Source organism: Sminthopsis crassicaudata, chromosome 2 (genome assembly GCF_048593235.1).
Source record: "Sminthopsis crassicaudata isolate SCR6 chromosome 2, ASM4859323v1, whole genome shotgun sequence".
Lineage (NCBI taxonomy): Eukaryota > Metazoa > Chordata > Mammalia > Dasyuromorphia > Dasyuridae > Sminthopsis > Sminthopsis crassicaudata.
In genome coordinates this window covers 247,956,112-248,028,200 of record NC_133618.1, presented here as the reverse complement: position 1 = coordinate 248,028,200, position 72,089 = coordinate 247,956,112, and the positions used below count along the sequence as shown (strand labels likewise).

Here is a 72,089-nt window from a genome sequence, read left to right as displayed (position 1 = left end):
ACAACAACAAAACCCAATAAATATTCTGGAGCCATGTTAGACTCACACAAAACATATTAGTGGCTACATTAAAAGATTGCAGAGCTCGGGAATACTATATCCCAAAAATCATAAGAATTTGAGTTGCAACCAAAAAAAAAAAAAAAAATATATATATATATATATATATATATATATATATATATATATATATATATATATATATATATATATCCAGTGAAATTAAGTCTAATTGAACAGCAAAAAAATGGACATTCAATGGATTGAGGGATTTTCTTGCAAATATACCTGAACTTAACAGAAAATTTGATAAATAAGAGCAAACATCAAAACCTAGTTTCAAGATTCATAATTATATTTGAAATTATAAAACATATATCTAAGATTGTTTTTAGTAATTGGGTAATTTCAAAAGATTGGAGTAGAATTGAGTATGATATGATTCTAAAAAGCAAAACCATATAAGAAAATAGAAAAAATAGTAATTATGTTGTATAAATGAAGTATGAGGTTCAGGTCAGTGCAGTGGATAGAGTTTCACTCCTGAAGTCCAGAGACCTGAGTTCAAATCCAGATTTCAACACTTAATACTTACTAGCTGTACATCCTTGAGCAAGTCACTTAACTTCAATTGCCTTGCCAAAAGAAAACAAAACAAAAACCCCACCTCATACCTCTTAGATTGGCTAAGATAACAGGAAAAGATAATGATAAATATTGGAGGGGAGGTGAAAAAACTGGGTCACGAAAACATTGTTGGTGGAGTTGTAAAAAAGATCCAAACATTCTGGAGAACTAATTAGAAGTATCCTCAAAGGGCTATGAAATTGTGCATACCCTTTGACCCAGCAGTGCCACTATTGTGTTTGTATCCCAAAGAAATAATAAAGAAAGGAAAAGGGCAAAAAATGTTTGTAGCAGCACTTTTTGTAGTGGCAAAGAATTGAAAAATAAGTGGATGTCCATCAATTGGGAAATGGCTGAATAATTTGTGGTATGTGAAAATAATGGAATATTTTTGTTCTATAAAAATTATGAACAAGCTGATTATAAAAGCCCTGAAAAGATTTACATTAAACTAATGCTGAGAGAAACAAACACAATGGTAATATATAGTACACAACCACATCAAGGCTGTGTGTTCATAAACACTAAACTATTTGGTACTTCTCAGTGGTTTATTGATCCAAGAGAATCCCAATAAACATTGAATGGAAAACACTATCTGCATCCAGAGAGAGAAATGTAAAGACTGAGTATAAATCAACACAAGCTATGTTCACTTTTTTTCCTTTTCCTTTTTTTTTTTCCCTCTCATGGTTTTTCTTTTGTGTTCTGTTTTTTCTCTCCCAATGTGATTAATAAAGAAATATGTGTGTATTTTATTAAATATTTATATACAAGCAGAAAAAATAAATTAAATTAAATTAAAAAAAAAACAAATGATGTAGGAGAGCAAGAACTGACGCAGAAGAATTAGATGGGGAAGCAGAGGAGGTAGTTCTTAAATCATATTCAAATTAGAGATGGGTTAAAGAGATTACTATACACATACATACATACAAATACACAAATATATTTATATATTTATGTATATATCCAGAAGAGTATAAAACCTTCTAAAATTAATAGAGAGGGACTTCTGGCCAAGATGGCGGCATGGAGGCAGATAGCTGCTTAAGCTCCGCATTTTCTCTCAGGACTTACATCATGACAAGCCTTGGAATTAATGCTTGGCCAGAAAAGAAACCCACAAATAATCACCAACAGAAGACATGCTTGAAATTTGCCAGAGAAGGTCTGTGTTTGCTCTGTGGGAGGGGACGAACAGACTGGGTGCAGACTGAGGGCAGGCAGCAAGAGCGAGGCAGGCAGCTCACACAGCTCAGACCTGAGGGGTGAGGGGTGCAATCTCTTCTGTTTCTACGAAAAGACTTTTACTCCACTGTGGATGTTCCACTTTGGCAGCAATCCAGGAGCAGCAGAGAGGGTGTAAACACAGGAGGTGAAGAATAAAACCCCAGACACCTAGCATCTCTCAAGACCAGGCACCCCACCCCCACCTGGAGTGACTCAGCACATTCTTAGACCCTCAGAGCTCAGACACAGCAAAGCCATCGCTGTCCTGTTAGTGCCTCAGTGCTATCTCCTGCAGTCTATAGAGGAAGCTCCATAATACCATCCAGCCCCATCCCGCCCAGAAACAGACCAATTGTTTCTCTTGTCAATTTGTTTTCTTTGATTCCCACTCTGAAAAAATGAATAAAATATTTAAAAGAGCTCTAACCCTTGCCAGCTTCTGTATGGAGAGAGAGCAAACTTCAAACACTGAGGAGACTAAAAGCAGATTGTCTCCAGAGGAATCCCCTAAGGGGGATATGATCTGCTCCTCAATATATAAGACTCTCATAGACGAAATTAAAAAGGCTCTCACAAGAAAGCTAGAAGAGAAATGGGAAAAGGAAAGGGAAGCTTGGCAAGAGAGTCTGGAGAAGTCATCCCATGCATTTAAAGACAGAGTGGATAAAGAAATCAAATCATTGGAAAAAAAAATTAGTGAATTAGAAAAGGTAGACAACTCCAAGGAAAACAGGATTAGTGAGCAGGAAAAAGAAAACAGCTCTCTAAAAAATAAAATTGATGAAATGGAAAAAAATTCCATAGAAGAAAAAAAACTCACTTAAAAACTCTATTGGACAATTATAAAAAAATATAAAAAAAAAAGTGAGTGAAGAAAATACATCATTGAAAATCAGAATTGAACAAGTAGAAATGAATGACTCAAGGAGAAACCAAGAAGTAGTCAAGCAAAACCAGAAAAATGAAACAATGGAAAAAAATGTCAAGTGCCTTACTGTGAAGACAACAGACCTGGAAAACAGATCCAGGAGAGACAATTTGAGAATAATCAGAATCCCTGAAAAATATGAAAAATTCGCGCTGGACACTATTTTCCAGAAAATTATCAAAGAGAGCTGCCCAGATGTTTTGGAAACAGAGGGTAAATTAGACATTGAAAAAATTCATAGATCACCTACTGAAAGAGACCCTAAAATCAAAATGCCAAGAAATATAGTGGCCAAGTTCAAGAACCATCAGACAAAGGAAAAAATATTGGAAGCTGCTAGAAAAAAGCAATTCAGATATGGAGGAGCCACAATAAGGATAACCCAGGATCTAGCAGCATCCACATTAAAGCAACAAAGAGCCTTGAATATGATATTCCAAAAGGCTAAGGAACTTGGTATGCAGCCAAGAATAACTGACCCAGTAAAAATGAGCATCCTTTTCCAGGGAAGAAGACAGACATTTAACAAAATAAATGCATTCCATCTATTCTTGATGAAAAAAACAGATCTACACAAAATGTTTGATCTTCAAATACAGAACTCAAGAAATTTCTAAAAAGGTAAAAAGGAATCTTGAGAATTATATTTCTGCCATAAACATATGTAAAGAACACATGTATAATTTGTCCTAGAAACTAGAGGTGGAAAGGAAATTATATCATAAAAAAGGGTAAAGTGGTGGTACTACATCTCATGAAGTGGCAAAGGTAACCTATTATATCTGAGAGAAAGAAAGGAGGGGGATGAACATAGTGTGTATCAATAGACATATTCGTTTTATGGTGAAACTTTTTCCATTGAAAAGTGAGAGGGAAAGAGTAAGCTAAGGGGAAGGGAATACATAAATTGTGAGAAAAAGGGGTAAAATATGAAGAGGAACTTTAAGGTGGGGGAGGGATACTGAAAAGAGAGGGCTTTGAAATGCAAGTGGTGTTCACAAGTTTAATACTGGATAGGGGGATAAGAGGGAAGGAAAGGAGAAAACCATAAGCAGAAGTTAACAGCATTGCAAGCAATATAGAACTTGTCATTCTAACCATAAAGGTGAATGGGGTAAACTCCCCCCAAAAAGAGGAAGCAGTTAGCAGACTGGATTAAAAGCCAGAATCCTACTATATTTTGTTTACAGGAAACACACCTGAAACAGGGTGATACACTCAGAATAAAAGTAAAAGGGTGGATCAGAATCTACTATGCTTCAGGTGAAGACAAAAAAGCATGGGTAGCCATCCTCATCTCAGATCAAGCAAAAACAAAAATTGATATAATTAAAAAAGATAAGGAAGGGCAATATATCTTGCTAAAGGTTAGCATATATAATAAAGTAATATCAATAGTAAACGTATACACACCAAGTGGTGCAGCATCTACATTCTTAAACATTTAAAGAATAACTAACTCCAATGCTATATAAAGTATTTGAAAACATAGGGATTGAAGGAGTCCTACCAAATTCCTTTTATGACACAGACATGGTACTGATACCTAAACCAGGTAGGCTGAAAACAGAGAAAGAAAATTATAGACCAATCTCCCTAATGAATATTGATGGTAAAATCTTAAATAAAATATTAGCAAAAAGACTACAGAAAATCATCCGCAGGATAATACACTATGACCAAGTGGGATTTATACCAGGAATGCAGGGCTGGTTCAATCTTAGGAAAACTGTTAGCATAATCGACTATATCAATAACCAAATTAACAAAAACCACATGATCATCTCAATAGATTCAGAAAAAGCATTTGATAAAATCCAAAATCCATTCCTACTAAAAACAATTGAGAGTACAGGAATAAATGGACTATTCCTTAAAATAATAAGGAGCATATATTGAAAACTGTCAGTAAACATCATATGCAATGGTGATAAACTGGAACCTTTCCCAATAATATCAGGAGTGAAACAAGGTTGCCCACTATCACCATTACTAGTTAATATTGTACTAGAAACGCTAGCCTTGGCAATAAGAGCCGAGAAAGAGATTCACAAAATTAGAGTAGGCAATGAGGAAATCAAACTATCACACTTTGCAGATGACATAATGGTATACTTAGAGAATCCCAAAGACTTTGCTAAAAAGCTATTAGAAATAATTCAGAACTTTAGCAAAGTTGCAGGATACAACAGAAATCCACATAAATCCTCAGCATTTTTATACATTACCAATATAATCCATCAGCAAAAGATACAAAGAAAAATTCCATTCAAAATAACAGTTGATCATGTAAATTTTGGGGAATTTATCAGCCAAAGGAAAGTCAGGAATTATATGAGCAAAATTACAACACACTTGCCACAAAAATAAAGTCAGATTTAAATAATTGGAAAAATATTAAGGGCTCTTGGATAGGCTGAGCGAATATAATCAAGATGACAATACTCCCTAAACTAATCTATTTATTTAGTGCTATACCAAAGAGACTCCCAAGAAACTATTTTAATGACCTAGAAAAATTGACAACGAAATTCATATGGAAGAACAAAAGGTTGAGAATTTCAAGGGAATTAATGAAAAAAAAAATCAAATGAATGTGGTGTAGCTGTACCTGATCTAGAACTATATTATAAAGCAACAGTCACTAAAACCATTTGGTATTAGCTAAGAAATAGACTAGTTTATCAGTGGAATAGGTTAGGTTCACAGGGCAAGATAGTGAATAAAAATAGCAATCTAGTGTTTGACAAACCCAGAGATCCCAACTTTAGGGATAAGAATTCATTATTTGACAAAAACTTCTGTGAAAACTGGAAATTAGTATGGCAGAAAATAGGCATGGACCCACATTTAACACTACATACTAACATATGATCAAACTGTGTTCATGATTTAGGCATAAAGAACGAGATCATAAATAAATTAGAGGAACATAGGATAGTTTATCTCTCAGACTTGTGGAGGAGGAAGGACTTTGTGACCAATGGAGAACTAGAGATCATTATTGATCACAAAATACAAAATTTTGATTACATCAAATTAAAAAGCTTTTGTATAAACAAAACTAATGCAAACAAGATTAGAAGGGAAGTAACAAATTGGGAAAACATTTTTACACTTAAAGGCTCTGATAAAGGCCTCATCTCCAAAATATACAGAGAATTGACTTAATTTATTTATAAGAAATTGAGCCATTCTCCAATTGATAAATGGTCAAAGGATATGAACAGACAATTTTCAGATGATGAAATTAAAACTATTTGCACTCATATGAAAGAGTGTTCCAAATCACTATTGATCAGAGGTATTATTTTTTTTTGGACAAAAGCTTTTCAGTTTCATTCAATCACAATGATGATTTTTTTTTTTTGGTTTTTGGTTTTTTTTAATATAACTTATTAATTTTATAATTATAACTTTTTTGACAGTACATATGCATGGGTAATTTTTTTTACAACATTATCCCTTATATTCATTTTACCAAATTTCCCCCTCCCTCACTCTACTCCCTCCCCCCGATGACAGGCAATCCCATACATATTTATGTGTTCCAGTATATCGTAGATATAATAAATTAAGGTAAACCAAATTTCTTGTTGCACAGTAAGAATTGCATTTCAAAGATATAAGTAACCTGAGTAGAAAGAAAATAGTTCAAATATTTTATACTCCTTTCCCAGTGTTCCAACTCTGGGCGTAGCTGTTTCTGTCCATCATTGATCAACTGGAACTGAATTGGATATTGTTTATGTTGAAGATATCCACTTCTATTAGAATATATCTTCATACAATATCATTATTGAAGTGAATAGTAATCTCTTGGTTCTGCTCTTTTCACTCAGCATCAGATCATGTAAGTCTCTCCAAACCTCTCTGTATTCATCCTGTTGGTCATTTCTTACAGAGCAATAATATTCCATAGCCTTCATATACCATAATTTACCAAATCATTCTCCAATTGATGGAGATCCATTCATCTTCCAGTTTCTTGTCACTAAGAAAAGAGCTGCTACAAACATTTTGGCACATACAGGTCCCTTTCTCTTCTTTAGTATTTCTATGGAATATAAGCCCAGTAGTAGCACTACTAGATCAAAGGGCATGAACAGTTTGAAAACTTTTGGGGCATAGTTCCAAATTGCTCTCCAGAATGGTTGGATTCTTTCACAACTCCAACAACAATGCATCAGTGTCCCAGTTTTCCCACATCTCCTCCAACATTCATCATTACCTTTTCCTGTCATCTTAGTCAATCTGACAGGTGTGTAGTGGTATCTCAGAGTTGTCTTAATTTGCATTTCTCTGATCAGTAATGATTTGGAACACTCTTTCATGTGAGTGGAAATAGTTTCAATTTCATTATCTGAAAATTGTCTGTTCATGTCCTTTGACCATTTATGAATTGGATAATGGTTTGATTTCTTAGAAATTAGAGTCAGTTATGTATATATTTTAGAAATGAGGCCTTTATCATAACATTTAGGTATAAAAATATTTTCCCAATTTGTTACTTCCCTTCTAATCTTATTTGCATTAGTTTTGTTTGTAGAAAAGCTTTTTAATTTGATGTAATCAAATTTTTCTATTTTGTGATCAATAATGATCTCTAGTTCTCCTTTGGTCATAAATTCCTTCCTCCTCCACAAGTCTGAGAGGTATACTATCCTCTGTTCCTCTAATCAATTTATGAGCTCATTCTTTATGCTTAAATCATTGACCCATTTTGAATTTTATCTGGGTATATCGTGTTAAGTGTGCATTCATATCTAATTTCTGCCAGTTTTCCCAATTTTTTTCAAATAATGAATTCCTATCCCAAAAAATGCTATCTTTGGGTTTGTCAAATACTAGATTGCTATAGTTGTATCCTATTTTGTCCTGGGTACCTAACCTGTTCCACTGATCTACTAGTCTATTTCTTAGCCACTACCAAATGTTTTTGGTGACTGCTGCTATATAATATAGCTTTAGATCAGGTACACTTAGACCATCTTCATCTGATTTTTTTTTCCATTAATTCCCTTGAAATTCTTGACTAATTGTTCTTCCATATGAATTTTATTGTTGTTTTTTTCTAGGTCAATAAAATAGTTTTTTGGGAGACTGATTGGTATAGCACTATATAAATAGATTAATTTAGGGAATATTTTCATCTTTATTACATTCTCTTGGCCTATACAAGAGCACTTAATGTCTTTCCAATTATTTAAATCTGACTTTATTTTTGTGGCAAGTCTTTTGTAGTTTTGCTCATATAATTAATTCCTGACTTTTCTTTGGTAGATGGATTCCCAAATACTTTATACTCTCAACAGTTGTTTTGAATGGAATTTCTCTTTGTATCTCTTACTGTTGCATTTTTGTTAGTGATGTATAAAAATGCTGAGGATTTATGTGGATTTATTTTGTATCCAGCCACTTTGCTAAAGTTGTGAATTATTTCTAATAACTTTTTATTAGAATGTCTGAGGTTCTCTAATTATACCATTATATCATCTGTAAAGAGTGATAGTTTGATTTCCTCATTTCCTACTCTTATTCCATTAATCCCTTTCTCGACTCTTATTGCTGAGGCTAGCATTTTTAATGCAATATTGAAATAGTAATGGTGATAGAGGGCAACCTTGTTTCACTCCTGACGTTACTGGGAAAGGTTCCAGTTTATCTCCATTACATATTATGCTTACTGACAGGCTTAAATATAAGCTCCTGATTATACTAAGGAATAGTCCATTTATTCCTATACTCTCAAGTGTTTTTAATAGGAATGGATGTTGGATTTTATTAAATGCTTTTTATGCATCTATTGAGATGATCATATGGTTTTTGTTAATTTGGTTATTGATATGGTCGATTATGCTAATAGTTTTCCTAATATTGAACCATCCCTGCATTCCTGGTATAAATCCTACTTGGTCAAAGTGTATTATCCTGAGGATGATTTGTGAAGTCTTTTTGCTAATATCTTATTTAAGGTTTTAGCATCAATATTCAATAAGGAGATTTTTCTCAGTTTTCAACGTACCTGGGTTTTGTATCAGTACTGTGTCTGTTTTGTAAAAGGAGTTCGGTAGGACTCCTTCATCCTCTCTTTTTTCAAATAGTTTATATAATATTGTTCTTTAAATGTTTGGTAAAATTCACATGTAAATCTATCTGGTCCTGGGGATTTTTTTCCTAGGGAGGTGATTAATAGCTTGTTCTATTTCTTTTTATGAAATGGGACTATTTAAGCAATTTATCTCCTCCTCTGTTAATCTAGGAATCCAAAATTTTAGGAGGTAGTCATCTATTTTACTTAAGTTATCAAATTTATTGGCATAAAGTTGGGCAAAGCAACTCCTTATTACTTCTCTAATTCCCTCTTCATTGGTGGAAAGATCCCCCTTTTCATTTTTAAGACTAACACTTTGATTTTCCTCTTTCCTTTTTCTTATCAGATTTACCAAAGGTTTATATATTTTGTTGGCTTTTTCATAAAACCAACTCTTAGTTTTATTTATTAATTCAATAGTTTTTTTTTTACTTTCAATGTTATTGATTTCTCCTTTTAATTTTATAATTTCAAGTTTAGTTTTTGGTTGGGGGTTTTTAATTTGGTCTTTTTTTAGGTTTTTCAGTTGCATGCCCAATTCATTGATCTTCTCTTTCTATATTTCATTCAAGTATGTCTCTAAAGATATAAAATTTCCCCTTATTATCACTTTACCTGCATCCCAGAAATTTTGGTATGTTGTCTCATTATTGTCATTATCTTGGGGGAAATTATTAATTATTTCTATAATTTGCTATTTCCCCCAATCATTCTTTAAGATGAGATTATTTAGTTTCCAATGACTTTTTGGTCTATTTACCCCTAACTTCTTGCTGAATGTAGTTTTTATTGCATTGTGATCTGAGAAGAAAGCATTTCCTATTTCTGGCTTCCTGCATTTAATTTTGAGATCTTTATGTCAGAATATATGGTCAATTTTTGTATAGGTTCCATGAACTGCTGAGAAGGAAGTATTCTCCTTTCTATCACCATTCAGTTTTCTCCAAAGATATATCATACTTAATTTTTCTAATGTTCTATTTACCTCTAATTTCTTTCTTATTTGTTTTGTGGTTTCATTTGTCTAATTCTGAGAGTGCAAGGTTGAGATCTCCCACTATTATAGTTTTGCTGTCTATTTCTTCTTGCAACTCTCTTAACTTGTCCTTTAGGAAGTTAGATCTATACCACTTGGTGCATATATATTTAGTATTGATATGCCTTCATTGTCTATGCTACATTTTAGCAGGATATAGTTTCATTCCTTATCTCTTTTAATTAGATCAATTTCTGCTTTTAATTGGTCTGAAATAAGGATGGCTACCCCTGCCTTTTTGACTTCACCTGAAGTCTAATAGATTCTGCTCCAGCCTTTTACCTTTACTCTTTATGTATCTCCCTGCTTTTAAATGTGTTTCCTGTAAACAACATATTGTAGAGTTCTGACTTTTGATCCAGTCTGCTATCCACCTCAGTTTAATGGGAGAGTTCATCCCATTCACATTTACAGTAAAAATTACTAATTCTGTATTTCCTGCCATCATAGTATCCCCTGATTATTCTTTTTTCCCCTTGTTCCCCCTGAACCCCTTCCCAGGATCAAATTTATGGATCTCTTCTGTGACTCACAGCCCTCCTTTTTTAGTATCCCTCTCCTCTCCTTTTAAGTCTTTTCTCCTTTCTTGTACCCTTCCCTTATTCCTCTTTTCCTTTTCCCTTTTCCTCTCCCCCCTTTTAATGAGGTGAGAGAGAATTATCTGAAAAACAAATATGTCAATTATTTACTCTTTGAGCCTACTCTGATGAGAGTAAGGTCCACACAATGTTCCTCCCCCTCTCTAAATTCCCTCAAGATGTGGTAAATTTTCTTTGCCTCTTCTTGGGATGTAGTTTCCCTCTTTTTATCTCTTCTTTCCTGTTTTGTGATACTATCCCCTTCCCTTTATTACTTCCCTTTTTATATCAGTAAAATCAAATTATACATTTGGAATTTCTGTATATCTACAACAGAAATACAGTTCTCAAAAGTTCCTATTACCTTTTTCTGCTTTTCTTCAGTCTTGTGGATGGAGATCAATTTTTTTTTGTTTAAGTCTGTTTTTTTTTTCTTTTTTTTTTTCTTAGAAACAAATGGAATTCCTCTGTTTCATTAAGTGTCCATCTTCTTCCATGGAAGAAAAAGCTAAACTTAGCTGGGTAGTTTATTCTTGGTCACATTCCAAGTTCTTTTGCCTTTTGGAATATCAGATTCCTGACCTTTTTCAATCCTTTAATGTGGAGGCAGCCGGATCTTGAGTGGACTCTTATTGTGGCACCTTGGTATTTGAATTTTTTTTTCCTAGCTGCTTGCTATATTTTTTCCTTAGTCTGGTAGTTCTGCAGCTTAGCCATAATGTTCCTTGGAGGGTTTTTTTGTTTTTTGTTTTTTTTTTTTAAGGTCTTTTTCAGAAGTTGTTTTATGCATTCTTTCAATGCCTATTTTCCCTTCTGTTTCTATTATCTCTGGACAGTTTTCTTTGATGATTTCCTGTAAAATAGAATCTACCCTCTTTTTTTTCATCATAACTTTTGGAAGTCCAATGAATCTCATATTATCTTTCCTAGATCTATTTTCCAGGTCTATAGATTGCCCCAGTAAATATTTGACGTTATTCTCCAGCCTTTCATTTTTTTTTTTTTTTTTTTTTTTGGTTTGTTTTGTTTGACCGATTCTTGGTTTCTCAATTATTTTCTATTTGTTCAGCCCTAAGTTTAATGAGTTATTTTCTTCATTCACATTTTTAGTTGTTTTTGTATATGTCCAATTGTTTAAACGAAGTATTTGAAGTGTTTTGCTCTGTTGATTTTTTTTTCCATTTCACTATTTTTTTTAGTGAGTTATTTTCTTTTTCCAATTCACAAATCCTACTTTCTTGGGAATTTTTTATTTTTTCCAATTCAGAAATCCTACTTTCCTGTGATTTTTTAACCTTTTCTAATTCACAAATTTTGTTTCCTTGTACTTCCTGTGAATTCTTTATTTTTTCTAACTCAAATTTCACAAGGTTATTCTTTATCATAGCTTCTCTTTCCTTTCCCCATTTTTCTTCTAACTCTCTTAATTTTTAATAGTCTCTTCAAGGAGAGAGTTGTGTGAGGTGGGATAGGTATCATTCCCCTTTAGGGTATTATCGGGAGACTGTCTGCTGTTAGCCTCCTCAGTGTTGGATACCCATTCTTTCTCTATATAGAAGGTGTCAATTGTTCTCTTCAGTTTCTTACTCATTATTAAAACTTGGTGGAGTCAGCCCTTTGGTTAGGAAATTTACCAGCTTCCTCCCAGATAGGGTGGAATGCTGCAAAATTGTGACTGGGCTAAGAGAGTGCTCTGGAATAGAGTTCCCTTCCCCCCTCCTTGGAAATGACTCAGAGATGGTTTAGCATGGGCTGTGTTGTGAAAAGTGCCCAGTAAGGAGCCACAGCTGTGGCCTAGTGATTTCTTTGAGGCTAATGGCTGAACAGTGACAGTGTCACAACCCCCAGCCACAGCCCCCCGTGGGGTGGTGGATAATAGAAGCTGACCAGCAAGAAGCCCCTGCACTCAAACAGGAAGTTTCTGCCCAGGAAGCTTAGTCACTGGTGAGGGAGCTTCTGTGTGAGCTTCACTGCCTCAGGCTGAGCCCCAAACTAGGTGGATTAGAGGCTACCTCAGGCTGTGTCCCCTGCTGTTCAGATTCTTACAGGTTTTTAACTGCCCCAAGGAAAAGCCCCAGACAACAGAAGACACCTGCACAGCCGTGCTGTTATCTGAGTTAAGTCACTTCTGGTTTGGGGTAGTTATAGGATCTGACTTTTTTTTTTTAAGTGGCTTTGATTTCTCTTCTAATCTGTTGTTTTACAATCAGAGCAGAACTATCAGCCTATGCCAGATTCCTCTATCTCAGTGGCTTCTCTGATCCCAGAGTTCTCCCCAGCCTGTTTGGCACAATGTGCTAGCCCCTAGTCCAACGATGTCTGTGCAGGTCTTTTTTTTCCCTTCCCTCAGAACAAACCTTTTCTGTCAAAATTCCAGATTCTCTTTGGCAGGTAAGTTGTGCTTCTAATCCTTGTGTGTTTTTGTTTTTGTTTTTGTTTTTGTTTTTAGTACAGCATTATTTTTGAGGCTGATTTAACTAGTTTGTATTGAGGTTAAAAGGGGAGCTTAGAAATTTGCATGTATCTTCTCTGCCATCTTGGCTCTGCCCCCTCCAATCACAATGATCTTTAAAAAAATACTGCTTCTTTCTTACAAGTTTGTTAACCAAATAAGGGACAAAGGTGAGCATAAAGTATAAAACAAACACTTTTGAACACTTGAAATTTAAACTATTTGGTGCAATTAAAATCAATGTTGTCAGTTACCATTTATTAAGCAATCACTAAGGACTATGCTAAGCAATAAAGATATGAATCAAGTCATGCTACAACTTTTAGGGAAATAAATCATAGTCTAAATGGGGAAAAAACAAACAATCAACTATTACAAACATGATACATAAAGTAATGAAGTAATTATTAAATAACCAATTATTGGAGAGATCCAGGTTTATTGCCTTTTAAACTAAATTTCTATCCTTGTTCCAAAATTTACCACATCTAGGTAGAGCTGTTGCCTCAATCAACTGGAGAACCTTGGGGGAAATTAAGTCTAAGGTGAATTGTGGCCCATTGTGTTCTATTCAGGCTTGGGTGGAGATAGATTATCTATCTAGATCAGAGCTCCTTAAGGATTTTCTACTCCTGACCCCTTTTTGCCTAAAGAAATTTTTGTGCTACCAAGTCTGGCTCTGAGCCAATGTGTTTTTGGCAGCATTTGTACATGCACAATGCAAAGGGTGCTTGTTAAGTGTTTAGAAGCAAGGCTACACTGAAGTCCTAGATATATTCATTTACCATTTTTTTCAAGACCCCTTACATTCAGTGACATGATCAATAATTTAAGAAGCTTTGCTCTAGATTGTCCTTGGCTGGGGGTGATCTGGAAGTAAATGCCATTATCAGTCAGATCCTGTAGCCCCTCATTAAAATATGTCTATCTCTCATTAAAATATACATTCCTTTAATTAACTCTTAACCAATCAATGTTGATTGCTTCCCTCAGGAATACCCACTCTTTCAAGGACATAAAACTGTTGAGTTGGTTACATGAAGGGTTTTTTGCATTTGAGAGAGCCACTGATCATTTTATAAATTATATAAATTATAAATTATCTGATTAATAATATGATTAATGATCCCAAAATCCTAAAACTATATCTCTGAAACTTTTCATATGTCACTTTTCAGAGTACTTTGAGAGGAAGGCACATTGATTAAGAGGTCTAGGAAAGGCTTTTGTGCATGAGATAAGTCGTTAACAGAGATGTGGAACAAACCAGAAAAACTAGAAAAGGAAATGGAAATAAAGCGGGGAAGGACAGTATACCAGTATTCATTTAGTTAATTAACATTTTTCATTTACATGTGCTAATGGTATCATGGATGGTAGAGTGATGTTGATATTAACATAACAATAGATAACTTTTGTATCATGTGTGGAATTTCAATTATTGCTCTTTACTTGTATTTGATCATATTTTATTTTATTTTATTTCTCTGTGGGTCAATGGCTCATAATAAATGGAAAGACTACTAGTAACAATTAGGAAATGTTTGTTGATCTCCAAGTATATATGTCATAGGATCTGTCTGAAGCCTATTCTCTTAGACTCTAGAACCAGAAATAAAAGAGTTCCTGCAAAATAAACAAGCAAGATGCCTGTTTGGAGGGTTTTTTAAAAAAAGTGTGTGGGGGCAGTATTCAAAAGAGATTTCATTATCTCTGGGAAAAATTCCAAAACTAAACCAGCAAAAAATAGAAGATATCAAAGTCAGAAATCATAATGGATGGGGTTTTAGTAGTCTTACAAATATTGGTTAGCGGTTTTTTGTTTGTTTGTTTATTTATTTATTTATTTATTTTTTGCTTTAAGCTTTAGCTGTAAGGCATTGAATAATATGGTCTAGAAAGAGACAATTACTAGGCAACTCCTGAAATCCAGTCAGGATATGACTTTACAAAAAATTTGACATTTTCTTAGCTATTACATAATGATAATAAATCAAACCAAAAAGAGAGACTAATCTGAATTCAAAGAAGCATTCTATTGTATCCAATGACAAAGAAAGGTATGAACCTCCATATATCATCATAAATCCACATCTCACTCTTCTCAATCATGCTGCTATTATGGGCAGAAACCACAGAACAATCCATCTTCACTTAAATCATTTCACTTTAGGCTTTTGACCATATCACAAGCTTCTTAAATTTCTCCTACTTACTTTTATTGATCAAGCAATCAACATGTGCATTGATTAGATTGCAATGGAAACACTTTCTTTCCCTTAGTGGGTGGGTGCTATAGATTCAAATATAAAATCTATATTCTCTCCAGCTGAGCTGATAGAAGTAGAGGGTCAAAATCAAATCCAAGTTGTACTCTTCAATTCTGTTCATTTATTCACTTATTATTTATTCACTTTTATTACATTCAAGGGAATTGTACTTACGGGATATTGTTTTATAAGAAAGGAATGGGAGGCACAATTTTTTTTGAGGAAATCAAGCTGCCTATACTATAATCATTTCTTCTAAGACCCGATGGATATAGATTTGCATTTTGATGATCTCTGAGAACAAATAAGGATGACTCTGAAATCACAGGCCCTGCTTTAAACAGTGTCCCTGCAACTACTACTAAAGGGAGCAGCTCCAGTGGAGAAAGATCCTACCATCCTTAGCACCTCTGAAACTAATTTCTGAACAAATCAAATGGTGAATCAAGTCCAAGACATCTAAATATAAGCACCTATTATACTACTAATCCTAACAGTTCAACATTAGAAAAGAGGATAATATTATCAGTAGAAATTATATGAACTATATATCATCATATATTTGCCATTACCCCCTAAGGACCATGGCATCATGCTATCTGGTTTGCAGCTGAAATCTCTTAGATCTGTTCTCTCTCATTGCAATGAGAGCTTTTAGAGAACAGGCTTTATTATTTTTTAATGTATTACTGAAGAAATAGAGGTAGAATTGAAATGACTTGCCTAGTCTCATATTTTCAGCTAATATCAGAAGTCTGGTTTGAATACACATCTTCACATAAATAGATTAGGGGAACAGAGGATAGTCTACCTCTCAGACCTGTGGAGGAAGAAGGAATTTATGACTAGAGAAGAACTAGAGATCATTATTGATCACAAAATAGAAGATTTTGATTATATCAAACTAAAAAGTTTCTGTACAAACAATACTAATTCAAACAAGATTAGAAGGGAAGTAACAAATTGGGAAAATATTTTTATAGTTAAAGGTTCTGATAAAGGTCTCATTTCCAAAATACATAGAGAATTGATCCTAATTTATAAGAAATCAAACCATTTGATAAATGATCAAATAATATAAACAGACAATTCTCAGATGATTGAATTGAAATTATATCCACTCATATGAAAGTGTTCCAAATCACTACTGATCAGAGAAATGCAAATTAAGACAACTCTGAGATATCACTAAACACCTATCAGATTGGCTAAGATGACAGGAACAAATAATGATGAATGTTGGAGGAGACTAATACATTGTTGGTGGAGTTGTGAAAGAATCCGGCCATTTTGGAGAGCAATCTGGAACTATGCCCAAAAAGTTATCAAACTGCAGTTTTTGATCCAGCAGTGCTACTACTGGGCTTATATCCCAAAGAAATACTAAAGAAGGGAAAGGGACCTGTGTGTGCCAAAATATTTATAGCAGCTCTTTTCGTAATGACAAGAAACTGGAAGATGAATGGATCTCCATCAATTGGAGAATGGTTTGGTAAATTATGGTATATGAAGGCTATGGAATATTATTGCTCTGTAAGAAATGACCAGCAGGATTAATTCAGAAAGGCTTGGAGAGACTTGCATGAACTGATGCTGAGTGAAATAAGCAGAACCAGAAGATCACTATGCAGTTAAACAACAATACTGTATGAAGATGTATTCTGATGGAAGTGGATATCTTCAACATAAAGAAGATCCAACTCACTTCCAGCTGATCAGTGATGGACAGAAACAACTACACCCAGAGAAGGAACACTGGGAATTGCATGTAAAATATTAGCACTACTGTCTATCTACCCAGGTTACTTATACCTTCGGACTGCAATACTTAACGTGCAACAAGAAAATTAGATTTACACACATATATAATGTTATAAAAATTACTCATGCATATATACTGTCAAAAATGTATAATTATAAAATTAATAAAAAATGAATACACATCTTCTTAACTCAAGATCCAGTACTCTATTTACTGTGTTACTGAGCTTTTGAAAGAGAATCTATTGCAAGCATGAGGAAAAGGTATCAGCAAAAGCAAGGACAAAATAAAATGCCGGGTGGAGAGCAATCAAGTGTAAGAATACAATTCATATGAAGGGAAATCACTTGATAAAGGTCTAAAAAATAAGAAGGATTTAGATTGGCTAGGATCTTAAATGCCCAAATCAGGCATTCATTTATTATTTGATAAGCTATAGGACTCTGCTGAAAGTTTTTTTTTTTTTGAGAAGATGAATGGCAGGATCACTAAAAGGATCATGTTTTTATATATAATTCAGAATACATATACCTTAAAAGATATGAAGGGTAGTCTTTTGATTATGTAGCAACCCTGATATTACTCCATGATTCCTTTTGACTTAAGGATCCTGAGGAAATTTTAGGGACATATATCACAAAATCTTTCTGTCATGTGCTCCTACCCAGAGAAACTTTGGAAACTTTAATATCTGGTTCATTTTGCTTCTACCAAAATTTTCTCAGCTCCCCTTACAAACTCTGAGTTTAATTAAAATATTAAACATAGTAGTAAATGTTTATATAATCAAGAAATAGAAATGACTTGTACCCAAGCTTGTAGATAGTAAATAAAACTACTTATAGAGAACTACATCACCTTTACAAATTGTAGCACTAACCCTATCTTGTTTGAAATGACCAGAGTTTTAACTTCACTTTCCTCTCCATTCCCTCTGATCTATACATAATTCAGATCTCAGGCTGTCAATAAATGAGACAGCATAGGTTTACTCATCCTCGAATAATCTCTGTGCTGTATTATTTCTTGAGTCTGACCCTACCTCTAGTCCTTGGCTCTATAATTTTCTCAATATACTACCTTCTTCCCCTTCAGCATATTATCACTCTTTTACTGAGTAAAATGTACTCACTTGGAGCAACCTTCATCCTCTAGAGATAAACTGGATATAATAATGTCTAGCAAAGATATTTTTCAATGTTCACAAGACTCTCTGTTTCTTATTTGGCACCAGTTTCTTTGCTTCAGAGGTCAAAGAGATACAACACAAACCTCTCTCCAGTTCTTCATGAATTTTGATAACTGATCTATCCTCTGCTTCCTCTCCAGGTGCTCCAGATGTAGCAAAACTTTCTCTAATTCTATGTTCCACTTCATGTCTCCATCTGGTATCTGCTTCCTCTCATGTCATTCACTGACACCAGGTCAGGAAGATATTTGTCTTGCCTGTTTCCCCAGTATAGTCTTTTTGATCCTTTCCCTATGGAATAACTTCTCTTTGGCATGTATCTTAGAAAGTACACTTTTCTTCCTCATGAATGTATTCTCTTTCTCAATGGTGAGCCCCTTGTATTAGGTTAAATAATTAAATGTCCTAAATATTTCTATTTATGTTTTCCTTAAGAAGCCATTTTACCCTGGAAATTTAAAAATATCATCCAGAATTATCCTATGTCATTAAATGCTTCTTACTGATTTGTAACATTATATGAATCAACATACTAAAGGGTAGCAACTCAGTGTAGTTGGTAGATTTCTGTGGTTAAGAGAAGCAAAGAAAAATAAAGGACTCTTCTTTGACCTTAGAATCCCTCCTCCTTCTATACCCCCTCTTGCTTTGTCCCCCTGGCTCACTCTGTTATTTACATCCCTCTGAGTTTGATAATTGTGTGAAATTGCATGAAATGTGCAGTGCATTTGATTAGCTGGGCCTGCGGCTATCGATAGGTACAGTATATATACCTATTTGAATTTAATGATTTCTGCAGTTAAGCTAGCTTGTGCTAGAGGGAATATACGATCACTAAGGTGAAGGCAGCAATTTACCAAGCAACCTGCTCTTACTCTACCTTTCTCTACTTCCAGGTACTCTGATAGCCTGCACTTAGTGATATTTAATTGGTGGGGGAAGCTTTTTAAACAATTAAATTCTATTCATAATAATAACTCACATTTATGTAATGGTTTATGGTTATCAAAGAGTTACTTTCACACTACCCTTGTAATGTGGGTAGCATATTCTTGTCCCCATTTTAGAGATAAGGAAATTGTAGTGAAGAGAGATGGAATTTAGTCACACAGCTAGTCACGTTATTTATAAATACATAACAACATATATCTAAATTTTGTTGATATCATTGTTTATATTTCCTTCATTTCTTTGTGCTATCTCTAGAGACCTATCATTCTTTTTTACAGTGATTTTTTTTAAAAGAAAGAAGAATAAACACACTAATGGAATCTGACAACATATGAAAATTTAGAAACCTATAGTCTTTTACTCCATAAAATCAAGAGATAAAGAACCCCTTTTTAATCTCTTCTTTAGGACATTCGCTCATTATAATTATACATTGTCCAGTTAAAATATTTTTAATGTTGTATTGTTGTAGTCATTCTGTATATTGTTTTCCTTATTTTGCTTATTTCACTTTGTAAAGGTTCATAAAATTTTTCCTGTATATATCTCATTTTTAATATTCATCATTTCCAAAAATATAGTAATATTCAATTATATTGATCTTCCACAACTTAACTAGCCACTTCATGAACTGATGAGTATCTGCTTTGTTTCTAATTCTTTGCTAGTACTCTTATAAATTTTTGCTGTTATAAATATTTTGATGTATAATAGATCTTTCTTCTACCTTTGACACCTTTAGTCTATATAACTAGGATTAGGGCATCTGAACCAGAGAATAAATCAAAAATCTATTAATCAAAGAGTTTTTTAATCTATGAAGACTTATTTAAGTGCACTCTAAAGGACAAAGGACTATGAATGACATAGGGTACAAATGGTTGCATTTGAAACATTATTAAGCCTTAAAAATTCCTGTCCTACCTGTATGTGCCAAAATGTTTATAGCAGCCCTTTTTGTAGTGGCTAGAAACTGGAAAATGAATGAATGCCTATCAATTGGAGAATGGTTGGGTAAATTATGGTATATGAATGTTATGGAATATTATTGCTTGGTAAGAAATGACCAGCAGTATGAATACAGAGAGACTTGGAGAAATTCATATGAACTGATGCTGAGTGAAATGAGCAGAACCAGGAGATCATTATACACTTCAACAACAATACTATATGAGTATATATTCTGATGGAAGTGGATATCTTTAACAAAGAAAAATCTAATTCACTTCCAATTAATAAATGATGGATAGAATCAGCTACACCCAGAGAAGGAATACTGGGAAATGAGTGTAAATTGTTTTCATATTTGTTTTTCTTCCCAGGTTATTTTTACCTTCTGAATCCAATTCTTCCAGTGCAACAAGAAATTTGTTTCTGCACACATATATTATATCTAGGATATACGATAACATATTTAACATGTATGGTACTGCCTGCCATCTAGGGGAAGGGGTGGAGGGAAGGAGGGGAAAATTTAGAACAGAAGTGAGTGCAAGGGATAATGTTGTAAAAAATTACTCATGCACATGTACTGTCAAAAAAAAGTTATAAAATTAATTTTAAAAATTTTCTGTACCAAAAAAATCCTATCCTCTGTATACATTTCATTATTTTAGATCACTTTCTTATTTTAATTGAAAACAAAGCCCTTTCATTTTAGCAAGCAAGTTCATTATCTGTTATAAAATGTGCTTCTCTGACGTGTGTGTGTGTTCATAGGGGATATTACTTTTCTCTTAAGTTGTATGTATTACTCAGGGACCATATACAAAGCTATGTTCAGTGTTATTTCATGAATTTAATTTTAATTATTCATAAGTCTTCTAATCAACGTTTCTAGTCTGTAACACACTTAATTTACGGTCTACATTTCAATATGTAAATTAAACTGTAAAAAAAATGGCTTCTGTGATAACACATACAGATCTATTACACGAAGAATTTGCTGATTCCTTGGTGAATCCCTACTGAATTTCCATAGCACTTACATAAAGTGACTATAATTATATTGGATATTACATGAAATCTTTTGAGAGCTCTAGTATATAGAGCTTCACTAGAGAAAAAAATATGTCAGATAAATAGAGTATTAGTTAACATTTTCACCCCTCCTGATGCAATATACCTTCAGTGGATCATTTTTTTTATTCATTTCCTTTAATGGTCCCTTTTCTTTCCTTTTTTTTCTTTCTTTCTTTTCTTTTTCTTTACATTAGCTTCTTTTACAGAAAATTCATTCTTGACATGAAAAAGAAAAGAAATAGCACAGTGATGTTAAGGTTTTAGATAAATTAGAAGAGATTCTAAAATATAGATAAGAATGAAGTGTGAGACTTCTGAATACATTAATACATTTTCTTTATTAAATGATATTTACAATGAGCTTTCCCTAACCCCAACAGACTTCACATTAAACATTATTTGCAATTCTTTTGTGTATGTTTCAGGTAATATTTTGCATTTTTGTGCATGTATCATGTTTCCCCTATTATATGGTAAGCTCCACAATATGTATTTTCCCTTTTGCTTTTTTCTAATGAGTTTTGATTCTCCTAAGAGTTTTATATTCCATGATTCATAGACCCATAATATTATTGAAAGAATATTCATACTTAAGAGAAAAATTTTGATATCATTAAAAAGCAGCTTAGGAATGATCTAAATTATATGCAGTTTCCTAACATAATCTAATTTATTATTTTCTTTCTATTTGATTCTAGATCCAAATTTTTGTTTATTTGCAATGACTATAAAATATGTGAACTGATGAACTTACTCCATTTATTTTATTAAATAAAGTATTATTTTATGATCAACAAGGTAAAGGAACAAGGTCTTTCATTTTTCTACCATATATTTTATATTCAGTTGGTTGACCTAAGATATGGTATAGAAAATTACTTGATGTGACCAAAAAGTTGAAGACTAGACATTTTATTAGATGTTAATAAACTCTCAAACCACTCCAAAACAAGAGTTATACACAAAAATTAAAGCAATTCCAGCTGGAAATGTCTAGGAAATGAAGCACTTTAATGAGCAATAATCTAAAGAATTAACTATGGAGAATAACACAATTTCAAATTACTGTGCAGTCATATTAACCTCTTTGTGACCCTATTTGAGGTTTTCTAAACAAAAATACTGGAGTTGTTTGCTGTTTCCTTCTCCAGATCTGGTCATATATCTATTGAGCCTTTTTGCCTTTTTACCATTATGATCTTCATTATGCTGGAAAATAATTATCAACTTCAATTTTCTTTCATGAAGTTGGGGTCATGCAGAAAACAAAAAGAAATATAAAGAATCAAATTCTTCATCCAGCTGCTATTACTATCCTCATCTCCTAAGAGGTTGGAGATGGGGAGGTAGACCCCAGTATATCTGTGTTGGAAATACAGGTTACACAAGTGGGAAAGATAGACTGCTAATGTCATTAATTACACATGCTCCTCAAGATTCCCACCACTGGGGAAGAGAGAAGAAAGAAGAATCACAATCAAAGAGCAAGTAACCCATAGAATCAGCAAGAGAGTTTGACCTAGGTAAAAATGGAAGGGACCCAGAAGACTAGAATTGTTCATATTTCTATCATCCATTTGACATTACATTCTCCTAAAGAAAGTAGGAAGACCTGGATTCAGAGAGTAGTGCTGGAGCCTGCCATCTTGAAGGATTCCCTCAACATCAACCAAAGGCTATACCTACTCTAAGCCTACCCATAGGCTTTCTCTAATCCTTGGAAGAGAATTGAGTTGAACTTGCTTTTCTCATTCCATTGTTCCTAGAATTGGGGATTATTAAACTTCAAAGAGTGAGAGAATGAAATAAAAGACATGGAGAGAAAAAAAGAGATAGAAAAAAAGCAAGAGGGAAAGGGAAGGAAGAAGGGAGATAGGGAGAGAAAAACATGAAGAAGGAAAACCAAAAATATGGAAAAGGCTATACAGATAAGAAAATATTACACACTGTAAACACAGAAAACATAAGGAAGATAAGACAAGTAAAGGTCAAAGGTAATTAAAAAGTACAAATACCCCAAATTTAATAATGAGTCCCTTGACTCTCCTTTGATGTGTCCTTGTTTTATCCACAAGAGCATTTATATATCAACAATTAAAGCCCTCAATAGCCAACCTCTTGGCTAAGTAGAGGAGGAAACTAGGGTTCAGAAAGGGTAAGTGCACCCTAACTAGAAAGGACAGTACTAGAGGAGGATAATCAAGTCAACACGTAATGAACTTTCAATGGGGAAAATTTTGTTTTGAAAAATTATAACTCTCTTAATGTTTTCTTTGAGGAAATTAAAAACTATTTAATGAAATAAAATTCTAAGTCATCTAACTTCCACAGAATAGAAGGGTCAGTTAGTTTATCTGCTTTATAAAATTCCTGCCCAGTGCTCCAGTAATCCCAAAGAAAACTTTTCCATTGTTGACAGTACATAAGCTAGGTGTTCCACACTCCTGGCCCAGGTAGGGAAAAAAAAACATTCAAATGGTACTTGGAAAAAGAAAAGAAACAAAACTAATAAGAAAACACATTTAAAAATAAAAATGAAACCTAATAACTGGAGATTGAGTGCTAATTTTAACTCCATCTAGCATCATAACCAATCCTATGTTACTGAAATGCCAAATATACTAGTTACCCAGATTAAAAACTGGCAAAGCCCCAGTACAGCTCAGGGTATTGATATGATTTGAGACCACTCATTATATCTAGGGCCTTATCAAAGGCTCTGAAGCTATCCTTTCCTCTATAGTGTACTAACAACAACAGAGAACCAAATCTCAAATCTCTAATTTGCTTTTTCATACATCTTTCTCAGCTATACACCATTCTTTAGTAAAACTGTCCCCAGGATAATAGAATTCAGTCCTTATACAGCCTTCCTCAAGTTATGTGGAAAAATATAAAGGAAAAACTTTTCCCTGGTTGAAACGGTTGTGTTATTATGCTATGTGGTCAGTCAGAGGTGTAAGAGAGAAAACTGGAATAAGTATGTGGATGTGTGTGTTGGGGTAGTGGGGAGGGGACTCCACTATGGTAGAATAAAACATATAACTGCAGCTAATTAAATCAGCCCTGAGTTGCTTTGGTAGAGGCTAAGTCTAATGAAACATGAATTGTCTAATGTGATTGGAGACAAGATGGGTTTGAAGTCAAGCCCTCAAGAAAACCATCAGGTTTAACAAGGAAAGAAAAATAACTCCTTTTATTTCTCAGGAAGAAGAGAACTTATAGGAGTATGAAAAAGGAATAGATAATCAGAATTCTTGTTTCAGTAATAGGATAGAATAGGATGAGTGTGTGTGTGTGTGTGTGTGTGTGTGTGTGTGTGTGTGTGTGTGTGTGAAGAAGGGACAGGATAATTGCTAGTAGTAATTAACTGCACAATAGGGTCAAAAGACAATAATTATTATCAAACAATATCACCTATTATCTGAAGAAATTCTTATTTTAAGAGTGAAGCATGAAAGAAAAAGGGGGGCAAAGGGCAATATCTAAAAGGCAATGACACTTTAGAGATTTAAAGTTCATAAGTAATACAGATATTAAAGAAGGACACAATTTGTGTGAGTCAAGAATCAAAGAATAAAATTTTAGAACGAAGGAAAAAGGGAGAGTACATAATAAAGACAATGAAAAATAGAACTTAAAAAAAGCTAATCAGCAAAGTTGGGATACAGAAATTAAAGAACAATGTGTATGACAATCATGAATCAAATAATAAAAATTTAGAATTGAGAAAAAGGGATGATAAATAAAAAAGAGAATGAGGGAAAGAAATATATTTTCAGAGATAAATGGTACAGAAAATAAAATTTAAAAAACCTTGAGAGAAACCAAGATGACAGAGAGAAACCAGAAAGTCATCTGAACTCTCCCCAGTTTTTCTTGAAAACAATATTAAATCAAACCTCTAAAAGAATTCTTGAACAAGAGAATTGCTAAATATGTACTGAAATAATTTTTCAACCCAATTACTTAGAAAGATTTCAGGAAAACTCTGACTCTTGGGTAACAGGAGAGTGCAGTCCAAAGCAGATTGTGTCTAAGGAAAGATTGTAGGAGCATTTTAGCCACAATTCAGATCAATAACTGAGACCCCAGGGAATGGATTCAGCAAGTCAGTGGAACAGTATGCCAATTGTGAGTCCTCCAGTCAAAGTGTGGAAGGCAAATTGCCATTCTTTGAACTCAGGGCACAACAGGATATGACTTGCTGTTGGCAAGACATCAGCTCCAGAAGTCCTGGCATAGAAGATCATTTACCAAACCCTTAGTTCATACTGTAAGTTGTTGGAGCAGCACCCACTATTTCCCAGGTGAAAATTTCAATTTAAAAAATGAGGGAGAGAAAAACATAGAGAGAGAGACAGTGACACAGATGAAAGGAGACACAGAGAGACAGACAGAGAGAAAGACAGAGGCAGAGACATAGAGATAGACAGAGAGACAGAAAAAGAGAGAGAGAGACAGAGAGAGGGAGGAGGGAGAGAGGAGGGAAGGGAAAGGAGGAAGAAGGGAGAGAATACTAGTCATAGAAAACTGGTGACAGGTAAGATCAAAATACAAACTCAGAAGAAGATAGCAATATTGAAATGTCTGTATGCAAAGCCTCAAGGGGAAATATGAATTGGTCTCAAGTCCAAAAAGTCCTCCTGGTAGAATTTTAAAAGGATGTTAAATCATCAAGTAAGAGAGGTAGAAGAAAAATTGGGGGCACAGAAATGAGAGTTATGCAGAAGAATTTTGAAAATAGTGTGAACATCCTGTGGGGAAAGCACAAAAACTGCTTTAAATTTATTCTTTAAAAATGTAATTGGCTAAATTAGGGGAATAAATTCATAGAAGGAAATAATTCCTTTAAAAGTAGAATTGGCCAAATAGAAAAAGAGTTATAAAAGTTAAGTGAAGAACATAAATCTTTAAAAATTGGTATTGGGCAAATGGAAGTTAGTGAAATAATAAAACATTAAGGATCAGTCAAACAAACAAACAAAAAATCAATCAGAATAAGAAAAAGAAAACAATGTAAAATGCCTCATTGGAAAAAAAAACTGACTTGGAAAATCAGTATAGGAGAGGTAATTTAAGAGTTAGTAGACTATTTGAAAACTATGATTAAAAAAGGAGTCTGGATATCATATTTCTAGAAATTGGCAAGGAAAGTTCCCCTTATAAACTAGGACTAGAGATCAAAATGTCATTGAAAGAATCCACTTATTACCTACTAAAAGAGACTCCAAAACAAAAACTCCAAAGGATATTGTAAATTATTACATCAAAGAGAAAATATTGCAAGTGGACTTAAAAACAAAGAGTCAAAGACAGGACATTAAAGAATCAGTGGGCTTCGAATATGATGTTCCAGAAGACAAATTAACTTGGGAACAATTTGAATTTTAGATGGAACAGGAACAAAAATGCATATAATTAAAATATATAAAGAAAGAAACTACATCTTGCTAAAAGGTTCCATAAATATTAATGTACCAGCATTTATAAACATTTATATAACAATTGGTAATGCATTCAAATTCTTAGAGGAGTAGGAAACTTAGCTACAGAAGAAATAGACCACAAACTCTACCTGTCACAACTAGATAAATTTAACCACAAAATAAACAAGAAAGAAGTTTAGAAGGTAAATGGAATTTAATTTAGACATAATAGACCTCTCGAGAAAATTGACTAGAGATAGAAAGGTATATACCTTTTTTCTCAGTGGAATAGGGCACATACACATAATTCAAAATATATTAGGCCACAAACCCTCAAAATCAAATTAAGAAGGATAGAAATATAAAAAGCATCATTTTCAGATCACAATGCTATATAAAATTATATGCAATAAAGAGTCAGAGAAAGATAGACTATAAACTAATTAAGAAATAGATAATTTAATCTTAAAGAATGAATGGTTCAAACAACAAATTACAGAAACAATTTATTACTTTGTCCAAGAGAATGACAATAATGAAACAACATGAAAATTTATAGGATAGGGAAAATTTATGTATCTAAATGCTTATGTGCATAAAAAATAGAGAAAGAGCAGATCAATGAATTGGCATGCAATGAAAAAAGTGAGAAAAAAGAATGAAATTAAAAGCTGTCAATTAAATATCAAATTAGAAATTCTGAAAATCAAAAGAATTTGAAAAAAAGAAAATGATTGAGCTAATAAATAAAACTAATAGCTGCTTTTATGGGAATATGCCCTAATTAGATTTTTAAAAAAAGAAGAAAAAAACAAAATTACCAATCTTAAATATGAAAAGAGTAGATTTACCAATAATGAAGAATAAGTTAAAGCAAAAGTTAGGAACTATTTTACCCAACTGTATGCAATAAATCTGACAATCTAAGTGAAATGAATGAAAATTACAAAATTATAAATCACTCAGCTTAACGGACAAAGAAATAAAATACTTATGTTACCACCTTTTTAATGAAAAAAAAAAGGGATTTAACAATACATTTAGAAAAAAAAATTTTCAAGGCCACATTAAAAGTGAATTCTACCAATTCATCTAGCAATTCTACTAATAGTTAAAGAATAATTATTACATATTATGTAATAACATTACATAAAGGATATAGGGGAAAAATAAGTAAAGAAGCCCTGCCAAATTCCTTTGGTGACAAAAACACAGTGCTTATACTTAAAGTAGGAAGAGCCAAAACAGAAAAAGAAAAATACAGACCAATTTCACTGATAAATATTGAGGCAATTTTTAAAAATAAAATATTACCTAAAGATTATAGAAATTTACCAGGATAATATACTAGGTCTAGGTGAGATTTATACCATGAATGCAGTTCTTGTTCAAGATTTGGAAAAAAATATCAACATAATTTACCACATCAGTACCAAGACCAACAGAAATCATATAATTATCTCAATAGATGCAGAAAGAGCTTTGGACAAAATGTAGCTCTAATTCTTATTAAAAAGAACAGCAAACATAGGAATAAATGGAGCTTTCCTTAAAATTCTAAGTAGTATCTATTTAAAATTATCAACAATGCAATGGTGATAAGCCCGAAACCGTTTCCCCCCCCCAAAAAAAAAAATAAAAAATAAAAAAAAAGGAGGTAAACAAGGAAGCTGGTTGTTACTATTATACAATATTAAATAGAAAATTTTAGCTTTAGCATAACTATCACTCTTGCAAATGATATGATGGTATACTTTAAAAACTACTTGAAAAATTAACAACATCCACAAAGCTTCAGTGTATAATATAAATCCATATAAATCATCAGTACTTCTAACATATTACCAACAAAGTCCAGCAACAAGATATAGAAAGAGAAATCCCATTTCAAATAATGGTAGACAATATGAAATACTTAGGCATCTACCTGCTAAGACAAACCTAGGAACTATATGGACACAATTGCAAAACATTTTTTATTCAGATAAAGTCAGATCTAAATAATTAGAAAAATAGCAATTGTTCATAATTAGCCAAATCTAAAATACTTAAAATGATTACACCTAAGTTAATTTACTTATTCAATGAGAAAACAACCAAAATATGAAAACATATTTCATAGAACTAGAAAAAAACCCAAAAAATTGACTGGGAAACAAAAGGTCAGGAATATTAATTAATGGGAAAAAATGTAAAGGAATGTAACCTAACTGTACCAAGTTTAAAACTATATTATAAATCAGCAACCATTTAAGCTTTTTGGTATTGGCCAAGAAATACAATGTATTATTGGTGGAGTTGTGAACTGATTGTCATTCAAGGCAGCATTTTGAAACTATACTCAGATGCCACGCTATCCCCAGAAGATAATCCAGTATGATCCTTTGATTTAGCAACAGGTTTGTGTTCCAAAGATATAAAAAGTGGAAAGGACCTACATGTACAAACATATTTACAGCAGCTCTTTTTATGGTAGCAAAGAATTGGAAATTAAGGGAATGTTCATCAATTGGAGAATGGCTAGACAAGTTGTAGTATATGGATATATAATATAAGAAGCAATGTACAGCTTGATTTAAGAAAAAACTGGAAAGATTTATATGAATTTATGTTGAGTGAAAAGAAAAACCAAGAAAACATTATGCACAATAACAGTAACACTGTGCAATACTATTGCACTCAACTATTATTGACTCAGCTTTTCTCAACCAAACAGTGATCTAAGGCAATTTCACATGATTTGTGATGGAAAATGCTATCTATATTCAGAGAAAGAACTATGGAGTCTGAATGCAGATTGCAGCATATAATTTTAATTTTTGTGGCTCTTTCCTTTTATTCTGTTTCTTTTTTTTCACAATGTGATTAATATAGAAATACTTTTCCATGATTTCGACGATTGTATATATCAAAGTTTCCTATATCAAAGGGTTTGTCTTCTTGACAGGGGGATGACTGGAACACAAAAAAGGAAGTACAAAAGTTCAGAACTCATAATTTCATGAAATGTATGCTGAAAACTATTTTTGTTGGAAAGAGTCACGTTCCTCAGAATTGGTCAGCATATAATAACTCTTCTGTAACCTGGGCAATCAATATTTCTGTAGATATTCCTGCATTTCATTTAGATTATCAAATTTATTGGCATATATTTGGGCAAAAATAATTTCTAATAATTGATTTACTTTCTTCTTCATTGGTAAAAAGTATTCTTTTTTATTTTTTTATTAAATTTATAATTATAACATTTTTTGACAGTACATATGCATAGGTAATTTTTTACAACATTATCCCTTGTACTCCTTTCTGTTCCGAATTTTCCCCTCGTTCCCTCCACCCCCTCCACTAGATGGCTGCCATTCCCATACATATTAAATATATTATAGTATATCCTAGGTATATATGTGTATATATATATATGTATATATATAGTATATCCTAGGTATATATGTATATATATATATATATATATATATATATATATATATATATATATATATATATATATATATATATATATATATATATATGTACAGAACGGAATTTTGTTATTGTTGTTATTGCTACAAATGAAGAATTGGGTTTGGAAGGTAAAAATAACCTGGGGAGAAAAAAAATGCTAACAGTTTACACTCATTTCCCAGTGTTTCTTCTCTGGGTATAGCTAATTCTGTCCATCATTGATCAACTGGAATTGGATTAGCTCTTCTCTATGTTGAAGATATCCACTTCCATCAGAATACATCCTCACATAATATTGTTGTTGAAGTGTATAATGATCTAGTTCTATCATTTCACTCAGCATCAGTTGATGTACGTCTCTCCAAGCCTCTCTGTATTCATCCTGCTGGTCATTTCTTACAGAACAGTGATATTCCATAACATTCATATACCATAATGTACCCAACCATTCTCCAATCGATGGGGATCCATTCATTTTCCAGTTTCTAGCCACTACAAAAAGGGCTGCACAAACATTTTGGTGCATACAGGTCCCTTCCCTTCTTTAGTATTTCCTTGGGATATAAGCCCAGTAGTAGCACTGCTTGATCAAAAGGTATCCACAGTTTTATAACTTTTTGGGCATAATTCCAGATTTCTCTCCAGAATGATTGGATTCTTTTACAACTCCACCAACAATGCATCAGTGTCTCAGTTTTCCCACATCCCCTCCAACATTCATCATCATTTGTTGCTGTCATCTTAGCCAATCTGACAGGAGTGTAACAACAACTTCTTGGACTTGTCTTAATTTGCATTTCTCTGATCAGTAGTGATTTGGAACACTCTTTCATGTGAGTGGAAATAGTTTCAATTTCATCATCTGAGAATTGTCTATTCATATCCTTTGACCATTTATCAATTGGAGAATGGCTTGATTTCTTATAAATTAGAGTCAATTCTCTGTATATTTTGAAGATGAGACCTTTATTAGAACCTTTAATTGTAAAAATGTTTTCCCAATTTGTTACTTCCCTTCTAATCTTGTTTGCATTAGTTTTTTTTTTTTTTCTTTTTGTACAAAGCTTTTTAATTTGGTGTAATCAAAAATTTCTATTTTGTGATCAATAATGATCTCTGGTTCTCCTTTGGTCACAAATTCCTTCCTCTTCCACAAGTCTGAGAGGTAAACTACTTTATGTTCCTCTAATTTATTTATGATCTCATTCTTTATGCCTAAATCATGGACCCATTTTGATCTTATCTTAGTATGTAGTGTTAAGTGTGGGTCCATGCTTAGTTTCTGCCATACTAATTACCAGTTTTTCAAGCAGTTTTTGCATAGTGAATTCTTATCCCCAAAGTTGGGATCTTTGGGTTTGTCAAACACTAGAATGCTATTTTTATTCACTATCTTGCCCTTGAACCTCACCTATTCCACTGATCAACTAATCTATTTCTTAGCCAATACCAAATGGTTTTAGTGACTGCTGCTTTATAATATAGTTCTAGATCAGGTACAGTCAGGCATGTACCTGATGTACAGCATACATTTCATTAATTCCCTTGAAATTCTCGACCTTTGGTTCTTCCATATGAATTTTGTTGTTATTTTTTCTAGGTCATTAAAATAGTTTCTTGGGAGTCTGATTGGTATAGCACTAAATAAATAGATGAGTTTAAGGAGTATTGTCATCTTTATTATATTTGCTCTTAATGTCTTTCCAATTATTTAAATCTGACTTTATTTTTGTGGCAAGTCTTTTGTAAATTTGTTTATAAGAAATCAAGCCATTTTCCAATTGATAAATGGTGAAAGAATATGAACAGATAATTTTCAGGTGAAGAAATTAAAACAATTTCTAATCATATAAAAAGGTACTCTAAATCACTATTGATCAGAGAAATACAAAGTAAGACAAATTTGAGACACCACTACACACTTCTGAGCTTGACAAAGATGATAGGAAGAGGTAATGATGAATGTTGGAGGGAATATGGGAAAATTGGGACACTGATACATTGTTGCTGAAACTGTGAATGGCTCCAAACATTCTGGAGAGCTATTTGGAACTATGCTTAAAAAGTTATCAAAATGTGCCCACCATTTGATCTAACAGTGTTTCTACTTGGCCAATACCCCAAGAAGATCTTTAAGAAAGTAAAAGGACCAACATGTGCAAAAAATTTTATGACAGCCCCTTTTGTACAGTCAAAAAACTGGAAAGTGAGTGGATGCTCATCAATTGGAGAATGACTGAATAAGTTAAGGTATATTTATGCTATGGATTATTACTGTTCTACACGAAATGATCAGGAGGATGAATACAGAGAGGCCTGAAGGGACTTACATGAGCTGATGCTAAGTAGAGTGAGCAGAACCAGGAGATCCTGTACACAACAACAATCAAATTATATGGGGATCAATTTTGATGGACACAGGTATTTTCAACAATGAGATACTTCAGACCTGTTACAATGATCTTGTGATAATGAGAGCCATCTACAGACAGAGAGAGTACTATGACAAGTAAGGGTTGATTACAACATAGCATTTCACTCGTTTTTCATTGTTTCCTGTCAGACAGGTAATGGATACAGAATAAAATTTTTGGAAGTGGCTAATGTTGGAATGTTGAGGTATTAGCAATGTAAATTAGAATTAGTCTTGGAGGTATTTGCTATCATCATCCCCATTTTGAAAACATAAGATAGGCAGAAGTTAAATGATTTGTCTAACCGACAGTTATTAAATGTGACAGGTCAGATTTGATCTCAAGGTTTTATGACTCCAGACCCAGAATCATTATCTGCAAGTACCATTTATTTCCCTTTAAGCTCAGCTGTCTATCTACTGCTCCTGCTCCTTTACTCGGGTTATGTTTATGCCTATTATGCAGTCCTTCACTCAGTTCTTAGAACCACTACCTTATGATATTTTATTTATTAGTAATATTTCCTCCTTGTCAATTTTTTATAAATATATCTATCTATTCATATCTTGTATTTCTTAGTAGAATTTAAGCCTATTGGTTCTTTTTCACAACGGGTTTGCCGTCAGAACACAGGTGTTGTGAAAACCATCGCTAAACCTCCACAAAAATGGGCAAGGAAAAGACTCACATTAACATTGTCGTCATTGGACATGTAGACTCTGGCAAGTCCACCACTACTGGTCACCTCATCTACAAATGTGGTGGGATTGAGAAGTTCGAGAAGGAGGCTGCTGAGATGGGAAAGGGCTACTTCAAATATGCCTGGGTCTTGGATAAACTGAAGGCCGAACGTGAGCGTGGTATCACTATTGATATCTCCCTATGGAAATTTGAGACCAGCAAATACTATGTGACTATTATTGATGCTCCTGGACACAGAGACTTTATCAAGAACATGATTACAGGCACATCTCAAGCTGACTGTGCTGTCCTGATTGTTGCTGCTGGTGTTGGTGAATTTGAAGCTGGTATCTCAAAGAATGGGCAGACCCGTGAGCATGCCCTTCTGGCCTACACATTAGGTGTGAAACAACTGATTGTTGGTGTAAACAAAATGGATTCCACTGAGCCCCCCTACAGCCAGAAGAGATACGAGGAAATTGTCAAGGAAGTCAGTACTTATATCAAGAAAATTGGCTACAACCCTGATACAGTAGCTTTTGTGCCACTTTCAGGATGGAATGGTGACAACATGCTGGAGCCAAGCTCTAATATGCCTTGGTTTAAGGGATGGAAAGTCACCCGAAAGGATGGGAATGCTAATAGAACTACACTGCTTGAAGCTTTGGATTGCATCCTGCCACCAACTCGTCCAACTGATAAGCCCCTTTGTCTACCCCTCCAAGATGTCTACAAGATTGGTGGCATTGGTACTGTACCTGTTGGCAGGGTAGAAACTGGTGTTCTGAAACCAGGCATGGTGGTCACCTTTGCCCCAGTCAATGTCGCAACTGAAGTAAAATCTGTTGAAATGCACCATGAAGCTTTGAGTGAGGCTCTGCCTGGGGATAATGTTGGTTTCAACGTCAAGAACGTGTCTGTCAAAGATGTCCGCCGTGGTAATGTGGCTGGTGATAGCAAGAATGACCCACCTATGGAAGCTGCTGGTTTCACTGCACAGGTCATTATCCTGAACCATCCAGGCCAAATCAGTGCTGGCTATGCACCTGTTCTGGATTGTCACACTGCTCACATTGCTTGCAAGTTTGCTGAACTGAAGGAGAAGATTGATCGTCGTTCTGGTAAGAAGCTGGAAGATGGCCCTAAATTCCTGAAATCTGGTGATGCTGCCATCGTTGATATGGTTCCAGGCAAGCCTATGTGTGTGGAGAGCTTCTCTGATTATCCTCCTCTGGGTCGTTTTGCTGTTCGTGATATGAGGCATACTGTTGCAGTTGGTGTCATCAAGGCAGTTGACAAGAAGGCTGCTGGAGCTGGCAAGGTCACAAAATCTGCCCAGAAGGCCCAGAAGGCTAAATGAATATTCTGTACAAAACCTGCCACCCCAGTCTTAATCAGTGGTGGAAGAACGGTCTCAGAACTGTTTGTCTCAATTGGCCATTTAAGTTTAATAGTAAAAGACTGGTTAATGATTACAATGCATCGTGAAAGCTTCAGGAGGAAAGGAATGTTTTTGTGGACCATTTGTTTCGTGGCAGTTTTAAGTTATTAGTTTTTAAAATCAGTAATTTTTAAATGGAAACAACTTGACCAAAAATCTGTCACAGAATTTTGAGACCATTAAAACAGTTTAATGCGAAAAAAAAAAAAAAAAGAATTTAAGCCTATTAAAGACAGGAACTAAATTTTTTCATACTTCCCATAAGTAGAACTTACCACCTTGGATAATATAGATTTTTTTCCTTTTTTTTATTTTAATTTTAATTTTATTTTATAATTATAAATTTTTTTGACAGTACATATGCATGGGTAATTTTTTATAACATTATCCCTTGCACTTACTTCTGTTCAGATTTTTTCCCTTCATCCCCCAACCCCCTCCCTCAGATGGCAGGCAGTCTTATACATGTTAAATATATTACAATATATGCTAGATACAATATATGTGTGTAGAACCAAATTTCTTGTTGCACAGGAAGAATTGGATTCAGAAGGTAAAAATAACAGTTTACACTCATTTCCCAGTGTTCCTTTTCTGGATGTAGCTGATTCTGTCCATCATTAATCAATTGGAATTGGATTAGCTCTTCTCTATGTTGAAGATATCCACTTCCGTCAGAATACATCGTCATACAGTATCATTGTTGAAGTGTATAATGATCTTCTGGTTCTGCTCGTTTCACTTAGCATCAGTTGATGCAAGTCTCTCCAAGCCTCTCTGTATTTCTACTGTTGGTCATTTCTTATAGAACAATAATATTCCATAATATTCATATACCATAATTTACCCAACCATTCTCCAATTGATGGACATCCATTCATCTTCCAGCTTCTAGCCACTATGAAAAGGGCTGCCACAAACATTTTGGTACATACAGGTCCCTTTCCCTTCTTTAGTAGTTCCTTGGGGTATAAGCCCAGTAGTAGTATGGCTGGGTCAAAGGGTATGCACATTTTGATAACTTTTTGGGCATAATTCCAGATTGCTCTCCAGAATGGTTGGATTCTTTCACAACTCCACCAACAATGCATCAGTGTCCCAGTTTTCCCACAGCCCCTCCAACATTCATCGTTATTTGTTCCTGTCATCTTAGCCAATCTGACAGGTGTGTAATGATATCTCAGAGTTGTCTTAATTTGCATTTCTCTGATCAATAGTGATTTGGAACACTCTTTCATATGAGTGGAAATAGTTTTAATTTCATCATCTGAAAATTGTCTGTTCATATCCTTTGACCATTTATCAATTGGAGAATGGCTTGATTTCTTATAAATTAAAGCCAATTCTCTGTATATTTTGGAGATGAGGCCTTTATCATAACCTTTAACTGTAAAAATGTTTTCCCAATTTGTTACTTCCCTTCTAATCTTGTTTGCATTAGTTTTGTTTGTGCAGAAACTTTTTAATTTGGTGTAATCAAAATGTTCTCCCTTGGACACAAACTCCTTCCTCCTCCACAAGTTTGAGAGGTAAACCATCCTATGTTCCTCCAATTTATTTATGATTTTGTTCTTTATGCCTAAATCTTGGACCCATTTTGATCTAATTTTAGTATGTGGTGTTAAATGTGGGTCCATGCCTCGTTTCTGTCATAGTAATTTCCAGTTTTCCCAGCAGTTTTTGTCAAATAATGAATTCTTATCCCAAAATTTGGGATCTTTGGGTTTGTCAAACACTAGACACTTTCTGTCACTCTCTCCCCTAAATAGCAAATAATTCAATACATGGGTCTTTTTTTCCTTTTTTATGATCTCTTTGGGAAACAAGTCTAGTAGAAACACTGTTGAAACAAAGGGTATACACAGATTGAGAATCATTTAAGCATAGTTCCATATTGCTCTCCAGAATGGTTGGATCAGTTCATAACTTCATTAACAATGTCCCAATTTTTCCCCTCCAAAATTTATCATTATCTTTTCCTGTCATCTTAGCCAAACTGAGATGTGTTTAGTGATACTCTAGAGTTGTCTGAATGTGCATTTCTATAACCAACAGTGATTTAGAACATTTTTTCATATGACTAGAAATGGTTTTAATTTCTTTATCAGTAAATTGCCTGTTCATATCCTTTCACCATTTATCAATTGGACAATGGGTTGCATTCTTACAGATTTGAATCAATTCTTTATATTTAGAAATGAGACCTTTATCAGAACTTTTAGTTGTATTGTTTTTTGCAGTTTACTGCTTCCCCTCTAATTTTGTATGCATTGGCTTTGTTTGCACAAAAACCTTTTTAATTTAATATAATCAATATTATCACTTTTGCATCCCATAATGTATTTTAGTTCTACATTGGCCACAAATTTCTTCTTTCTCCACAGACCTAATTTTTGTTCTTCTAAGTTGCATATGATATCACTAAGTCTAGAACATGAACCCATTTCAACCTTATGTTGACATAGAATGATAAGTATAGGTCAATGTTTAGTTATGCCATACTAATTTCCAATTTTTCCAACAATTTTTGTCAAATAGTGAGTTCTTATCTCAGAAGCTGGAGTTTTGGGGTATGGCAAACATCATATTACTATAGTCATTGCCTATTGTGTCTTGTGAACCTAACTTATTTCATTCATTGACTTCTCTGTGTCTTAGATAATACCAAATGGCTTTGGTGACCGCTGCTTTTTAATATAGTTTTAGGTCTGGTACAATGAGGCTACTTCATTTGCAGTTAAAAGTTTTATTTTCCTTAAGATTCTGACCTTTTGTATTTCCAGATGAACTTTGTTATTTTTTCTAGCTTTGTAAAAATCATTTCTTGGGAGTTAGATATGACACCGAATAAACATATTAATTTAAGTAGAATGATTGTTTTTATTATATTAGTTTGGGATATCCATGAGCACATGATATTCTTCAAATTGATTGGATTTAACTTTATTTGTTTGGAAAATATTTTGTATTTGTGTTCATATAGTTTCTGACTTTCTCCTTGTAGGTAGACTCCTAAATATTTTATATTATCATCTACAGTTACTTAAAATATAATTTCTCTTTGTATTTCTTGCTGTTGGACTTTGTTGATCTGAGATAAGGATAGCTACCCCTGCTTTTTTGGCTGTACCTGAAGCATAATAGGCTCTAATCCAATCTTTTACCTTTACTCTGTATGTATCTCCCTGCTTTAAGTGTGTTTCCTGTAGACAACATATTGTAGGGTTCTGATTTTTGATCCAGTCTGCTATCCGTCTCCATTTGATGGGAGAGTTCATCCCATTTACATTTACAGTTAAAATTACTAATTCTGCATTTCCTGCCATCATATTATCCTCAGATTATGCTTTTTCCCTTGACACCCCTGATCCCCTTCACCGATATTTAATTTATAGACCCCACTTTTGACGTGCAGCCTTCCCTTTTTTTAGTATCCCTCCCCCGACCTCCAAGTCCCTTCACTTATTCTCCTTTTCCTTTTACCTTTTCCTCTCCCCCCTTTTAATGAGGTGAGAGAAAATTCTCTGAAAAACAAACATGTCAATTATTTACTCTTTGAGCCTCTTCTGATGAGAGTAAGATTTACACAATGATTCTCCTCGTCACTAAATTCCCTCAGATATGGTGTATTTTCTTTTTTTCCTTTTTATTTTTTTATTTTTTTAAGATTTCTTTTTTTCATAATTATATATATTTTATAATATTATCCCTTATATTCATTTTTCCAAATTATCCCCCCCTCCCTCTAGTCCCTCCCCCCAATGACAGGCAATCCCATACATTTTACATGTGTTACAATATAACCCAGATACAATACATGTGTGTAAATACCATTTTCTTGTTGCACAATAAGCATTAGATTCCGAAGGTACATGTAACCTGGGCAGACAGATATTAGTGCTAACAATTTACATTCACTTCCCATTATTTCTTCTCTCGCTGTAGCTACCTCTGTCCATCATTGATCATCTGGAAGTGAGTTGGATCTTCTTTATGTTGAAGATTTCCACTTCCATCAGAATACATCCTCATACAGTGTTGTTGTTGAAGTGTACAGTGATCTTCTGGTTCTGCTCATTTCACTCAGCATCAGTTGATGTAAGTCTCTCCAAGCCTCTCTGTATTCCTCCTGGTGGTCATTTCTTACAGAGCAATAATATTCCACAACCTTCATATACCATAATTTACCCAATCATTCTCCAACTGCTTCTCGCTACAACAAAAAGTGCTGCCACAAACATTTTGGCACATACAGGTCTCTTTCTGCTCTTTAGTATTTCTTTGGGATATAAGCCCAGTAGTAGTACTGCTGGGTCAAAGGGTATGCACAGTTGATAACTTTTTGGGCATAGTTCCAAATTGCTTTCCAGAATGGCTGGATTCTTTCACAACTCCACCAACAATGTATCAGTGTCCCAGTTTTCCCACATCCCCTCCAACATTCATCATTATTTGTTCCTGTCATCTTGGCCAATCTGACAGGTGTGTAGTGGTATCTCAGAGTTGTCTTAATTTGCATTTCTCTGATCAGTAGTGATTTGGAACACTCTTTCATGTGAGTGGATATAGTTTCAATTTCTTCCTCTGAGAATTGTCTGTTCATATCCTTTGACCATTTATCAATTGGAGAATGGTTCGGTTTCTTATAAATTGGGGTCAGTTCTCTATATATTTTGGAAATGAGACCTTTGTCAGAACCTTTGCTTTTAAAAATATTTTCCCAATTTGTTACTTCCCTTCTAATCTTGTTTTCATTAGTATTGTTTGTACAGAAACTTTTTAGTTTGATATAATCAAAATCTTCTATTTTGTGATCAATAATGTTCTCTAGTTCTCCTCTGGTCATAAATTCCTTCCTCCTCCACAAGTCTGAGAGGTAGACTATCCTCTGTTCCTCTAATCTATTTATTATGTCACTCTTTATGCCTAAATCATGGACCCATTTTGATCTTATCTTGGTATATTGTGTTAAGTGTGGATCCATATCTAATTTCTGCCATATTAATTTCCAGTTTTCCCAACAGTTTTTAAGTTTTTAAGATTCACACAATGATTCTCCCCCTCACTAAATTCCCTCAGATATGGTGTATTTTCTATGATTCTTCCTGGGATGTAGTTTCCCTCTATTTATCATTCCTTCACCTTTTTCTGAAACGACCTCCTTCCCTTTACTACACCCCCCTTTTTTTCTTTCATATCAGTAAAATCAAATTATTCATGAGTACTTTCTATATACCCACAACAGAGTTACAATTCTCAAGGGTTCTGTGTACCTTTTTCTGTTTCTCTTCAGTCTTGTGGATGTAGATCAAATTTTTTGTTTAAGTCTGGTTTTTTTCTTAGAAACATATAGAATTCCTCTATTTCATTAAATGACCATCTTCTTCCATTGAAAAAGATGCTAAACTTAGCTGGGTAGTTCATTCTTGGTTGCAGTCCTTGATCTTTTGCCTTTCGGAATATCAGGTTCCAGGCCCTTCTATCTTTTAATGTGGAGGCAGCCAGATCTTGGGTGACCCTTATTGTGGCACCTTGGTATTTAAATTGTTGTTTTGTAGCTGCTTGCAGGATTTTCTCCTTTGTGTGGTAATTCTGCAGCTTAGGCACAATATTCCGTGGTGTTCTTTTTTTAGGGTCTTTTTCAGAAGAAGTTCGATGAATTCTTTCGACATCTACTTTCCCTTCTGTTTCTATTATCTCTGGACAGTTCTCTTTGATAATTTCCTGTAAAATAAAATCTAGGCTCTTTTTTGGTCATAGTTTTCGGGAAGTCCAATGATCCACAGATTCTCTCTCCTAGATCTATTTTCCAGGTCTATAGATTTTCCCAGTAAGTATTTGGCATTATTCTCCAGCCTTTCATTTTTTTTTTTTTTGTTTTGTTTGACTGATTCTTGGGTTCTCTGTGAATCATTCATTTCTATTTGTTCCATCCTGAATTTTAAGGTTTTATTTTCTTCATTCACAGTTTTTATTTCTTTTTATAACTGCCCAGTTTCATTTTTAAATGAATTATTTTGCTATATTGAATTTTTTCCATTTCCCTAATTTTTTTGAGAATTATTTTCTTTTTCTAATTCAGAAATTCTATTTTCTTGAGACTTTTTTGTCTTTTCCTATTCAGAAATCCTACTTTCCTGTGATTTTTTAACCTTTTCTAATTCTCAAATTTTGTTTCCCTGCATCTCCTGTGAATTCTTTGTTTTTTCCAACTCCAATTTCTGAACGTTGTTATTCCCTATCATAGCTTCCCTTTCCTTTCCCCATTTTGCTTCAAACTCTCTTAGTTTTTTAATAGTCTCTTCGAGGAGAGAGTTATGTGATGGGGGGCAGGTATCGTTCCCCTTTAGGTTGTTATTTGCTGACCCTCTGCTGTTAACTTCCTTGGGGTTGAATACCCGCTCTTTCTCTGTGTAGAATGAGTCAATAGTTCTTTCTGGCTTCTTGGTCATGATTAAAAAAATCTTTTGGGGTCTGTCCCTGGGGTAGGAAATTATTTATTTATTTCTTTACCAGCTTCCTCCCAGACTGGATGGATGCAGCGGCTCCTGCGCCTGAGCTAAGAAAGAGCTCTGGGAGAGAGAGTTCCCCACCCCCTCCCTGGAGGTGCCTCACTGGTGATCCGCAGGATTGTGTTGTGAGGGCGCTGTGTCATAGGGCTTCCATGAAGTTTGAGATTGAACAGTAAAGGTGACACAAAGCCCAGCCTATGCGTCCTGGTGGGGCGTGGATGTCAGCAGCAGGTGAAGTGAAATGCCCCTGCACTCAAACTGGAAGTGTCTTCCAGAAACCTTGGTCCCTAGTTCAAAGGTTCTGCTTCTCTGGGACTTCTGGGGCTGAGTTCCACAGCCTCCAGCTGAGCCAGGCACTATGTGTTGCCTTGAGCCGTATCCACCCACTTCTCAATCTCTTATCTACTCACAGGTGAGAGCTAGGACAGCCTATGTCGACCGCACCCACAGTGCTGAGATCTGCTGAGTCACCTCAGGGATCGGGAAGATCCAATCTCTGGCTTTAATTTTTTTTTTTTTTTTTTAAAGTGGCTTAGATTTCTCTTCTGAACTGCTGTTTTATAAGCAGAGAAGAGCTAACAGTTTGTGCCAGATTCTTCTATCTCAGTGGCTTCTCTAATCCCAGAGCCCTCCCCAGCGCGATTGGTTCAGTGTGCCAGCACCCAACTGTCTGTGCTGGCCTCTCTTCTTCCTCCCCTGGGAACTGATCTTTCCTGTCGAAACTCCAGATTCTCTTCCTCTGGTAAGTCATGCTTCCAGTCCTTGTGGTATCTATCAGTCCAGCGCTATTTTTGAGTCTGATTTATCTAATTGGTTGTGAGGAAATAAGGACGTTCACAGAGTCATGTGTATCTTCTCCGCCATCTTGGCTCCGCCCCCAATAAGCTGAATCATCTCATTGTTGAAGATAGTCATGTCCATTAGAATTGATCATCATGTAGTATTTTTATTGCCATTTAAAATGATCTCTTGGTTCTGTTCATTTCACTTAGCATCGGTTCGTGTAATTCCTTGCAGGCCTTTCTGAAATCACCATATATTTTATTTACATATGCATAAATATATATACATATATATATATATGTGTGTGTGTGTGTGTGTGTGTGTGTGTGTGTGTGTGTGTGTGTGTTCACAATTCTATCAACAATGTCTCAGTATCATAGTTTTCCCACATTCCTTCCAACATTGATCATTATCATTTCCTATCAGCTTAACCAATCTGACAGATGTGTAGTAGTATCTCAGAGTTTTCTTAATTTGCATTGCTATGACTAATGGTGATTTGGAGCACATTTTCATATGACTACAAATAATTTCAATTTCTTCATTTGAAAATTGTCTGTTCATACATATCCTTTGACCATTTATCAAGTGAATTCTTGAATTCTTATAAATTTGAGTGAATTATATATATATATATATATATATATATATATATATATATATATATATTAGAAATGAAGTCTTTATCAGAACTTTTGTATGTAAAACTGTTTTCCTAGTTCATTGATTCCCTTTTAATCTTATCAGCATTATTTTTTGTACAAAACCTTTTTAAACTTAATATAATCACAATTACTATTTTGTGATCAATAATGATCTCTATTTAATCTTTATTCACAAATTCCTTCCTCTTCCTCAGATCTGAGATGTAAACTATCCTTTGTTCTTTAATGTTTACATAATATCATTCTTTATGTCTAGATCATGAACATATTTTGACTTTTTCTTGGTATATGGTATTAGGTGTGGGTCTATGCCTATGTTCTGCCATAGCAGTTTCCAATTTTCCCAGAAGTTTTTGTCAAATAGTGAATTATTTTCTCAACTTCTGGGGTCTTTGGATTTTTCAAACACTAGATTCTTCTATTCATTGACTATTTTGGGAACCTAAGCAATTCCACTGATAAACTTCTCTATTTCTAAGCCAGTACCAAATGGATTTAATGACTGGTGCTTTATAATATCATTTTAGATATGCTACAGCTAGACCACTTTCATTTGATCTTTTTTTTTTCATTAGTTCCCTTTAAATTATTGACCTTTTTGGGTTTTTTTTAGATGAATTATGTTATTTCTTCTAGGTCAGTAAAAGTTTCTTGGGAGTTTGATTGGTGTAGCACTAAATAAATATATTATTTCAGTATTGTCATCTTTATTATCTTTCCTCGATCTATCCAAGTACACTTGGTGTTTTTCTAATTGTTTAGATCTGACTTTATTTGTGTGGAAAGTATTTTGTATTTTTGCTCTTATAGGTCCTGACTTTTCCTTGGCAGATAGATTCCCAAATAATTTACACTATCAATAGTTATTTTGAATAGAATTTCTCTTTGTATCTGTTACTTTTGGATTTTGTTAGTGATGTATAAAAATGCTGTTGGTTTATGTAGATTTATTTTATATCCTGCAACTTAGCTAAAATCGTGGATTATTTCTAATAAAATTTTAGTTGATTCTCTAAGATTGTCTAATATACCATCATATTATCTGCAAAGACTGATAATTTGGTTTCCTCGTTACCTACTCAAATTCCTTTAATCTCTTTTCTTCCTCTTATTGCCAAAACTAGCATTTCTAATACAATATTGAATAGTAATGGTGATAGTGAGCAACCTTATTTCACTTTTGATTTTATTGGGAATGGTTCCAGATTATCCCCATTACATGTGATGCTTCCTGGTTGTTTTAAACAGATGCTACTGACTATTTTAAGGAGTCATTTATTCTACACTCTCTAGTGTTTTTAATAGGAATGGATGTTCGATTTTTTCAAATTTTTTTTTCTGCATTTATTGAGATAATCATATGATTTTTGTTAGTTTGGTTATTGATAGTCAATTATGCTAATAGTTTTCCTAATATTGAACCAACTCTGCATTCCTAATATAAATCCTACTTGCTCTTGGTGTATAATCCTGGGGATGATTATATTTAATCTCTCTGCTAATATTTTGTTTAAGATTTTTTTTGCATCAATATTCATTAGGAATATTGGTCTATATTTTTCTTTCTCTGTTTTTATCATACTTTCTTTAGGTATCAGTACCATGTCTGTGTCATAAAAGGAGTTTGGCAGGAGTCCTTCATTCCCTATTTTTTCAAATAGTCTATATAATATTTGAGTTAATTGTTCTTTAAATGTTTGGTAGATTTCACATGTAAATCCATCAGATCCTGGGGATTTTTTTTCTTAGGGAGATGATTAATAGCTTGTACTATATCTTTCGCTAAAATGGGATTATTTAAGTAATTTATTCCCTCTTCTGTTAATTTGTGCACTCTATATTTTTGTAGGTATTTTTCATTTCACTTAGATTGTCAAATTTATTGGCATAAAGTTGGGCAAAGTAATTGCTAATTATTGCTATAATTTTCTCTTCATTGGTGGAAAGTTCTCCATTTTAATTTTTGACACTAACAATTTGATTTTCTTCTTTCCTTTTTCTAATCAAATTAAGTAAATGTCCATTTTGTTGTTGTTTTTTTTTTAAACAACTCTAGTTTTATTTATTAATTCAATAACCTTTTTTGTTTCAATTTTATTGATCTCTCCTTTTATTTTTAGTATTTCAAGTTTGGTATTTGATTATGGATTCTTAATTTATTCTTTTTCTAGCTTTTTTAGTTGCAAGTCAAATTCATATATCTTCTCTTTCTGTATTTTATGCAAGTAAGTCCTAGAGATATAAAATTTCCCCAATATACTGCTTTGGCTGCATCCCACGAATTTTTGTATGTTGTGTCATTATAATCATTCTTTTCGAAGAAATTATTGATTGTGTATACAATTTGCTGTTTCACCCATTCATTGTTTAGGCTGAGATTATTTAGTTTCCAATAATTTTTTTTCTTTTTTTCCATTGCCTTTTTATTGAACTTAATTTTTATTGCATCATGATCTGAAAAAAATGCATTTACCTATTTCTGCCTTTCTGCATTTGATTTTGGTATCTTTATGTCCTAATAAATGGTCACTTTTTGTATAGGTTTCATGAACTGCATCGAAGAAAGTATACTTCTTTCTGTCTCCACTCAATTTTCTCCAAAGATTTGTCATATCCAGAATTTTTAGTATTCTATTTGCCTCTTTAACTTCTTTCTTATTTATTTTATGATTTTATTTATCTAGTTCTGAGTGATCAAAATTGACATCTTCCAGTATTATAGTTTTGCTATTTTTTTCTTCCTTTTTTAAAAATAATTTTTATTTACCAGATATATGCATGGGTAATTTTACAGCATTGACAACTGCCAAACCTTTTGTACTAATTTTCCCCTTCTTCCCCCTCTCCCCCCACAGATGGCAAGTTGACCAATACATATTCGATATATTAAAGTATAAATTACATAAAATATATGTATACATGACCAAACAGTTGTTTTGCTGTCCAAAAAAGAATTGGACTTTGAAATAGTGTACAATTAGCCTGTGAATAAAATCCAAAATGCAGGCAGACAAAATTAGAGGGATTTGGAATTCTATTTAGAGGTTCATAGTCATCTTGAAGAGTTCTTTTGCTGGATGTAGCTTGTTCAGTTCATTACTGCTCTATTGGAACTGATTTGGTTCATCTCATTGTTGAAGAGGGCCACGTCCATCAGAATTGATCATCATAAAGTATTGTTGTTGAAGTATACAACGGTCTCCTGGTCCTAGCCTTGGCAACAAGAGTCGAAAAAGAGATTAAAGGAATTAGAGTAGGTAATGAGGAAACCAAAGTATTACTCTTTGCAGATGATATTATGGTATACTTAGAGAATCCTAGAGATTCAACTAAAAAGCTATTAGAAATAATTCACAACTTTGGCAAAGTTGCAGAATACAAAATAAATCCACATAAATCATCAGCATTTTTATACATCACCAACAAAATCCAACAGCAAGAGATACAAAGAGAAATTCCATTCAAAATAACTGTCAATAGTATAAAATATTTGGGAATCTATCTACCAAAGGAAAGTCAGGAATTATATGGGCAAAATTACAAAACACTTTGCACAAAAATGAAGTCAGATATAAATAATTGGAAAGACATTAAGTGTGTTGGTATAGGCCGAGTGAATATAATAAAGATGACAATACTCCCAAACTAATCTATTTATTTAGTGCTATACCAATCAGATTCCTAGGAAACTACTTAATGACCTAGAAAAAATAACAACAAAATTCATATGGAAGAACAAAAGGTCGAGAATTTCAAGGGAATTAATGAAAAAAAAAAGTCAAATGAAGGTGGCTTCACTGTACCTGATATAAAGCTATATTATAAAGCAGCAGTCACCAAAACCATTTGGTACTGGCTAAGAAATAGACTAGTTGATCAGTGGAATAGGTTAGGTTCATAGGACAAAATAGTGAGCAACTATCTAGTGTTTGACAAACCCAAAGATACCAACTTTTGATATAAGAATTCATTATTTGACAAAAACTGCTGGGAAAACTGGAAATTAGTATGGCAGAAATTAGGCAAGGACCCACTTACATGAACTGATGCTGAGTGAACTGAGAAGAACCAGGAGATCATTATATACTTCAACAATAATACTATGTGAGGAAGTGGATATCTTCATAAAGAGAAGATCTAATTCAGTTCCAATTAATCAATATGGATAGAATCAGCTACACCTAGAGAAGGAACACTGGGAAATGAGTGTAAACTGTCTGTATTTTTGTTTTTCTTCCCAGGTTATTTTTATCTTCTGAATCCAATTTTTCCTGGGCAAAAAGAAATTACATTCTGCACACATATATTATATCTAGGATATACTATAACACATTCAACATGTATGGGACTGCCTGCCATTAGGTTAGTGGGTGGAGGGAAGGAGGGGAAAATGCAGAACAGAAGAGAGTGCAAGGTATGATGTTGTAAAAAATTACCCATGAATACATACTGTCAAAAAAGTTATGATTATAAAATTATTTTAAAAAAACAGCAGGAATAATCAGATTCTTTAACACAAAATGAGACTATTATAGGAGTTTAAAATTTACAGGAACTATTGGATTCCTGGCACATGAATTAATTGACAATAGATTCCTTTTGGACTATTTCTAGGACTTATGGATATGAATAATTCCTCATGTGTTATGTTACTATGTGTTTATATAATTTATGTAATTATGTGTAATACTTCCCATATTGATGGATTTATGTATACTTGTTTCAAGTGAGTCCCTTCAGAAACCCGCTAATCTGATTTGATTTCCCATTTCCTTTGATGTTTTCATCTCCCTCAGAAGTCAGGGAAGATGTGACCACCTCTTTTTATGATGTTTTTCACTTCTTTTCTGAACAGTCAAGGAAGGAGGGATTGCCTTCTTTTTGGGGGGGTTCTCATCTCCTTGAAAATCAAGGAGGTCATAACCACCCTATGTTTTAAATCAAAAGAAAGGGGGAGATGTTAGGATTCTTAAGGTGTGAAGTCACTGGAATGGATATAATTATCTAATGGTTCAGTATGATTGATCTGATCCTACAAGGAGATGTTATGGGCCAGAACTTGAAACAAGGTATTGAGTGGAATTAAGAAAACAATGATTAAATCTAATTTAGCATTGATTTAATCCTACAACAAATAATGGTTTCCTATTGATGAAATGATTGGTGTATACTTAGTGTGCACCATATAAGGAGGAAGTTCTCAGGGCCAAGGAGGACTTTGGGAAAACTTCTTGGGAGATTCAGAGTGAAGATTCATTCCCTCTTCAATTTTTGTGTTTGCTGGAGACATTTGGATAAGAGTTCTCAGCAATCAAGGAGAGATAGGCCTCTAAGAAAGCTAACCAGGCACAGAAAAAGATTCAGGATTTTGAAGGACACAATAAAGGATCCAGACTTTAACTCCTGGTTGCATTTTGGGATTATTGGAACTGAACTGAAACTAAGGTTGCCTCCACAACCTCTCCAAGAAACCTATCCCCAAGAGAACGATTACAATTTAGAGAAACAGAACATTACAGGTGATTTCCTGAAAAATATTGTCTAGGCTCTTTTTTTCTTCATGGTTTCCAAGTAGTCCAAAATATTTAGATTGTCTCTGCTAGATCTATTTTGCAGTTCAGTTGTTTTCCCGATTAGGTATTTTACTCCCCCTCTTTTTTTTCTTTTGCTTGACTGATTCTTATTTTCCTATTGAGTCATTAATTTGCATTTGTTCAGTTCTGAATTTTAATGAATTGTTTTATTTGTTTGTTTGTTTCTTTATTGTTACTTTTTGTATTTCCCCAATTGAATTTTTAAATGAGATGTTTTATTCTGTGGATTTTTTTCCATTTCCCAAATTCTGTTTTTAAGGAATTATCTTGTTTTTCCCTTTAATAATTTCTCTTTTTCAAGGAAGTATTTTCTTTATCTGGTTCACAAATTCTGTTTTTCAGGGAGTTATTTTTTTTTTCCATTTTATCAAATCTATCTTTTAATGAGTTATATGGCTTTTCCAAACCCACTTGCAAAGTTTTCATTTCCTTTCCCCATTTTTCATCTAGTTCTCTTTAAGATCCTTTTTAAAAATTTCTTCTAAGAGATCTTTGTGTGATGTGTACCAGGTTATAGCCCCTTTTGCATCTTCATCTGGAGATGATCTGTTTTTCCTCAGGGTTTGAAATCTGTTCTTCCCTTTCACCATAAAAGCTATCTATGGTCAGAGTTGTTTTTACTTTTTTTTTTTTATTACTCATTAAAAAAATTAAGGTCTGGGGGGCGGAGCCAAGATGGCGGAGAAGAAACACACGACTCAGTGAACGTCCTCACTCCCTCACAACCAATTAGATAAATTAAGTCTCAAAATTAGCTCAGGACTGATAGATACCACAAGGACTGGAAGCACGACTTACCAGCTGAAGAGAATCTGGAGTTTCAACAGGAAAGGTCAGTTCTCAGGGGAGGAATAAGAAAGACCAGCACAGACGGTGGGGTAGGGGCACACTGCGCCCATTGTGCTGGGAAGGGCTCTGGGATCAGAGAAGCCACTGAGGTAAAGGAATCTGGCACAGGCTGTTAGCTCTTCTCTGCTAATTATTTAGCAGTTCAGAAGAGAAAGCCAAAATATTTTAAAACTCAGATTAGATTTTCCCCGATCCTGGGGGGTGACTCAACAGACTCGGCACCAGGGGGTGTGGCCTCAGCTACCACCTGAGAATAGTTAAGAGACTGACAAGTGGGTGGATACGGCCCAAGGCAACACTGCCTAGCTTAGCTGGAGGGAGTGGAACTCAGCTCCAGGAAGTCCCAGAGAAGCGGAACCTTTGAACTAGGGACCGCGGTTTCTGGCAGACACTTCCAGTTTGAGCGCAGGGGCTTCTCACGTCACCTGCTGCAGACATTCACTCCCCACCCGGACACATAGGCTGGGCTTCCTGCAGTCTTCACTATTCTACGCCCTCGAAGCACAGTAGTGCTAATCACCTCTGAGGCACCTCCAGGGAGGGGGTGGGGAACTCTCTCCCAGAGCTCTATCTTAGCTAAGGCGCAGGAGCCGCTTCATCCATCCGGTCTGGGAGGAAGCTGGTAAAGAAGTAAATAATTTCCTACCCCAGGGACAGACCCCAAAACATTTTTTAAGTATGAGCAAAAAAGCTAGAAAAACTATAGATTCCTTCTATACAGAGAAAGAGCGGGTATCCAACCCTGAGGAAGTTAACAGCAAAGATTCAGAAGATAACAACCTAAAGGGGAACGATTCCTGCCCCCCATCACATAACTCTCTCCTAGAAGAAGCTCTTAAAAAATTGAGGGAGATCGAAGAAAAATGGGGAAAAGAAAGGGAAGTTATGATAGAGAATAACAACGTCCTGAAATTGGAGTTGGAAAAAATAAAGAATTCACAGGAGATGCAGGGAAACAAAATTAGTGAATTAGAAAAGGTTAAAAAAACACAGGAAAGTAGGATTTCTGAATTGGAAAAGATAAAAAAGTCTCAAGAAAATAGAATTTCTGAATTGGAAAAAGAAAATAATTCTCAAAAAAAAAATTAGGGAAATGGAAAAAAATTCAATAGAGCAAAATAATTCAGTTAAAAACGAAATTGGGCATTTACAAAAAGAACTAAAAACTGTGAAAGAAGAAAATAACTGCTTAAAAGTCAGGATGGAACAAATAGAAATGAATGATTCACAGAGAACCCAAGAATCAGTCAAACAAAACAAAAAAAATGAGAAGCTGGAGAACAACGTCAAATACTTACTGGGAAAATCTATAGACCTAGAAAATAGATCTAGGAGAGATAATCTGCGGATCATTGGACTTCCAGAAAACTATGACCAAAAAAAGAGCCTAGATTCTATTTTACAGGAAATTATCAAAGAGAACTGTCCAGAGATAATAGAAACAGAAGGGAAAGTAGATGTGGAAAGAATTCATCGAACTCCTTCTGAAATAGACCCTAAAAAAAGAACACCACGGAATATAGTGGCTAAGCTGCAGAATTACCACACAAAGGAGAAAATCCTGCAAGCAGCTAGAAAAAAACAATTTAAATACCAAGGTGCCACAATAAGGGTCACCCAAGATCTGGCTGCCTCCACATTAAAAGATAGAAGGGCCTGGAACCTGATATTCCGTAAGGCAAAAGATCAAGGACTGCAACCAAGAATGAACTACCCAGCTAAGTTTAGCATCTTTTTCCATGGAAGAAGATGGTCATTCAATGAAACAGAGGAATTCTATATGTTTCTAAGAAAAAAACCAGACTTAAACAAAAAATTTGATCTACATCCACAAGACTGAAGAGAAACAGAAAAAGGTACACAGAACCCTTGAGAACTGTAACTCTGTTGTGGGTATATAAAAAATACTCAAGGATAATTTGATTTTACTGATATAAAAGAAAAAAAGGGGGGTGTAGTAAAGGGAAGGAGTGATAAAAAGAGGGAAACTACATCCCAGGAAGAGACATAGAAAATACACCATATCTGAGGGAACTTAGTGAGGGGGAGAATCATTGTGTGAATCTTACTCTCATCAGAAGAGGCTCAAAGAGTAAATAATTAACATATTTGTTTTTCAGAGAATTTTCTCTCGCCTCATTAAAAGGGGGGAGAGGAAAAGGGAAAAGGAAAAAGAGAATAAGTGAAGGGACTTGGAGGGAGGGGGGAGGGATCCTAAAAAAAAAAAAAAAAAAAAAGAGGGAGGGTTGCGCGTCACAAGGGGGGTCGGTAAATTAAATATCGGGGAGGGGGATCAGGGGGGTCAAGGGAAAAAAGCATAATCTGGGGATAATATGATGGCAGGAAATACAGAATTAGTAATTTTAACTGTAAATGTAAATGGGATGAACGATCCCATCAAACGGAGACGGATAGTAGATTGGATCAAAAAGCAGAACCCTACAATATGTTGCCTACAGGAAACACACTTAAAGCAGGGAGATACATACAGAGTAAAGGTAAAGGGTTGGAACAGAGCCTATTATGCTTCAAGTAAAGCCAAAAAAGCAGGGGTAGCTATCCTTATCTCAGATCAAGCAAAAGCAGAAGTAGATCTCATTAAAAAAGATAAGGAAGGAAACTATATCCTGCTGAAAGGTAGCATAAATAATGAAGCCATATCAATACTAAACATATATGCACCAAGTGGTATAGCATCTAACTTTCTAAAGGAAAAGTTAAGAGAACTGCAAGAAGAAATAGACAGTAAAACTATAATAGTGGGAGATCTCAACCTTGCACTCTCAGATTTAGACAAATCAAACCACAAAACAAACAAGAAAGAAATTAAAAAAGTAAATAGAACATTAGAAAAACTAGGTATGATAGACCTTTGGAGAAAACTGAATGGCAATAGGAAGGAATATACTTTCTTCTCAGCAGTTCATGGATCCTATACAAAAATTGACCATATACTAGGACATAAAGATCTCAAAATTAAATGTAGGAAGGCAGAAATAATAAATGCCTTCTTCTCAGATCACAATGCAATAAAAGCTACATTCAGTAAAAAGTTAGGGGTAAATAGACCAAAAAGTAATTGGAAACTGAATAATCTCATCTTAAAGAATGACTGGGTGAAAGAGCAAATTATAGAAACAATTAACAATTTCACCCAAGATAATGATAATGATGAGACATCATATCAAAATCTTTGGGATGCAGCTAAAGCGGTAATAAGGGGAAATTTTATATCTTTAGAGGCTTATTTGAAGAAAATTGAGAAAGAGAAGATTAACGAATTGGGCTTACAACTTAAAAGGCTAGAAAAAGACCAAATTATAAACCCCCAACCAAAAATTAAACTCGAAATACAAAAATTAAAAGGAGAAATCAATAAAATTGAAAGTAAAAAAACTATTGAATTAATAAATAAAACCAAGAGTTGGTTTTATGAAAAAGCCAATAAAATAGATAAACCTTTGGTAAATTTGATCAAAAAAAAGAAAGAGGAAAATCAAATTGATAGTCTTACAAATGAAAAGGGGGATCTTTCCACCAATGAAGAGGAAATTAGAGAAATAATAAGGAGTTACTTTGCCCAACTTTATGCCAATAAATTTGATAACTTAAGTGAAATGGATGACTTCCTCCAAAAATATAGGCTCCCTAGATTAACAGAGGAGGAGATAAATTGCTTAAATAGTCCCATTTCAGAAAAAGAAATAGAACAAGCTATTAATCAACTCCCCAGGAAAAAATCCCCAGGGCCAGATGGATTCACATGTGAATTCTACCAAACATTTAAAGAACAATTAGCCCCAATGTTATATAAATTATTTGAAAAAATAGGGGATGAAGGAGTCCTACCAAACTCCTTTTATGACACAGACATGGTACTGATACCTAAACCTGGTAGATCGAAAACTGAGAAAGAAAATTATAGACCAATCATCTTAATGAATATTGATGCTAAAATCTTAAATAAGATATTAGCAAAAAGACTTCAGAAAATCATCTCCAAGATAATACACTATGATCAAGTAGGATTTATTCCAGGAATGCAGGGCTGGTTTAATATTAGGAAAACTATTAATATAATTGACCATATTAATAATCAAATTAATAAGAACCATATGATCATCTCAATAGATGCAGAAAAAGCATTTGACAAAATCCAACATCCATTCCTACTAAAAACTCTTGAGAGTATAGGAATAAATGGATTATTCCTTAGAATAATCAGGAGTATATATTTAAGACCATCAGTAAGCATAATATGCAATAGAAATAAACTGCAACCTTTCCCAGTAAGATCAGGAGTGAAACAAGGTTGCCCACTATCACCATTACTATTCAATATAGTACTAGAAACGCTAGCCTCGGCAATAAGAGCCGAGAAAGAGATTCAAGGAATTAGAGTAGGAAATGAGGAAATTAAACTATCACTTTTTGCAGATGACATGATGGTATACTTAGAGAACCCCAAAGACTCTGCTAAAAAGCTACTAGAAATAATTCAAAATTTCAGCAAAGTGGCAGGATACAAAATAAATCCACATAAATCCTCGGCATTTTTATATATCACTAACAAAATGCAACAGCAAGAGATACAAAGAGAAATTCCATTCCAAACAAATGTTGAGAGTATAAAATATTTGGGAATCCATCTACCAAAGAAAAGTCAGGAATTATATGAAAAAAATTACAAAACACTTGCCACAAAAATAAAATCAGATTTAAATAATTGGAAAGACATTCAGTGCTCTTGTATAGGCCGAGCGAATATAATAAAGATGACAATACTCCCCAAACTAATCTATTTATTTAGTGCTATACCAATCAGACTCCCAAGAAACTATTTTAATGACCTAGAAAAAATAACAACAAAATTCATATGGAAGAATAAAAGGTCAAGAATTGCAAGGGAACTAATGAAAAAAAACTCAGAGGAAGGTGGTCTAAGTGTACCTGATCTAAAGCTATATTATATAGCAGCAGTCACCAAAACCATTTGGTATTGGCTAAGAAATAGACCGGTAGATCAGTGGAACAGATTAGATACAAAGGACAAAAAAGGGTACATCTATAGCAATCTAATCTTTGACAAACCCAAAGATTTCAACATTAGGGATAAAAATTCATTATTCGGAAAAAACTGTTGGGAAAACTGGAAATTAGTATGGCAGAAATTAGATATGGATCCACACTTAACACCATATACCAAGATAAGATCAAAATGGGTCCATGATTTAGGCATAAAGAGGGAGATAATAAATAGATTAGAGGAACAGAGGATAATCTACCTCTCAGACTTGTGGAGGAGGAAGGAATTTATGACCAGAGTAGAACTAGAGATCATTATTGATCACAAAATAGAAGATTTTGATTACATCAAACTAAAAAGTTTCTGTACAAATAATACTAATGCAAACAAGATTAGAAGGGAAGTAACAAATTGGGAAAATGTTTTTAAAAACAAAGGTTCTGACAAAGGTCTCATTTCCAAAATATATAGAGAACTGACCATAATTTATAAGAAACCGAACCATTCTCCAATTGATAAATGGTCAAAGGATATGAACAGACAATTCTCAGAGGAAGAAATTGAAACTATATCCACTCACATGAAAGAGTGTTCCAAATCACTACTGATCAGAGAAATGCAAATTAAGACCACTCTGAGATACCACTACACACCTGTCAGATTGGCTAAGATGACAGGAACAAATAATGACAAATGTTGGAGGGGATGTGGGGAAATTGGGACACTAATACATTGCTGGTGGAGTTGTGAAAGAATCCAGCCATTCTGGAGAGCAATCTGGAATTATGCCCAAAAAGTTATCAAACTGTGCATACCCTTTGACCCAGCAGCGCTACTACTGGGATTATATCCCAAAGAAATACTAAAGAGCGGAAAGAGATATATATGTGCCAAAATGTTTGTGGCAGCTCTTTTTGTTGTAGCTAGAAACTGGAAGATGAATGGATGTCCATCAGTTGGAGAATGGTTGGGTAAATTGTGGTATATGAAAGTTATGGAATATTATTGCTCGGTAAGAAATGACCAGCAGGAGGAATACAGAGAGGATTGGAGAGACTTAAATCAACTGATGCTGAGTGAAATGAGCAGAACCAGAAGATCACTGTATACTTCAACAACAATACTGTATGAGGATGTATTCTGATGGAAGTGGAAATCTTCAACATAAAGAAGATCCAACTCACTTCCAGTTGATCAATGATGGACAGAGGTAGATACACCCAGAGAAGAAACACTGGAGGGGAATGTAAATTGTTAGCACTACAATCTGTCTGCCCAGGTTGCATGTACCTTCGGATTCTAATGTTTATTGTGCAACAAGAAAATGATATTCACACACATGTATTGTACTTAGACTATATTGTAACACATGTAAAATGTATGGTATTGCCTGTCGTCGGGGGGAGGGAATAGAGGGAGGGGGGGTAATTTGGAAAAATGAATACAAGGGATAATATTATAAAATATATATATATATATAATAAAAAAATAAGGTCTGCTTTTAGGGCAGGAAAGGTTTTCCAAACATCTTCTACAAGCAGTGGCTTCCTCTATAAGTGGCCACAGATGGGCTGGATCAGTGCTGACTCACTCCTGGTCCTGTGTGAGTGTGTCCAGATCCTGTGAGGATTCATCACCATTTACCTTTTGTATTTGTGTTGGATGTTTTATAACTTCTCTGCTGATCTGTCTTATCACCAGGGTAGAGAGGCCAACACTGCCTTTGTAGATTCCTCCATGTACACTCTCTGCCACATGAAGTCTGCACAGCCTAGCAGAGTCTGCACTGCCTAGGGATTCTGTGCTGTTTGCACTGGCATCTGATCTCAACCTGCTTGCCTTGGGCTGCCTTCCTTTCATTTCCAATTGAAACAGCTCTTTCCTGGTGATTTTCAAAATTATCTTCTGCTGTTAATTTACTGGATTCTGCCAGTTCAGAGCAAATTCAGAGGCTGGATTTGCTAATTTGTCTGAGGGTTGAAGGGGAATGTCAGAAAGTAATATGTGTTCTCTCCGCCATCTTGGAACCACTGGTGGATAGTTTCAGTAGTTATTATAACCTCTGGTTCAGGACAATTTCCCTTGATGATTTCTTTAAATATGATGTCTAGGCTTGTTGTTGGTTTTTTGTTGTTGTTGTTTTGTTTTGTTTTGTTTTTGTTTTTTGTTTTTTGTTTGTTTGTTTTTTCCCCCATCATGGTATTCAGGGAATCAGATAATTCTTAGCTTGTTACTCTTGGATCTATTTTCAAAGTAAATTGTTTTTTCTTAAGAGGTCCTTTGCATTTTCTTCTATTTTTTTCATGTTTTTGACTTTGTTTGACTAATTCTTGATGTCTCATGGAGTCATTTGCTTCTATTTATTCAATTCTCGGTTTTTCAATTAATGACTTTTTAATCTCCTTTTCATTTGCCCATGTAAACTTTTAAACTTTTGTTCACTAGCATTTTTTCCCATTTCAGGAATTCTCTTTTTCAAGGAGTTGTTTTCTTTTTTCAGGTTCCCAAGATTATTTTTAAGTAATGATTTTCATCATAAATTATTGTATTTCCTTTTCCAGAGAATTTATTTCCTTTCTCCATTTTTCTTTTCTCTTTGAGGACCGTTTTTTTACTTCTTCCAAGAGGGCATTGTGAGTTGGAGACCGACTTTTATCATTCTCGAGGCTTTATCTGAATATGTTTTGCCTTTAGTATCTTCATGGTTTGATGTCTATTCTTTCCTGTCTCCATAAAAGCTATTTATGGTCAGAGCTCTTTTGGCTTTTTTGCTCATTTTAAAAGGTTAAAGTCTGCTCTTAGGGTAAAATTAATCTCCCTCTACAGGCTACAGTAGCTTGACACCACTCTGGAGCTAATGATTCCAATTTCCTTCTTATGCTGGGTGGACATAGCCATTTCCCATATTATGATAGGGTTTAGGGTCTCATTTGCATTAGAAGTCTCCCAGATAGTCTGCTGATCCACTGGCTTCTGAACAAGGACAGGGTCACAAATGAGCCTCATACTAGATTCCTCGAGCATATGGAAGGTTCTCCATTCTGGGACTCCCTACATTGTAGTGTTCTGGACTGTGCTGAGCTGGCCAGCAATCCACACCCCCCCACTGCCCAATTGAGACAGACCTTTACAAGTTCTTCCAAAATATCTACTGCTAGAAATTAGTTACACTCCATATATCTGTGTGTTCTGTCATTCCAGAACCCATTCATAGGCTTGATTTAGTGTTGATCTGAGGGAAATTAGGAATATATCTGGCAAAAACCTATCAACTCTCTGCCATCTTGTCTCTGCCCCCTGATACCTGTTCTTCTGTTTATTTGGAGATAAAATACCTTGGGGAGATCTTCCAAAGTAAGAAAATAGCAAATACACCATCTTTCATTTTTATAGATGAAGCTACTAACTCCTTTCAGGAGAATCTATAGTTGGGATAGTTTGAATTTTTTCCAGGATTTTAAGGATTGATTAAAAATGAGAAGAAAATGAGATTAATTTTACCCTAAGAGCAGACTTTAACCTTTTAAGATGAGCAAAAAAGCCAAAAGAGCTCTGACTATAAATAGCTTTTATGGAGACAGGAAAGAATAGACATCAAACCATGAGATACTAAAGGCAAAACATATTCAGATAAAACCTCAGAGAATGATATAAGTCGGTCTCCAACTCACAATGCCCTCTTGGAAGAATTAAAAAAAAACGGTCCTCAAAGAGAAAAGAAAAACGAGCAGAAAAAAGATAACCCTTGTCCTTGAAGTTTTCATATCTAATGTATAAGAAAACATGGAAATAATAATTTATATAAAGGACATATAAAGATTACATGGGAAGGAATTTCAGTAGTGAAGTAACTAGAAATGTCCTTTAACTTCAATAAACTTGTTAATTACACACTTCACGAATGTCATTGTATTGGGACTAGAGAATATAAGAACATTAAATGAAGTATTGCTCATATAATTGCTGTTCCCAAACTAGAGGTGTGATCATACCACTCCCTATGGCAAGAAGCTTCACCTCCTTATTGATTCTAAGGTAAAATTAAAAAAAAAAATCTCCATTTGTTATTCAAATTCCTTAATGGTTTGTCTCCAGACTTTCATTCTATACAGATTTTCAATTGTTTTTCATCTATAGACTGCATTCTGAATAAACTAACCTACATTTCATTATCATCACATAATATCATCTTCATGTCTATCTTTTGCTCAGGTTCTCCATAGAGTAGACATAATTTGAATGCTTGTTGAACTGAATTATATAAAGCTTATAACTTATTAAAGTGAAATGATAAGACAGTGATCTGATCTTCTAGTCACTAATTAGGGACATAGACTCATATATGATCCTGATAGTAAATTTTACTCTATTGGAAAGTAACTGATCTATCCAGGGATTGAACTCCAAACTTTATCTCATTAGCACCATAGTCTAACCAACTGAACTAAAAAAAACAAACAAACAAACAAAAAAAAAAAAAAAACAACAGACAGACAAATCTGGAAACAATAAGAAAAAATGTTTCAAGAGATAAACAGTTTGCAAGAAAAAATCATTATCGATTCCTTCTTGGCATCCTTTTAAAGTATGAGATGTATGTGCCAGAGGATCCCCCATAGCTTCTTGGATAATTACTCAAATTTGAATCTGTTTGCTTTAAGGTATTTTTTCCTTGTGAACTCTGGAGAAAAGCAAGTTGCCAAAGATTTTTTTCCATTGAAAAATGATAATTTTTTTTTTAGGATTATAATTAGCTCTTTAATAGTCATTAGGACTCTTTGGTTCAGAACCACAAGATCATAGAATATTTGAAACTCTAGAAATCATTTTGTGCAACTCCTGCAATTAACAGATATTTTAAGTATAGCCTAAAGGTTCAATAACTTTCTCAAGGTCAAGGTCACACAAAGAATGAAGAGCAAAATTGGCACTGGAAGGCAGAGAATGACTCCTAATTTTATGTTCTTTACACTATGCATCAACATAGCAGTTAATGGGAAGAGAAATTAAATTTCTACTTTCTTTGGATAAGGAAATTCAAAGTCTGTGTAATGCAGAAGGCAAGACACTAATTTTAGCATCTCAGAAACTTTCAAAACTCATGAGTTTTCATCATGATTCTGTTGTTTACTTTATTGTGTGAACAGATTTACTTCCCTGAATCTAAATTTCTTTATCTGTAAAATGAGGGATTTGAACTACATAATCTTTAGGATATCTCCCAGCTCTAAATTCTATGACTATCATGCATCATGCAGATAGAAAAGTAATATAATGCAATAAATGCCATATTAAAGTGGACTTAGACTTAGAATACCTGATATTTAAAAATCTGAACTCTGACATTTCCTATGTGAACATAAGCAAAACAAATTTACTGTGTGAAACTTGGATCCCCCATTTGTAAGAAATGAAACAAGTATTTATTAAGCACCTACTATGAGACAGTCTATTTTTAAGTTCTTTACAAATGATATATTATTTGATCCTCACAAGTTTTCGACCTACAAGTTATCATTATCATTGACATTTTACAATTGAAGAAACTTTACATAGAAGTTAAAGAATTTGTTCAGGGTCATGAAACTAGTATCTAAAATTAGACTTGATTTCAGGTATTCATAGCTTCAGGATCACTAGTCTTTATGGAAAATACTGTTGCACATAAAGGTTGTAGAAGGAAAAGTACTTTGTAAACCTTTGTAAACCTATGACAATGTAAATTATTTTTATTGTAAAAGAATACTGTAAGAATAGATAATATTTTTAGCTCTTCCTTTCAGCAGTAATACAATCTTACTCATGATAATTCTAATTGTACTAAAGGAATAAAGAGGTAGTAGAAAGTTTGAGTCAGCAATAGGTAGGGCTGATGGTCCTTTGGGAAGAATCTGGATGTTAAAGTAAAAGGCCTTGGATTATTTGCTCTGTATCTTCAATTTTTGTTTCCTTGGGAATTTTATTTAATCTCACAGGACATCAAATTCCTAATCTTATAGAATGAGGGGTCTATAGCAGATGATCCTAAACTCATAGTAGTCTGTGAACAACTTTTCTTTCTTGTCTGTACTAATACCATAAAATAGACCTTTTCAAATTGAAAGACCAAGGAGTATTGACAGGCAGTTGGGTTCCTAAATTCCGTATGCAAAAATGCAATTCAATCATCAGTTAAGTGACTACTTGTAGTCAGTTCTGTGCTGGGTGCTATTTGAGAGAGAAAATTTGATGAAAATATATTCATTTTAGTAGACTTTCTTTGATGGCCACAACCAACTCACTGCATATCGAACTAAATATTTTTAAAGTTCCTTTCAAGTCCCATTCTAGTCTATTTTGATAATTTGGAGTACAAACAAAAAGTGAAAAGCTATTTAATAAAGGATCTCAAGATCTTGTCCAATCAATTCATCAATGATTTTTCAGTTTTCTGCACTGTAATGTGAATATAAAGAAAAAAGTAAAATAGTTTCTGCCCCTTAGGAGCTTATAATCCAATGGGGGAGATGATGATGATAACAATAGAACTTAAACAAGGTTTATAAATATTTAAAATTAACAAATATTATTTCATTTTAATCTCACAATATCTCTGGGAGGCAGGTGCTATTATTATTTTAATTTTACATATCAGATAACAGTAGGCTAAATTACTTACCCAGGATCATAGTGTGGTGTCAAAGGCTGCATTTCAACTCAGTTTTTCTATTTCCAAGTCCACTGTTTTATCAATGTGCCAAACACAGACATACACATATACACCCCTATATAATACAAAATCATATAGTCATAGGATTTCAAAATTGGAGGTGACTTTGACTATTTAGGATAAGACTCCTAAAAGAATATACTCTATAAACAAAGGGTTACCCAGGTTTTGCTTGAAGACATATGATGAGGGGAGATTCACAACATCTCAAGCCACCCATTCCACATTTGCATTGTTAGCAAGTTTAGGAAACTTAATAACATCCAATAATTTGGCCTAGTTCTACATATATGAATATATTATCTATGTATGTGATAATATATATGTATTATATGGTTATATGTTATTATGCATGTGCATATAGTCATATAGTGCACATACATCTTTATATACATGTATATGTATATGCACATAGTTTGAGAGAAAAAGAAACAGAGGGAGAGAGAGCTATAGTTACAGTTATGTACAAAATATGTGTAAGTTAGGTATAAAATACATCTTGGAGGAGAAGCTTTGGCAATTGGGAATGTTGATTTGAAGCAAAAAGAGGTCAGGGCAGGTGGTGCAAAGGTGAGAACATTTAAGCCTAAGAATATTAAAGGAACGAGGCATGGTTAGTGTGGAAAACAGAAAACATATGGAAGGCATGGCAGCCACTTTTGCCTACTTGAGGTCCAGTAAACTGGAAACGAAATTGCATATCTTCTATTTGGTATCAGAGTACAAACCAGGAACAGTGGGCAACTGTTGAAAAGAAGCAAATTTAAAATTTCTAAATTTCCTAAAAAATACAAATGTGGAGTATCTTCAGGCAAAGACTGGATAAACCCTTATTTATATAGGGTGTTCTTTCAGGGATATGAAATAGTCTAACTGCCAAAGGCTTCTCCAACTTTGAAACCTTATGGTTAGGTGAGTCTGTTGATAGGATTGGAAGTTGTTGAAATGACAATGGTATGAATAAAGACAAGGGTCAATAAAATATTTTAAAGCAAATGTTAACTATAGCTTCCACAGATAAATTTTAAGACAAAGTGTTACAGTGAGAGAGTAGTTATCAGAGGGAAAAATAAAATGGGGAACTTTGGAGATTTGTGACTTTAGTTTCTGGGCTTCTCTAAACATCCTGTTAATTAGTTCTTAGCTCTTGCTACCAATAAGGTATCTCTGAATTACTTTTTAATATCTGGAGCTGCCTGCAACTTTCTAACTTGAACCTACAAAGTCATAACAGAATTAAAAGGTGAGCCTCACTAGATTGAAAAAGAAAGGAGAAGGAAAACAACAAAGAAATAATAGCAAAATTAAGTGCCAACAACTGTAGGTGTAATACAAAGCCATATTAAAACAACAGAAGAATGTGAAAGCCGATTTATTATTCATGTATCACACTGGAAGTTATCAGTAAAGGGAATTGTGTAATATGCAGTAAGGAAAGCTGTACTATAGATTTGGATTAAACCTAAAACTGATTTTAATATTGAATATATTATCATGGCTCAAAATTTTCCTAATGGCTGCTAGACATGTAAAAATAAAAATAAAACCTTACAAGGAAATGTTAGTGGGTTATTTTCCTTTACTATGTCTAATTAACACTTGTAATCAGTACCATTTTCTGCTTCAACTGCAGAAAAATACAGTGAAAATGCACTGACAGTTTCTATGTATTTTCAATAAGTCCAAAGCATAAGGTACCATTTTGGTTTGTAACTTCTCCAGGTAGCTCAAATTATTTTCTTCTATTTTCTAAGGAGAATAAAATGTACCCATTCCTATTTGATTTATTTTGTGATTTGAAAGAAAACTGCCTAGAAGTGGATGGATTATAATAAAATCTGGTATGGCACATGAGGTAAGTCTGTATCACAGCCTAGAATGGGAAATAGATTTAAATCCTTTCTATTTGATAACACATATTAATAACTATATGCTGTGAAGCCACATGGACACATTTTTAAGCTAGGATTTAGTGTGCTTTTTGTGATTTTTCTTGAATCATTAAAAATACACATGCTTTTGAGATTCATAACAAAACAATTAGCAATGTCCCTTCCAATTTGGAAGTCAAATATTTTTGAGTGTCTACTTTATTAAGCTATACTGAAATGTAAGCTTCCCCTTAAAACACAGCATTTATAATTTATCTGTGAAGTGTTAGTGTAGTGACAGCATTAAGACAGGAAGATTTGGATACAGAAAGAAGCAGAATTAGAATAACAGAGGTGAGAATACCACATGAGATTTATACTGGCCAGCAGTTATTAAAAGCTGCTGCTAAAAGGCTGACTGATTGCATCAGTAGATCCCACTAGGGTAACTGCAGCATAAGTATTTAAGGAACACTCACAGTAGGAATAGATCTGGTGTATTATTTATTTTAATTTTATAATTATAAATTTTTTTGAAAGTACATATGCATAGATAATTTTTTACAACATTATCCCTTGTACTCACTTCTGTTCCGAATTTTCCCCTCCTTTCCTCTATTCCCTCTCCTAGATGGCAGGCAGTCCAATACATGTTGAATGTGTTAATAGATACAAATATATGCATACAGAACCAAATTTCTTGTTCCACAGGAAGAATTGGATTCAGAACATAAAAATAACCTGGGAAGAAAAAAAAATGCAAACAGTTTACACTCATTTCCCAGCAAGTGGTATATTCCTAATAGAGAAGTTAAGAGAGCTACAAGAACAAATAGACAGTAAAATTAAATAGTGGGAGATTTCAACTTTGCTCTCTCAAAACTAGATAAATCAAACCACAAAATAAATAACAAAGAAGTTAAGGACGTAATTAGAATAATAGAAAAGTTAGGTATCAGGTCTTTAGAGAAAACTGAATGAAGATAATTTCTTCTAGGAGAACTTTATGTGATGGAGATCAATTCATATCACCTTTTGGTGCTTCATCTGGAGATGATCTGCTTTTACTCTCCTCAGAGTTTGAGATCTGTTCTCTTTCACCATAAAAAAGTATCTATAGTGAGAGTTATTTTTTTAATTTTTACTCATTTTTAAACTGATGCCTGCTTTTAGGGCAAGGAAGATTGTCTAAACTTCCTCTGCAAGAGTGGGCAGCAGCTGCACTGGATCAGTGCTGACTGATTTCCAATGTTGGGTGTGCACAGCCAGGTGTCATGAAATTCTGGCATTTGGAAATTCACTACCTTTTTTATTTGTGTTGGATGTTTTATAACTTCTCTGCTGATCTACTTGTTTCCAACCAAGATCGAGTATCCAATACTGCTGTAGATTGCTTCCTGTCTTCTGATGCATGGAGCCCATATCACCCTGGGACTGTGCATTGCCTGCTGTCCAAGGCTGTGCTTAGCTTGCTTGCACTTGGCTTGCATCCCTCTGTGCCTGATTGAAACAGACCTTTTCTGGAGATATTAGAAATTATCTTCTGCTGGTAATTTGTTACACTCCCAATATCTGTGTTTTCTGCCATTCCAAAACTTGCTAGTTAGTCTGAGGTTCATGGGAAGAAGTCAGACAAAAATAATATGTGTCCTCTCTGCCATCTTGACTCCACCCCTTTAGAATTTTTTTATTTTAGTTTTTTAAATTTAATTTTAAATAATTTTGAGAAGGAAAGTTGTTTGTGAAAAGAACTAAGTTTTTCAAAATCCTGCTATAGGAATAGTATAAGAAATTGGTCATGTTTGGGACTGAAGAAAAGAAGATTTGGATGATAAAAATAATAGTCATGTAAAAAGAGGATTCGATTATTTTTGTTAGTTAGCATGATCTAGTAGATAAAGCATCAACCTAAGAATTAGTAAGACTACTATTATGTCTTTTCTTGACACATAGTATATGTGAAACCATGACAAAACACTTCTCGATTCTGTAGATAGCTTTCAGAAGCTATAAGCTATAAATGAATTGCATAAATGAAGTTCACTTTATAGAGAATCAGATCTTGATTCAATATGATGAAAAATAATATGAGAATCCACTAGGGGAATATTTTATCTACAGAAGTACTAAATATGACAGATCTGGAGATATTTAAAAATAAATTGAATGTTTATGAGAGAAGAATTGTGTTCAAGAATGAGTTATATTGTATCTAAGAATCTTATCAATACTACAGTTTGTGATGCTTGGTAACTAGAGGTTATTCTCTAAATTCCATTGCAATTTTTATATTCCCTAAATCTGAAAACACTGTACTGGTTAGTTAGCTAGAGTAACATTTTCAATTCTTAGCATTGCATTTTACATAAGATAGTGCCAATATGGAGTGTGTTCAGGAGAGGGTCTTTCTAGAATGTTGGGTGAACTTTAAACCTTATTACTTGACGATTTCCAAGGGAGCCAGAGCAATGGGAAAAGAAAAGATGAAGGAAAGAACTTAATAGTTCTCTTCTAAGAATTGAAAGATTATCTCCTGAAAGGAGTTGGTTTATTCTGGTTAGTTTAAGAGAAAAAAAAATAGAAAAAAAATGAAAATTATTTAGCTATCTTCAGATGACACCAGTACATGAACTTTCAAGCTGAGAATTTGACAATCCCTGAGAAGCCTTCTGTCTAACCTATTTTCTTTAGGAATTTCTTTCTAGCTTTTTCTTCTTCTTCTTCTTCTTCTTCTTCTTCTTCTTCTTCTTCTTCTTCTTCTTCTTCTTCTTCTTCTTTTCTTCTTCTTCTTCTTCTTCTTTTCTTCTTCTTCTTCTTCTTCTTCTTTTCTTCTTCTTCTCCTTCTTCTTCTTCTTCTTCTTCTTCTTCTTCTTCTTCTTCTTCTTCTTCTTCTTCTTCTTCTTCTTCTTCTTCTTCTTCTTCTTCTTCTTCTTTCTCTTCTTCTTCTTCTTCTTTTCTGAGGCAATTGAGGTTAGGTGACTTGCTCAGGGTCACATCGGCCAGGATATATTAAGTGTCTGAGGTCAGCTTCAGACTCAGGTTCTCCTGACTTCAGGGCTGGTGCTTGTTTAGAAATTTCTTACAGCTTCCTTAAGAAACTTTTCAGATATTACATTTTATGACAATGGCAATTTTTTTCTGGGTATAGCAATTGCTAATTCTCTCTTCAAGCTACATATAGGAGGCTCTTCAGATTTGAGAAAAAAATATCCTGAAATAATAGGTTCTAAGTTCCCCTTACTCCTTATTATCATTTTCTATGGAACAGGCCTGCTATTAATGGGTGCCTTGGTAAGCAGGAACTTTTCTAAGAGCCAGCTCCCTGGCTTTGTTACTAGAATGCCCGCTAAGAGAGAACACAACTCAAAATGGATTTTAGTTTGTATATCATAAGAGCTACTTTTCACATTGTGTTTTAGTGTAGCACTGAGTAATTTTCTTTTGAGAGTCTAAAATAGCCTCTTATACACACACACACACACACACACACACACAGAGAGAGAGAGAGAGAGAGAGAGAGAGAGAGAGAGAGAGAGAGAGAGAGAGAGAGAGAGAGAGAGAGAGAGAGATTCTGTCCTCTTGTCTTTATGCATCTGCTGTGGGAATTGATGGAGATCTGAAGTATGCATTCATCAGGAATGAAAGTTGAGTTCCCCCATCATCTGGGCTATTGAATATATGTATCTGCTCAGGCAAGAAATGTGCATGATTTTTACAGAACTAATTATGACCTGATGCTCCAGCAAAAACACATTACACTTTGTCATTACTTCTGTTGTCTTACAAATTCATGGATGATTGGTTGGTTTCAGAGTGTCTCTTCTATAAGTGCATAGTTGAAAAACACTTTTTCCTCTTTAGGGAACCCAGCTGGGGTGGTAAGAGTAACCTAATTCTCCAAGAAATGTCAAGTGATTCCTTTGGAAGAAGACTAAAGCAAACTTAACTACTCAGAATATGATACACACATGCCCAAGTTCATATTTTCTTGAGAATTTGAGCTGTTCCATAGGGTATTTTCAAGCACCTTATTTCATTTATGTATCAGCAACAGAATGAGCTTGTTAGGTAAAATATTATTGATCTGGAAGGGACATTACACATCATCTAGACTGAGTAGGTTATTTTCAGATGGGAAAACAGATTGCCTGAGAAATTAATTACTTATCTAATTCCAGTTATATAATAAATAGCAGAGGAAGGAAATGTTTTATTCCAAATCCATAATTTTTCACTGCTCCACACTGTTTCTGGAGTAGTATTTGAGTACTTGCAACCATGATAACTAGCACGGGCAATGAGTTGCAATGAGACATCAAAGGCTGTCTTCCATATTTGTAATGTTTTTCTTTCTCACCTTTGTCTCTGGGATATATCTATTCAAAGCTCAACTGAAGTACTATCCTCAAAAACTTTGTAGTAGCTTATGTTTTTTCTCTACTTATATAGATGCAACTTTAGTTTGTTTCTCATTGACATAGATTGATTTCTTGTTCTTATTTCTCTCTTAAGTCCAATTCATCCTAGACTCTATTACCAAAATAACTTATTTTTACATTCAAATCTCACCATTTAAATATCCTACTCAAATTGGAGTAGTTCACTATTGCCCCTAGGATAAAACATGAAATATTATTTTTTAAGATTTTAATCTCTTCTCAACTTGCCCCTAATCTATATTTCTAGTCTTTCTAGAAATTGCTTTCCCTACCATACTCTTCAGGTCAAAATGACCTTTCTGTTCCTTATGACAATCCATTTCTTTTCTCTCTGACTTTGTATTGTTTATCCTTCTTGCCTGAAATATACTTACTCCTTAACTTGTACTTCCTAGAATTCCTCTCTTTCTTTAAGATAAAGCTCTAGCACCATCTTTGTCATGAAACCTTTTTAACAATTAGTGACCTCCCTCACCATATTACTTTGTATTCAACTATTGTGTGTGTATATATTGAATGTAATTTGTTAGCACTACTGTCTATCTACCCAGGTTACTTATACCTTCGGAATCTAATACCTAATGTGCAACAAGAAAATGGTATTTACACACATATATTGTATCTAGGTTATATTGTAACACATGTAAAATGTATGGGATTGCCTGTCATAAAGGGGAGGGAGTAGAGAGGAGGGAGGGGATAATTTGGAAAAATGAATACAAGGGATAATATTATTTTAAAAATTACTCATGCATATATACTGTCAAAAATTTATAAATTAATAAAATAAAAAACCTCTGATTCCCCTATGACTGATCTTGGTAGCATTATTGCTTAGACCTGAAGACTCTGTGACAGTTATATCAGAGAAAAGAGAGATAGACGCTATGTGGAAAGTCACATTTCTCTTTTTTAGAAGAAACACACAAGTTGACAGATCCATTCTTTTATTTCTCCATTAGGATCTCCAGAGTATTCTTATTTGGGTAGCAATCTCTTAGAAAAGATACAGTTTTCAGCAAAACACACAAACACCTAATTCACTTGAGTGATATTTGCTGTGATGATTTTGTATATGAAGAACTATTTCATAGTATTTTGTGCAAAGAGGCATTTTTAATGGTTTCTTGCTGATCCCCTTTTCCTGAAATAGCTCCCCTGGAAATTGACAGTAGAGCCAGCCTGCTGTTATATTACCCAAAAGGCCTTAGTGCTAGAATTCCTATCCCTTAGTTTGGGCTGTAGGTATATGTAGGCATAAATAGAACAGCAACCTGAGTGGCCCATCATGGACATCAGTTCAGTCCATGGATGTCTTTGATAACACAAATAAAAATTAGAATTCAGAGTGGCATAGATCATGTTGGGGAAAAGTGGATTCCCTCCTCTCCACCAAATGCCCAAGTAAAGATTGTATGGGCTAGAACTTGTTTAAATTGTTGCAGAGAGGATTCTTTGTTAGGTATAAGTTGAACTACAAGAAATCTAAGGACTATAAATTCCTTTTTAATTATGAGATCTATCCTTTAAAAATGACTTTAAAAAGTCACCTAGTCCAACTCATTTATTTTAAATATCAAAAAATTAGAGTCCAAGGAGGTTAAATTACTTGTTAAAGATTACACAGCTATCAAGTTGAGCAGGTAATATTTAAAATCTATGTCTTTTGATGTCTATTCCATTGACCCTTCAGTGTTTTGTTGTCTGTACTTCAGGCCTCAAATAGTGATTGTAGCTTAGGGAAGTTGTTTGGGAACATTTTTACCCAGTGAAAAACAATTATCATTATATATTTTTGATGTAAGTTCTCACATGACCATATTGTCACCCCTGAAAAAACTGCATTATTATTGAAAGTTAACTTGTATTAACTTGTATTTTTAAATCCTCTCTAAATTTAAAAAAAATTTATAGTAATTCTTTTGTCTGCACTTCAATTGTTCATTATTGTCAAGATTTTATTTCCTATCAAAGTCTTTTCTCTAGACATCTGAAATGCATTCACTCTTAAGGTACTAAGAATTGATCATGATGTAAAAACAAAACAAAACAAAGTGAAGTCCCTGGGAGAGGTTATTTCACCCTGGATAAAACTTTAGACATGGAATTTATAGCAGCAAATAAACATAATAATCTTGTATTTGACAAGGGCAAAGACAGGATTTTGGTATAAAAATTCAATACTTGGTAAAAAATTGTTGGGGAAGAAAGGCAGAAAGTGGGCAAGAACCAATAGCTTATAAAATTTTCCAAATAATGTCAACATAGATACATTACTTAAATATAAAGAGATATAAGAAAATTAGAAAAATATATTACTTATCACATTTATGGATAGGCAAACAATTTATGAATAAGGAGATAGAGAGCAAAGTTATGTATAGATTGCATAATGTTGATTACATTAAAAAAGGTTTTGTGAAAATAATGCAAATGAACCAAGAAAAAAGAAAAGGAAAACAGAAAATTAGAGGTAGTGGTAAATTATAAATAGCTTCTCAGTTAAAGTCTTATATCTCAAATATATAAAGAACTTTGTCATATCTATAAAAATATAAGTAATTTCCCATTGATAAATGATTAAAGAACATGAAACTCATTTTTCCAATGAAGAAATCAGTACAATGTATAATCATATTAAAATGCTCTAAAATCAATATTGAGCAGAAAAATGCAAATGAAAACAACCTTAAGATGTCATTTTATGGTTATCAGATTGCCTAAAGTGATTAAAGGAGGAAGCAACAAATGTCAGATGGGATCTGGAAAAATTGCAACACTAATACATTATTAGTGAAATTATAAACTCATCCATCCATTTTGGAGAGCAACCTAGAATTATGACCCAAAACTTATTAAACTACCTATACCCTTTATCTCAGGAAACCAATACTAATTAGAACATTAGAAAAACTATTTATGATAGATCTTTGGAGAAAACTGAAAGGTGATAGAAAGAAGTATACTTTCTTCTCAGTAGTTCATGGAACCTAGACAAAAATTGAGGATATATTAGGACATAAAGATCTCAAAATTAAATGCAGGAAGGCAGAAATCATAAAACCCTTCTTCTCAGATCACAATACAATAAAAACTACGTTCAATAAGAAGTCAGGTGTAAATAGACCAAAAAGTAATTGGAACTAAATAATCTCATCTTAAGGAATGACTGGGTGAAACAGCAAATTATAGAAACAATCAATACTTTCACCAAAGATAATGACAACTATGATACATCATACCAAAATCTGTGGGATGCAGCTAAAGCAGTAATAAGGGGACATTTTATATCTTTGGAGGCTTACTTGAATAAAATAGATAAAGAGAAGTTTAATGAATTGGGCCTGCAACTTAAAAAGCTAGAAAAAAAAACCAAAATTAAAAACCCCCAATTAAAAACTAAACTTGAATTTCTAAAATTAACAGGAGAAATCAATAATATTGAAAGTAAAAAAAAATTGAATTAATAAATAAATCTAAGACTTGGTTTTATGAAAAAGCCAATAAAATAGATAAACCTTTTGGTAAATCTGATCAGAAAAAGGAAAGAGGAAAATCAAAGTGTTAGTCTTAAAAATGAAAAAGGGGATCTTTTCACCAATGACAAGGAAATTAGAGAAGTAATAAGGATTTACTTTGCCCAACTTTATGCCAATAAATTTGATAACTTAAGTGAAATGGATGACTACCTCCAAAAATATAGGCTTTCCAGATTAACAGAGGAGGAGGAAAATTGCTTAAATAGTCCCATTTCAGAAAAAGAAATAGAACAAGCTATTAATCAACTCCCCAGGAAAAAATCCCCTGGACCAGATGGATTTACATGTGAATTCTACCAAACATTTAAATAATAATTAGCCCCAATGTTATATAAATTATTTGAAAAAATAGGGGATGAAGGAGTTCTACCAAACTCCTTTTATGACAGACATGGTTCTGATACCTTAACCAGGTAGGTTGAAAATGGAGAAAGAAAACTATAGACCAATTTCCTTAATGAATATTGATGCTAAAATCTTAAATAAGATATTAGCAAAAAGACTTCAGAAGATCATCCCCAGGAAAATACACTATGATCAAGTAGGATTTATACCAGGAAAGAAGGCCTGGTTTAATACAAGGAAAACTATTAGTATATTTAACCATATTATTGATCAAATTAATAAAAAACATTATTGTCTCAAAAGATGCAGAAAAAGCACTTGATAAAATCCAACATCCATTCCTATGAAAAACTCTTGAGAGTACAGGAATAAATGGATTATTCCTTAGAATAATCAGGAGCATATATTTAAGACTGTCAGTAAGCATAATATGCAATAGAAATAAACTGAAACCTTTCCCAGTAAAATCAGGAGTGAAACAAAGTTGCCCACTCTCACCATTACTATTCAATATTGTATTAGAAATGCTAGCCTCAGCAGTAAGAGTCGAGAAAGAGATTAAAGGAATAAGAGTAGGTAATGAGGAAATCAAACTGTCACTCTTTGCAGATAATATGAGGGTATACTTAGAAAACCCCAGAAATTCTAAAAAAGTTATTAGAAATAATTCACAACTTTAACAAAGTTGCTGGATACAAAATAAATCCACATAAATCCTCAGCATTTTTATACATCACCATCAAAATGCAACAGCAAGATATACAAAGAGAAATTCCATTCAAAACAAATGTCAAGAGTATAAAATATTTCGGAATCCATCTACCTAAGAAAAGCCAGGAATTATGTGAGCAAAATTACAAAACACTTGCCGCAAAAAATAAAGTCAGATTTAAATAATTGGAAAGACATTAAGTGCTCTTGGATAGGCTGAGTGAATATAATAAAGATGACAATACTCCCCAAACTAGTCTATTTATTTAGTGCTATACCAATCAGACTACCAAGAAACTATTTTAATGACCTAGAAAAAATAACAACTAAATTCATATGGAAGAATAAAAGGTCAAGAATTTCAAGGGAATTAATGAAAAAAAAAAGTCAGATGTAGGTGGTCTAGGTATATCTGATATAAAACTATATTATAAAGCAGCAGTAACTAAAAACATTTGGTATTGGCTAAGAAATAGA

General features: G+C 33.9%; 1 pseudogene; it reads left to right on the top strand.

Annotated features, from left to right (window-relative positions):
- The first annotated feature begins 33,064 nt into the window (after positions 1-33,064).
- LOC141555678 (elongation factor 1-alpha 1 pseudogene) lies at positions 33,065-34,782 on the top strand (annotated as a pseudogene).
- The last annotated feature ends 37,307 nt before the right edge of the window (positions 34,783-72,089 follow it).